Below are 71,190 nucleotides of genomic sequence, written 5' to 3'. Positions count from 1 at the left end.
CGCCCACTTCTTTTCCCGCCACTGAAGGGTCCTGGTGCTATGGTACCTTGTACACAGTGAGTGCACAATCAGTACTTGTGGAGTGGCTGATTGCTGCCTGGTGCCCACTGGGCTCCAAGTTTCCTGTAAACATCAGATAATAAGGGAGGTGCTGGAGGTGGAAGCTGGTCTGTGGCTTAGTGGTTAGGGAGCTGGCTGAATTCTCCAAGTCTCCTGCCGTGACAACAAGCTCGGCCCTGCAGGAAGTGGTTTTGGATGGTGCTTCTGGAGCACCTGAGTGTGAGTCAGTCTTGGGAGGAGTTAGTCTCTCAATAATCAAATGTTGAATACCTACTGTGTGCCAGGCAATGTGCTGGCTCCTGGGGATATAAAGATGAAGGTTGATGGAGACAGGATCCATAAACTTACTGGATTGCCACCTGTTAAATGTGGTCCTAGAGTTAGATACAAAACACCGGGAGAGCCCTAGCTGGTTTGGCTCAGTGGATAGAGCATCGGCCTGCGGACCAAAGGAACCTGGGTTCTATGCTGGGTCAAGGGCACGTACCTCGGTTTCAGGCCCTGGTCGGGCTCGTGCAGGAGGCAACCAATTGATGTGTTTCTCTCACATCGATGTTTCTCTCTCTGACTTTCCCTCTCTCTTCCACTCTCCCTAAAAATCAATGGAAAAATATCCTCAGGTGAGGATTAACAAAAAAACACACAAACACACAAAAACCCCCACACTCAAAACAGACAAGAAAACACACACTGGGAGAGCAGAGGGGGGTGTGGAAGTGACTCTGGGGATGAGTTACTCCAGAAAGGCTTCCCAGAGAGGAAGCCTGAGAGTTGGGCCTGGGAGCATCCAGTGGTCCAGGCGTTGCAATAGGTTGGGGGGCTGTGGGGTCAGGTGGAAAAGAAAAGGTATTCTAGACAAAAAGGAATAAGTGCAGTGACCTGGACGTACGAAGGCTTAAAGTGTGTTCCAGGGCCCCCAGAAGGTCCTTCCATGGCTCACATTTCTAAATCTGAGCTGCACTGTTGAAGAGGGTGGCTGCTGCCTCAGAGCCTGTGAGCAGCAGCTGCCCTGGACTGCGGGGGGCCCCCTCCCTCGCTCCCCTCGGTGCTGCTTGGGTTTACCTAGCAAAGAGCAGCCATGTCTGGTGTGCTGGCCGGCCCCATGCCAGTGCCCCTTCCCTGAAGCCCACACAGAAGTGGCTGCTCCTCCCCTCTCTGCACCGTGTCCTCACTGCCGTCATGGCCCCCTCCACACCGATGATCTCTCCTTTAGGGTTTGTTTTCTCCACTGAACTATGTGCTCCTCGTAGGCAGGAAGTGTGCTTGGTTTGACCCTGCATTCCCGGGCTCTGGCACTGGACCTCACAGGAAACACACACTCAGAAAATTCTTTACTAGTCGGTTTGTTCTGTGAACACATCCGGGTCGCCCAGCTGGTGGTGTCTCAGTTGCCCCAGCTAACCTCATTGGGGATTAGGGTAGGACTGTAAGGAGTCTGATGCAAGGGTGAGCCGTCCAGGGCGCACTGTCCTCATCAACCCCAATTAATGCTTGATTGAGAAGGTCATAATCAAGGCTTATGTAACAAGGGCCCATTATTTGATTGATTAAAACAGGTTTTCAGCTGGCAGCTTAGCAAGTACATGGCTGCACAGCCTCTCCCATCCACCTCCAGGGCCAGTATGTGACAGATTTAGGTGGCAAATGCCAGGAATGCCTTGAAGATCCTGCTCCAGCCGGTGAGCTGGGTGCTGCTGGGACAGGGAGGACACTGGTGACCAATGTGACCTGATTCCTGGGGCCCTTTGTTCCTAGGATGGGCCTTGGGAGCCTGCCCAGTTGTTGAACCAGCGATTGAACAGCCCATCAGGGACTGTCTCCTGGGTCCTGTCCTGTTGCTTCATTGGCCCCATTTGGGAACCCTGGACCTTGACTTTTCATACTTAACAGTCAGCTAAAAAATTGGGGCGTTTTAATAAAGTCCTAATTCCTATGGGGAAGTTTTGTGATGATGCTCTTCCAAGGGAGGGTGGGTGGATGGGTGGATAAGCAGGTGGACAGAGAGTAAATCATCAGACGGATAGACAGGTGGGTGGCAGAGTAAGAGGACAGATGATGCATGAGAAGTCAGCCTGTGCTTGTGACCATCGAGGGACGTAAAGGCCTCCAGTTGTTGGTGGTGCTAGTGGGCGCTGCCATAGCAGTTCCTTCGTTTCTGAAGACTTGCTATGAATAACCGAAAGGCTAAATGTAAACTCTTCCAGTTATTTTCCAGGAAATAGCAATAAATTGAATGCAATGGATACTTCTTCTGATACTTGCTACTTCTCAAGACTTTCAAGCATGGAAATATCTTTGTCTTCCCCTCTCGAAATGGACATAACCTGCAAATAGAGCACCTCGAGAAAAGTACACCCATAAAAACAATAAAATAATACCACGTGTACCAGTTACTAATGCGGATTTTGTAATCAAAGAAAACACGATAATCTCAAGAGAAACATCAAAAGTGCTTTATTCAAAGTAATGTTCATCGCTAGCTACACATTTTCCCCATCTTTCAGGTAATTTGTGGATACCATTCCAATAGAACTTTTCTTGTTTTGAGGCAAACCATTCAGAGACCCAATTTTCCACTTCTTCGTACGTTTTGAAGTGCTGCTCAGAAAGTGTGTGTGCCATCGATCGGAACAAGTGGTCATCTGAAGGAGCAATACAACAAAATAGCATACATATCAAATCGCATATATATCAACATATGTGTAACTCCATCTACTGAGAAAAATCCGCATTATTAACCGGTACACCTGGGAAAACAACACTGCAAACAATTTGACACATGTCTCCTTCATAAGCCCATCATTCTAGAGCAGGCCTTGTTGTTCATGTGGCTGTGCTCCTGCCTGAGAACCACACACAGCTGCAATCGTCATCTGCATTCCTACATTCTGTGACCTACTTTCCTCACCTAACATGATGTCATGCACATTTTCTGTGTTGCTACATAGTCTTTATAATTACTTTAAATGACTGTGAAATATTCCATTCATTATGAATATTTAGGTTGCTTATATTGTTTTGTTTTTCCTTTGATCATTTTAATGAATTAACAAGTGTTAGGTATTTCACCCAGTGCTTGGCAAAATGTATATACTTAGTAGGTGCTTTATTTTCTTCCTATATCTTTCCTTCATATATATCTTTGTGTTTGGGTTTTTCCTTAGGATACATTTCTTAGCATAAATATTGAGGTCAAGAGTTGAAATCATTGCATGGCTTTTCACACGTATTGCTGCCATGTTGCTTTATTAATAAAGTGATGATAATATAAATAGCTCTATGATTACACATACTATCTCATAAATTTCTCCCACCTCCTCTGAGGGGTAGCCATTTCCCCATTTTTAATGAACAAGCAGAGGCCCACAAGTTTGAAGAAATATGTCCAACATCCATGTCTGTTCTGTTTTCTTCTTTCTCCCCAGGGTCTGGTACAGTGCCCGGCACAGAGAATGACTTCAATAAATGTTTGTTGAATAAAGTCCACAGATGAGGGTGTCATGATTCAAATTCTGGTGCGTTTTCCCTTAAATCTTGCCAACTGGCTTTGGACATTCACTGGGGCAAGGGTATGGGGTTAAAAATTCAGGTGTTGCTATACCTTTTAATTGAGGACTCGGACTTAGTGAAGCATCGATTCAGGCTCAGGGTGAACATGTGAGAGCTAATGTTGTGCTGTTGGTGGGAGTTTAGCAGCCTGAGTATAGTTACCCTAGAACTGTACTGTTGATTTTTCCCTGCAATCGCCCATGCAGAGCTGTTGCAGTTCTGAGAACAGGGCTGTAAGAGAATGGTCCCCCGTGCTCGGTGGCTCCATTACATTTACAGGCTTTGCTGTTGTCTTCTGCTTGTATGACTTGATAATGCTTTCACAGAAACACTGCCCTCGTTGGAATCACTTGCTAAAATCCAACTCCACAGGCTGAGGAGGCAGAGTGGCCCCTGGACTGAATTTCCTTCGGTTCCATCCTTCCTACTTTCAGAGGATGCATCCCAAAGAGTACCAGCCCCAAGAGTCCTAAGTACTCACTTCCTAAGGTCATGTCCTGGCATAAGGCAGAAACCTGTCCCGTTTCTGTTGCATTGGGTGTGGGTGTTGAGTGCCAGAATCGTTCTTCAGAGGCCCTTTAAAGAGTTAGGTTTGTCCATAGATATTGCCTGGCTGGGCAGAGGCTGATGAAGTCAATGGCAGGGCTGGCTTCAGGGTTATGGAAGATACACAATGTGGTAGGGCTTCCTGTGTGCTGGGAATTGAAGACCTACGTTAAATCCTGGCATCTCTATGGAAAAGAGTGGGGTAGCAGGAGAGGTTTGTAAGTGGAAACTTAGGAAGTGATTACATTTAGGAGGTAACAGGGGGAGTAGTGATTAAAGGGACTAGAAACAGTCATAGAGCTAAAAGAGCAGATAATAAAGGGCCAGACCTCCCAAGCAATCCCACTGACATGTGCTGAGCACCTGCTATGTGTATGTGCTGGTCAGCCGTAGGAATACAATAGCGAATAAGACAGATCTCTGTCTTCAAGAAGACACCACAGTGTACCTGGGAGGCAGAAGCACAAAACAACAACAACAACAACAAAACACAGCATGGCCAATATTCCACTAGTGAGAGAATCAATGGGCGCCCAGAGAAAGGGGTGAGATGCCAAGGACCTGCAAACACTTCAAAGACCTAATGTTTGGACCTCGAACTGAAGAATGGCGAGGGTTCAGCTGGTGTGGAAGAACTGGCAGAGCATGTTGGTCAGAGGGGAAAGCAAGGTCCCAGAGGCTCCCAAGGACACGGAGGAAGGAGAAGGTTTCCAGTGGAGGGCAGGTCAAAAGTGGCAAAGGCGTGTGTGAGGCTGAGCAGGATGGGAAGGTTGCCAGGGTCAGTGCAACCTTGAGTGTGTGTGATGTGTGTGAATATGTGAGCCTGAGTGTGCATGTGTGTGAGTATGTGAGTGTGTTTGAAGAGAGATCGCAAACCCCACTGCAGTGGGCAAAGATGGATAGAACTCAATAAGTAGAGGCTTCTCTATTTATTCCTTCAAGAGAATATTCATTAAGCACCAACCACATGCTAGGCATCCGGAGGAGGGAGGTGAATGACAGGGACAAAGGTCCCTCATGGAGCTTACACTAGTGGGAGAGGCAGAAATACACCAATAAGCAAGTCATTACAGAGAGTGGTAGGATTAGGAAGGAAATGAACTTGATGGTGTGGTACCTAACAACTGTATCTGAAGGGGCACTGCTTCAGGTCGGCAGGCCCCACAGGTCTCCCCAAGAAGGGACCATTTGAACAGAGGCCTAAAGGATGAGAAAGAGCAAGAGGAAAACTTCAAAACAAATGGGGAAACTTGGTGGCCTGCGTGTAGTGAGGAGTGAGGGCCAACAAGGTAGGAGATGGCGTTCAGTGGGTTTGGATTTTATTCTGAGAGCAAAGAAAAGCCACTGAAGGGTTCTAAGCAGGGAGAAGATACCCTCATTATCCTATATAATAAAAGTTAATACGCAAATTGACCGGATGGCAGAATAACCAGTGGAATGACCCGTCACTATGACACGCACTGACCACCAGAGGGCAGATGCTCAATGCAGGAGCTGCCCCCAGGCTGCAGGCCCCAGGCCAGCCAAGGCAGGGGCCAGCAGCCCCCACCCCACCCCGCATTGCCCCACCAGTTGCCCTGCAGAGGGAAGCAGCTGGCAGCAGCAGGGTGATGAGGGAGGGGTGGGCAGGGCCCGCTGGAGAGTGGGCTGGCGCTGTCCCCGATTGCCCTGCTGGTCGCCTCCTTCTGCAGGAGGTGACTGGCGGTGGTGGCGGGGGGGTGGGGCCGGCAAGTGGGTGGCGCCAGGTAGGCCAAGGCAGGTGCCAACAGGGCCCCCCCACCCCGACTGCCCCGCCAATTGCCCCACAGATTGGCCCTGATTGCCAGTCAGGCCTAGGGACCCTACCCATGCATGAATTTTGTGCTTCAGGCCTCTGGTATGCATATATATATCTATATATCTATATATCTATATATCTATATATCTATCTATATATATATATATATATATATATATATATATATATATAATTCGTTATTGTTTAAAGTATTACATATGTCTCCTTTTCCCCCATTGACCTCTCCCCAGCCGTTCCCATCCCCAATCATTTTATGTTTTAGTACAACTGCTCTGGATGCTGCACGAGCTTGGTCTGGAAGAGCTAAGAGGAAGGGCAGAGAGGCCCGCTGGGAGGCTATTGCAGTGTCCAGGCCGAGAGGAGGTAGCTTGGACCAAGGCGGTGGAAACGGAGTCAGAGACAAGGTGACTTCTAGGTCTGGGGTTAGAGCCATGGTCGGCAAACTGCGGCTCGCGGGCCACATTCGGCTCTTTGGCCCCTTGAGTGTGGCTCTTCCACAAAATACCACAGCCTGGGCGAGTCTATTTTGAAGAAGTGGCGTTAGACGAAGTTTAAGTGTAAAAAATTTGGCTCTCAAAAGAAATTTCAGTCGTTGTACTGTTGATATTTGGCTCTGTTGACTAATGAGTTTGCCGACCACTGGGTTAGAGCAAAATGAGAGCAGGATCATCTTCAGAAGCTTGGGTCCTGGGTTCGGGACAGCTCTCCGGTAGGGGACACTAAATAACATGGCCTGTGTGGAGGACCATGGCGTTTCTCTTCGTTCTGGAAGACCAGAGAGATGGCTCTGCCCAAGCCTTCTCTGAGAACAGCTGGGTATTTGGAAAGTTGGCCCCTTCTACACCATTGGCTCATGCTCATCTAGCCAGGGAAAAATGGAGGCCACTTGAATGTATCCAACATGTATTTATTAAGCCCTTGCTGTTTGCCAAATTCTGTTCTTGTTACGGATATAGCGGTGAGCAGAACATACAAATTGCCTACCCTCGTGGAGCGTATGTTATAGTTGGGTAGACTAACAACAAGCCAAAAAACAAATATGGAAGAGTTACAAGAGCTGTGGAGAAAAGGCAGGGATGAGGGAGTGCGTGCTGGAGGTCGGTGGAGGGCAGTGGTTGAGAATGGGGACTTGGCATCCATGCAGGCCGCGGAACGTGCATAGGGCTGCTCTGGGAAGTGGTCTTTCTTGTCCTACTGTGGCCAAGCTGGCACCATCCCACCCCTGCAGTCAATCTTTACACATCATTCTATTTGTTTTCTTCCGAATGATTATCACACGCTGTAATGATCTTGTTTATTTGCTAGTTTGTTCCTTTTGATGAATTCTGGGGTGATTCCAAATGATGTTGATTTGGGGAGGAGATGGAAATGGGGAAGGGATTGTGAAAGCCAAACCATGACCCAAGTTGCTAAGTTCAAGTTGGGAAGGTTCTAGCCTTGGATGTGGGTTCACAGTCCTGAGCTCGAGTTTTGGAGAGTCTTCTGACTGGGGAGAAGGGAAGTATACTCCTGTGAGAGGGGTTTGGAGGAACAATTTGGGGTGGAGACCCTGAAGACCGGGTGAGCTGGGTGGGCCTCTCCCTTCTCCGTCTGGGCAGGGATGCAGGAAGGCAGGGTTTCAAAACAGGGCAGTTTGAAAAGTCTGGCTTGTTCCTGATCTAGTGCTAAGAGTTTAGACGGGTGGGACCCCGGCCTCTGCACTGACCTTAATCCGTCCTCTGTAGCAAGTTTCAACAGGCGTCCTGATGGGAGCCTCAGCCAGGGAGGAGCGCCCTTAGTCAGCAACCGAAACTCTGAGCGGGCGGTAATTAGGTCCAGGCAGCCGAGAGGTGATCCTATCTCTCCATCATTAAGGAAGAGGAGAGTGCGAGGGGCCCCCTGCTATCCCCTGGCCCCTCTCCAACTTCCAGAGAAGGCTCAGGGGCTGGGCAGGGCTGCCTCTGGGGCGGTTGACTTCTAGGTACTTAGAGCAGAGCCCTGCCCTTCGGTTGACTTCTAGGTACTTAGAGCAGAGCCCTGCCCTGCGTGGTGGGCGCAGAGGAAATGGCCCCAGTGAGACCCTGAGAGGAGACAGGCAGGGAGGACCTCTGAGAGCCCTGGGCTCTGGGAGTTGGTCTCAGGAGGAGAGGAAGCGTCTTTCTTGCTGATGGTGCCACTTGTCACGACTCCGTCCAGCTGGTCTTAGCGTTTTGAGCATTTTATGTTGTCATTTTCCTCTTTCATAAACATAACACACACACACACACACACACACACACACACACACACACACACACACTCATATACACATGGCTTATCACAGGCTTTGGAGGTAGAAAGTGACTTAGAAGAAAAGGTGTGATAGAAAGCTCAAAATTGGAATGGGGGCGGGGGGGATTAAGGTTTCAGTTCTTACGTGTTGACTCTCAGTTATGTGATTGTGACCAAGTTACTTACATGGTGCTGAAATATCCGGGTCTATAAAACGTGCATTTTTTAAAAAATTCATCTTTATTTTGAACACTTACCATGAAGAACTGAGATCATACTTGGCAGTTAAATGTAAACTCCGAGTTTCTAGCCCAGTATAAGATGTGAAATTATCATTCAGTTATATTCTTCTTAGAGTGGGCTTGTGTAAGAACAGACGCGGGCAGGCGTAAGAGGCTCTAAACATTAAAAACCCTTTTGAGCTAACTTCTTCCTGTGCAGAATGAGAGCTGGACCACAGGACTGTAGAGCCCTTCCAGGTCAGTGTGATTTGAGGAGCAAACACAGACGGAGGCCCTTCTCAGGGGGTCAGAACAAGGTCCTGCCCAGGGGGTTCCTGGGAGCCCCTGAGCATGGCAGCCTGTGTCAGGGCGCAGCCTTTGGCTCAAATGCCAGCCCCACCTCTTATTAGCTGTTTGACTGTAGGCAAATTTCTTAACATCTTTGGGTCTCGGTTTTCTTCATCTGTAGAATTGGGATAATTATTCTGTCTCCCTTGCTCTGGGGGTGGGAATGGAGAATGAAATGCAAGAATTATATAAAGTGCTTTGCACGGTGGTTGCACATGGGACGTGGGGGTGATGGCTGACAGGCACGGGGACTACTGGAGCTCGATTTTCAGGTTCTGATTTCTCAAAGCCTCTCGCTCTAACCTGTCCCCAGAGGGGAAGGCTTGGCCTCTCCTGGCCGCTGGCGGCTACCCCAGAGCAGACACAGAGGGGTCCAGCTGACTCAGAACAGGGTAGGACCAAGGAATCACAGAGTGTGGGACATGGAGGGCCTTCAGACATCAGCTAGTTCCACCCTCCATGCCACAGTGAGGGAGCTGAGGCCCAGAGAGGTAGGTGCCCAGACAAAGTTTCATAGCCCATTAGTGGGAAAACCTGGATAAGGACCAGGTGGTCTAATAGTTCACCCACTCAGGTTTTGTAACTTATCCTTGAGGGAATCCAACCCCTCTCGCTGTTGGAGAGCCCTGTCCTCCCTGGCCTAAGGAGCCTGTCATCCCTGAAGGACAGGCCAGTGGGGTGGCAGTGTCTTTCTCAAAGTCCACAGGCTCCCCCTGCTGGCAGGAGCCGAGGGCTGCCACTTTGAACCTGCTCAGGGCCACTTCCCAGCTGTGCTGGGCCCTGCACTGCTGGGTGCCCTGACTAGCCATTGTGATATGTTTTTAGGTTTTCAGCATTCTGAGTCGCTGTACCATTTAAAAAGAGATTTAAATAATTTAAAAAAATGTTTAAATATCCATCCACATAATTACCACTTCAGGTGCAGCTTCAAATTCCCTCTAATGTCCTTTTCTGCCTGCCTAAGGACTTCCTTTACTGTTTCTTAAAAAAAATTGTTTTTGATTGATTTCATAGAGGAAGGGAGAGGGAGAGAGAGATAGAAGCATCAATGATGAGAGAGAAGCAGCGATTGGCTGCCTCCTACATGCCCCCTACTGGGGATCGAGCCTGAAACCCAAGCATGTACCCTGACCTCAATCGAACTGCGATCTCCTGGTTCATAGGTCCATGCTCTGCACCCTATTTCCTTTCTGTATGTGTGTTTCTTCTTTTTTTTTTTTTTTTTTAAAATGTTTTCATTGATTTTTAGAGAGAAAGAAGAAGGGAAGAGGCGGGAAGGAGAGAGAGAGAGAGATCCATGCAAGAGAGGAACATGGATGGGTTGCCTGCTGCACGCCCCCTACTGGGGATCGAGTCTGAAACCTGGGCATATGCCCTGACTGAGAATCAACTGGCAACCTTTTGGTGCAAGGGATGACACTCAACCAACTAAGCCAACGGGCCAGGGCTGTGTTTCTTTTGTGGGCGATCAGTCCCTGCCTGGGTCAGCTGCCATGCTCTAGGCCAGCCTCTCCTAGTGGCTCAGTGGTCACAAAGCAGCCCGAGGCATTTCAGGCTCTGAGTGCTGCGTTTCTCACCTAGACTGCTTCTTGTACCCCTAGTTGTACGCCTACTGTTCTTAGTACTCAGTAGACATTTCTTTATTCTCTGAAAGAGAAAGCACCGAAGTTCCATTCTTCTGAAGGCACATATGGTGCTTTCTTCACCATGGCTGGTTCCGTTCTCGTTTTCTGGGTAGTGGGTGCAGAAGAGCTTGGGTGTATGCTGTGGGATGTGCGTGTGGTGGGGGTGTGGTGAGGGTGGCCCAGGCAGGCCCCTGTATTTGGCTCCTTCCTGGGTGTCCTACTTTGGGAGGGATCCAGCCAGGCTGCATGCTGTGGGGAAGGGAGGGCACCGCCTGCTGGTGGTTTGTGCAAACCACCTTTCACCAAGTGAACCACCTCCTTCTCCAGGTCACCCTGGAAATGGCCCGAAACCTTCCTATAGGCGACTCCAGCAAATTAATTCTTCCCTTCCCGGTCTTCCCGAAGTACTTTATATGTCTGGTACCTTTATAGTAGCACCGTGCTAATGTCTTTCGTCGATACTTGTGTTGGGATGTATTGGGAACAATATTCTCTACACCTAGGAGCTCCTTCATCTCCTGTTCAACTCTCACAACTTCAAAAATCACAATTCCAGAAAACACCCCTTCCTCTTCCTTGCCCCACCCTGCCCTCCATGGCCCCTGCGATACTCCTACTGACTGTGGACTGCGTCTGTCACCCCCAGTGAGTCACCCACTGGAGGAAAGGGAATGAGCATAATTTACCTCGGATTCCAGATGACAGCACAGGAACTGGGCATGGCAGAGTGCTCAGCAACTGTTGGAAGAAAGGACGACTGGATAGCAGCAGACTGTGACAAACAGGACACAGACTGCACCTGATCTGCAGAGACGTGCGGAGTTCATTTAAGTGGAAAAAGCATGTCCTCTTTTGGTGGGACCTTTCCCAAGAGTTATTGTCCTTAAAAACTTTTCACACTAAATACGGATGTCAGCAACTCAATGAAATCCCCCTTTGAGACGTGTAGGGCTCAAAAGTCACACAAATATTCCCAGATGTTAAGGTTTGGACTTTTAAGCAGAGACACACCACATGTACACAGATTCCTTTCCAGGTCTTATCTGGTCGTTGGAGAAAACAGCACTTGCCACCTGTTGCTGTGATTGTCTGGCTACATGTGTGCCTCCCGCGACAGTGACTATGAGGGGAAATGGTTGGAGATGGGCTGGAAAGCCAGGCTGCCTGTCAATGGCCATCCAGGTGTTACGAACTAGGACTTATTCTTGTGTAGGGGTGCCCTCTGGTGGAGGAACAGCAAATTTAAAACCAAAGAAGTTTAAAAAATATTTTTTTACACCATAAAAATAACTGTCCCAACACCAATTGAGTACTCTATCCTTTTGCCATTGTTTTTTTTTTAAAAAATATTGAGATGTGACTTTTAAAGAGCAATTACATAAACCTTAAGTATAGAAAATGCATTTTTACATTTTTTCCTGTGTAATCACCACTTGGATCAAAATGAACAGTTTCTATCTGGCTGGTATCGCTCAGTGGTTGAGTGTTGACCTATGGCTCAGGTTTAATTCCCAGTCAGGGCACATGCTCAGGTTGTGGGCTTGATCCCCAGTGGGGTGTGTGCAGGAGGCAGCCAATCAATGAGTCTTTCTCATCATTGATGTTTCTATCTCGTCCTCCCCCCTCTGATATCAATTAAAAATATATATTTTTTAGAAAATAACAGTTACGCCCCTCAAAAAGCTATCTCTTGCTCTCTTTCATTCAATATACAGGATAACCACTATTTTTAACTCTAACCCCATAGATTAGTTTTGCCTGTATTTGAACTTCATATAAATAGAAATAAATCAATCATGGAGTATATGTTCACTCCACATTATATTTGTGAGATTTCAACTATGCCATTGAGTCTGTTCTCTTTATAGCTGTGTAATAAGTATTTCATTTTATGAATATACCATCCTATCTAATAAAAGAGTAATATGCAAATTGACCATCACTCCAACACACAAGATGGCAGCCCCCATGTGGTCAAAGATGGCTGCCCCCATGTGGACACAAGATGGCCGCCACAAGATGGCCAGCAGGGGAGGGCAATTGGGAGGGACCAGGCCTGCAAGGGAGGGCAGTTGGGGACGATGAAGCCTGCAGGGGAGGGCAGTTAGGGGTGACCAGGCCAGCAGAGGAGGGAAGTTGGGGGCGATCAAGCCTGCAGGGGAGGGCAGTTAGGGGTGACCAGGCCAGCAGAGGAGGGAAGTTGGGGGCGACTGGGCCTGTAGGGAAGGGCAGTTGGGGGGGACCCAGGCCTGCAGGGAAGGGCAGTTGGGGGTACCCAGGCCTGCAGGGGAGGGCAGTTAGGGACAAACAGGCTAGCAGGGGAGCAGTTAGGCATCAATCAGGCCGGCAGGGGAGTGGTTAGGGGGTGATCAGGCTGGCAGGCAGAAGTGGTTAGGGGCAATCAGGAAGGCAGGAAGGCGAGCAGTTGGGAGCCAGCAGTCCTGGATTGTGAGAGCAATGTCCGACTGCCCATTTAGGCCCGATCCCAGTAGGATTGGGCCTAAACGGGCAGTCGGACATCCCTCAAGGGGTCCCAGATTGGAGAGGATGCAGGCTGGGCTGAGGGACACACACCTCCGTGCACGAATTTCGTGCACCGGGCCTCTAGTATGTATATATTTTTATTTCCATTTGTATTAGTTTCCTGGTGCTGCTATACGTGACAATGGGTTTCTATTTTAATGTGTGGATGTCAAGGGCTTAATTCACTTAGCCTCCCCCTGTGTAAGGAGCCAGTGGGGCGTCATCCCCCATCTGAACTCAGGGGAGCAGGGCATTCCTTTGCACAAATCTTCTTTAAATATCAGCTAACTCATCAGCAAACACTGAGCAAAAACTGTAGACTGATATATTTTATTGAAAGGGTATTTATGAAATAATGTCCAAATTCATGTCTTTTTACAGAAAAAGGTACTTTCTGTCATAGTCACTTAAAAGAGGATGACTTAAAGATGACATTTTAAACATATTTTTTGCAATAATATTCTTCCTGATATACCTGCATATCTCTTATTTTTTTCAATAATGTGTCCACATATTAGGTTTATTAAAACAAAGCGTACATGTATGTTTAAAAAGTAATTCCTTTCTGTTTGGTTCTTTGATTTTCTCCTATTCAGGCCAAGTTAAGCACCCAGCGATCTATTCAGAGAGATAGAGTAGGACATGGTAAGCAGAGTGGAAACATGAATCAAACACACACACAGGACCTGAGGGATTTAAAAATATTTATTGTAGTAAAGCAGCTCATTCAGAGCAGCCATGTCTACACAAAAGGAAAGCAAGTTTGAACCCAGCCCCCACGTCTCTGTGCCAACGGCTGCTTCTGAGGCACAGCTCCCGCGTGGTCACGTTTCTACAGGTGACACCCGACAAGGGGTGGAGAGGGACGGAGGGGCGCGAAGCCCGGGCCTGGTCCTTGGCCCTTCGGTTACTCGGTTAACGCTCAGGGTCCAGGTGGGAAGCAGCCCCAGATCGAGGTCAACAGCTAGAGGTCTGAGGCCACGGTCAGCTGAGGCCATAGCAGCCCTGGGGCTGTCACGGCAGGAAGAGAGTGAAGCAGGGCATCTTGGGAGGGCTCTTAGGGGGACACTTTGGGGGGCACTTGGTTGTGGGCCCTTTAAGAGGAGGCTGGCACAGCCCCTGGGTTTGCTGGCAGGACATCTAGCTGGGAGTTCAGTCCACCTAAAACCCAATACAGATGCTTTATGGTCTTGTGAAATCTTAGGCCATTGATCCTCCTTTGGAATCTATCCTGTGGCTACTGGTATCTGAAACTTAAATCATAAGTGCAAACACACACACACACACACACACACACAGCCAAAGCCTCTATCTCGTTCACGTTTGTATCTCTAAGATGTGGTGCAGTTGTTGTCACATAGAAGATCCAATAAATGTAGGTCCCTCACTGAAATGGAAGCATGGAAACTCCATGAACAGGGATTCCCACCCCATTCACCATCCCCGCTTTTGTACACGTGTTTACTCTGGTGTCCAGAACACCCCCGCGTGTTGGGTAAGAGCTGAGTAAATACCTGTTGAATATGTGAGTGATATATGAATTGAATGAACAAGGAAAGAAAGGCAGGAAGGAAGCATGCAGGAAATTACATTCCAGGTAGAGAAAAGGACACTAGACGGTCTTTCGTGGTGATTTGGGGTGTCAGCATTTTCTTCCTGGGCATCCGCATCCTCTGTCAGCATCCACGGTTGTGTCTTTCAGAGGTAACTGGCTGAGAACCCTCCCTCCCCCGCTGTCTCAGTTGCCAGAGGCCAGACATTGGCAAGAATTTAGGCTGATCACTCCCCTTTCCGTTTAGGAGCCACAACTACCAGGTGGATCCTATTGGACCCAAGGCAAGATCTCTCCTCCTTCTCATCTCCTTTCTCCGCCTTTCCTGTCCCCATGACCTCCAACAGCCCCTCGCCCTTGCTCTGTGCTAGCTCCGTCTAGAAGTCCACTCACCTGGGCAGACGTAGCAGTGGAAGGACAGTCCTGGAGGTTCAGGGCGAATGAGCAGCAGGTGTGTTTTATAGGCTCTGGCCTGACTCGGCTCCAGGAAGTGGCTCCTCCCACGGCTGGAACTCTGCAGAGTGATTCCTGACATTCTGATCCCTGCCTCTTCAGGACATCCTGAGTTGCTTTTCTGAAGTTGCAGACCTAAACCTCACCAAATGATATTCTTTCCTAGGCTCTGAGCTCCATGAAGCAGCATGAGGATCTGGGCCCCTGGGCCAAGAATCTGCTTTCTGAAGGCGATATGGCCCTGTTTTTTTGTTGGAAATCCTACATAATAAAATGGTAATATGTAAATTACCATCACTCCGCTACGCCCACGATTGGGCCAGCAGGAGGCGCAGGGGGCGGGACTCAGGGTGGCCGGGGTAGCTGATTGGGCCAGCAGGACGCTGAGCTCGCGGCGCCAGTGGCGCCGCGAGCTCAGCGTCTGTACCATGGCTGCCGGAGGCTTTCAGAAGGCCTGGGGCACCAGCGGACAGCCGGACAGGTCCCCCGCGATCAAAGGCCAAAGCGGGGGACCTGGCCGCCTGTCTGCTCCGGCGCAAGGCCTTTCAAAAGCCTCCGCAGCGCCAGAGGCTTTCGGAAGGCCTGGGTCGCCGGCGGACAGCCAGCCGGACAGGTCCCCCGCGATCAAAGGCCAAAGCGGGGGACCTGGCCGCCTGTCTGCTCCGGCGCAAGGCCTTTCGAAAGCCTCCGCAGCGCCGGAGGCTTTCGGAAGGCCTGGGTCGCCGGCGGACAGCCAGCCGGACAGGTCCCCCGCGATCAAAGGCCAAAGCGGGGGACCTGGCCGCCTGTCTGCTCCGGCGCAAGGCCTTTCGAAAGCCTCCGCAGCGCCGGAGGCTTTCGGAAGGCCTGGGTCGCCGGCGGACAGCCAGCCGGACAGGTCCCCCGCGATCAAAGGCCAAAGCGGGGGACCTGGCCGCCTGTCTGCTCCGGCGCAAGGCCTTTCGAAAGCCTCCGCAGCGCCGGAGGCTTTCGGAAGGCCTGGGGCACCGGCGGACAGCCAGCCGGACAGGTCCCCCGCGATCAAAGGCCAAAGCGGGGGACCTGGCCGGCTCTCTGCTCCGGCGCAAGGCCTTTCGAAAGCCTCCGCAGCGCCGGAGGCTTTCGGAAGGCCTGGGGCACCGGCGGACAGCCCGCTGGTGCACCAGGTGCATGATTAAATCATGCACTGGGCCTCTAGTGTATAAATAATAATGTTCCTCTCAGTTAAGATCAAGTCTAGTGGTTGGCAAACTCATTAGTCAACAGAGCCAAATATCAACAGCACAACGATTGAAATTTCTTTTGAGAGCCAAATTTTTTAAACTTAAACTTCTTCTAACACCACTTCTTCAAAATAGACCGTGGTATTTTGTGGAAGAGCCACACTCAAGGGGCCAAAGAGCTGCATGAGGCTCACGAGCCGCAGTTTGCCAACCACGGCCTTAGTCCTAAACCCATGGGCCAGCTTTCAGCCCAGGCAGCTCTCTCTCTCTCTTCCCCTCCCTCCCTCTTTTCCCTCTCTGTCTGCAGTGATGGAGTAAACTTGGAAATCAACGCTAAAATATTTTGGGAACCGCCAGACCAACTTACTTGCTGAGTCTACACTAGGAATTATTTGAAAATTTATTCTGCCGTAGTGTGGGCAGTCAATGTTTCCATGTACATCACTTCATTTCTCTAACCCTCACAATGAGGGAGGCAGAGCAGTTGTACCTACCACTCCTGTCTTCTAGATGGTGAGAGGGAAGCTTGGGTGACAGCCTCATAAACTGGTAAAAGGCAAGAGCCAGGCTCACACCGGCTTCACTGGCTCTGACCCCACTCTCCTGCTCCCAGCCACACCTCACCAGTCCTGTGCTCTTCTACCCAGAGAGTACGCTGGGACCCCTGATCTTTCTGTCGCCTGAAGAGGTGGTGAGAGGGAGGCTGCACCTTGCTTTGTCCCTGCAGCCTGCTTCCCCCGGAGAGGCCGAACTCGCCTTGCACTTCCCCCCTGAATTGCACAACGTGGGAACACCTTAAAACCGTACCAGACTCTGCGAGTGCTCACAGGCCTTTCCTTCTCCTCATTGCTAGCTGCCCCTCCCGTGGGCCTGCTGGCTTCTCTTCGGGACACTCCCCCACTCCCTTCTACCCAAAGGCCACCACCTTGCTCTTCTCTTGAGGGCATTTCTCGCGTGGCTTCCTATGGAGAGTGGCTACAGCATTTGGACAGGTTCAAGCCTCAGATTAATGAGAGGGCACAGTCCTCTTGTGGCAAAGCCATATGCACCTCCCAGCTTGGAGGGCAAAGCCCTCCCAGCACAATTATAGCCAAAGGCTATAGTTGTAAGCTTCACCTTATGGTCCGCACTTGTGGTCCCAGGTGGCTAAGTGATATAGGCTGCAGGAGGTGCAGCAAGTGCTGCCAAAACAAAGCTTGATAGAGTTCAGGTGCATGTAATTGAGTAGATTCAAAACCTGCGAGAGTCTTGTAAACATCTTGACCACGCCCTTAATTTGCCTCCTGGAATCTGGCTATAAAATAAAGACTCAGCTTGCAGTCTGTGGCACTGTCTCTCCATCAGAGCAGCATTCCACTTAGCCCCAGCTTTATTCTCTTGTCTGTTTTCTTTAATCCTTCACCGCCCCCCCCCCCCTCAGATTCACCCCTGGCCATGTTGAGCTCGGCACAGCTTCCTCTCCAGGGCACTGATTCCTTTATGTTGGAACAAAGCCAGGGGGAGGGGTAAAAATCTGGGGTGTGCTTCTCATATTGGGCTTGCTGAGGATCCTGGAGGTCTGGTGATTCTGTGGTCCTCTGGGACTCAGGAAGGGGAAAGGGCAAGAAGAGAAGGAGGAAGTTTCTTCTGCACAGGAAAGGGTCTGGGGCTGGTCCTGAGGGAGAAGGGAGATGAAGGCGGCCTAGCAGACAGTCACATGTGTAACTCGGCTCTCCCTCCAGTGGGTCTGGAGTCCGGAGAGGGAATAAAGCTGAAAACAGCAGTCTTGTGACCTGTCTCCCACTTGGTGCTTTGGAGGAGCTGAGACGCTGGGCAGATACTACTCCCAAGCTTCGCTGTCTCCTTGGAAGTGGAAGGGATTCTGAGGTTCCCCTCTGTCCCTTGAAGAAGGAGGGAGCTCATGTGCTGGCTGACAAGCTCACTGCAGGGGAGGAGGAGGGAGAGGGGAGGGTCTCTCTAGCCCAGATGAACTGGGTGGGCCTCCAGGCTAGTTTGTTTCTACAGTTGGAAGCTGCAGGGCGGGCTGCTGGGGCCAGCATGTTGGAACCACAGGCAAGGCTCAGGCGGGTGGGGGGATCCCAGCTTCAGCCAGAGCTAAGTGAGCCAGGAAGATCACTGGGCCTGCCTAGGGTTTGGGGACAGAACACACAAGTTCACTGAGGGCAAATTTCCTCAGGTGGCCTTAGACAGGAATCCCGTCAGTTCAGTTCTCCTACAGCAGAGGGCAGCAAAAGCCCAAAAACCCAACAGAGGAAGCCCAGGCTTCCCTTTAGATGGGGCCTTTTTCTGGTCATGAACCCAGATACCATCATGGACAGGACAGGAGGAAGGGATAAAAATCGCTAATAGGGAGGTGAAGTTTACATTGACTGAACAATGTCCTAAAATGGTGTTTTCTTAAACCAGAAGAAACAGAAATATAGATGTCTAAACAATCATTTTGTTGCCTCCTTTATCCCCACCCCAAGTAGGTAGGTTGCTCAGGAAACAGCAATAGATCCATTTAAACTGAAGAAGCTCCACGTTCTTGACACATTTCAGTTTGGTGTACAAAATCTTGCTGTTCTACCACATTTTATAAAACACCGGGTCTCCCTCCACCCAGCTCTCCTGGGAAACAACCACCAGGTGTACCTCTCTGTCTGATTTACCTCCTGCCTTCTCTGCTCTTTCCCATGTCCCAGCCCACTGTAGGTCTCAGGAGCAGGCCTGGATGGCTGCACCTCCACGTGACGCCTTTGATGCCCTCCCCTCTCACCTGCTCCTTGACTAAATTACCCATCAAAGACTAGCTTCACCTGCCCATCAAAGACTAGCTCAGCCCCACCCCTCCCCGAAGACTGCCTGACTTCTGCCCCACGGCACCCACCCCAGTCCCCAACCAGTCTCCATCACCACCTCCTCCCAACCTGTTAGAACACTGGGTTGATATTCTGTAAGCTACCACACCATTTGGCATTATGCTCTTAAAATATGATTTCAGAGTTATTTTTTGATGTAGTAGTGTAAACTGAACAAAATTTAATAAAATGTTTATCTGAGTCAGCAATGGGAAGACTTTAACACTAGGCCCTCCCAGAGTCCCCACGGTTTCTCTGACCCACCTGCTCTCCAACTCTCCTTCTCTCTACTGTTCCTTCTCATTCCACAGCCATGTCACATCCCTGTCCACATCTTTTTATTTTTATTTTTTTTTTCAATTTTTTTTATTAAGGTATTATATGTGTACATATCTTACCATTGCCCTCCCCACACCCCACTCCCATATATGCCCCCACCCCCCAGAGTTTTGCATCCATTGGTTATGCTTATATGCATGCATACAAGTCCTTTGATTGATCTCTTATCTCCCCCACCTCTCCCTAACCTTCCCCTTGTAATTTGACAGTCTGTTTGATGCTTTACTGTCTCTGTATCTATCTTTTTGTTCAAGTTTATAATGTTCTTTATTATCCATAAATGAGTGAGATCATGTGGTATTTTTCTTTCATTGACTGACTTATTTCACTTAACATAATGTTCTCCAATTCCTCCCAGGTTGCTGCAAATGATGAGAATTCCTTCTTTTTTATGGCAGCATAGTATTCCATTGTGTAGATGTACCACAGTTTTCTGATCCAGTCATCTGCTGACGGGCACCTAGGCTGTTTCCAAATCTTAGCTATGGTGAATTGCGCTGCTATGAACATAGGGGTGCATATATCCTTTCTTATTGGTGTTTTTTTTTCTTATTTATTTATTTATTTGTTTGTTTGTTTGTGGTGTTTCCAGTTTCTTAGGATATATTCCCAGGAGTGGGATTACTGGGTCAAATGGGAGTTCCATTTTCAGTTTTTTGAGGAAACTCCATACTGTTCTCCACAGTGGCTGCACCAGTCTGCAATCCCACCAGCAGTGCACGAGGGTTCCTTTTTCTCCGCATCCTCGCCAACACTTGTCGTTTGTTGATTTGTTGATGATAGCCATTCTGACAGGTGTAAGATGGTACCGCATTGTTGTTTTGATTTGCATCTCTCGGATAATTAGTGACGTTGAGCATGTTTTCATGTGTCTCTTGGCCTTCCTTCTGTCTTCTTTTGAAAAGATTCTATTTAGGTCTGTTGCCCATTTTTTTATTGGATCATTTATCTTCCTTTTATTAAGTTGTATAAGCTGCCTGTAGATGTTGGAGATTAAACCTTTATCAGTGATGCCATTTGCAAATATGTTCTCCCATGCAGTGGGCCTTCTTGTTGTTTTGTTGATGGTTTCTTTTGCTGTGAAAAAGCTTTTTATTTTGATGTAGTCCCATTTGTTAATTTTCTCTTTAGCTTCCATTGCCCTAGGGGCAGTGTCAGTGAAGAATTTCTTTTGGCATATGTCTGACATTTTGCTGCCTGTGGATTGCTCTAGTATTTTTATGGTTTCCCGTCTTATGTTTAAGTCCTGTATCCATTTTGAGTTTATTTTTGTGTATGGCGTAAGTTGGTGATCAAGCTTCATTTTTTTGCATGTATCTGTCCAATTTTCCCAACACCATTTATTGAAGAGACTGTCTTTATTCCATTGTATGTTCATGCCTCCTTTGTCAAATATTAATTGAGCATAGTGGTTTGGGTCAATATCTGGATTCTCTATTCTGTTCCATTGATCTATATGTCTGTTCTTGTGCCAGTACCAGGCTGTTTTGAGAACAGTGGCTTTGTAATACAGCTTGAAATCTGGTATTGAGATCCCTCCTACTTTATTCTTCTTTCTCAGGATTGCTGTGGCTATTCGGGGTCTTTTTTTATTCCAGATGAATTTTTGGAGAGTTCTTTCAAGGTCTGTGAAATATGCCGTTGGTATTTTAATGGGGAGTGCATTGAATCTATAGATTGCTTTGGGTAGTATGGACATTTTAATGATGTTGATTCTACCAATCCATGAACATGGTATGTTCTTCCATCTGTTTACGTCTTCCTCTATCTCTTTTTTCAGTGTCCTGTAGTTTTCCGTGTATAGGTCTTTTACCTCCTTAGTTAAGTTTATTCCTAGGTATCTTAATTTTTTTGGTGCGATGGTAAATGGGATTGCCTTTTTAGTCTCTCTGTCTGTAAGTTCACTATTGGTGTATAGAAAGGCCATAGATTTCTTGGCGTTAATTTTGTATCCTGCTACATTGCCGAATTCATTTATTAAGTCTATTAGTTTTTTGACGGAGTCTTTCGGATTTTTTATGTACAATATCATGTCGTCTGCAAATAAAGACAGCTTTACTTGTTCTTTTCCAATCTGGATGCCTTTTATTTCTTCTTCTTGTCTAATTGCAATGGCTAATACTTCCAATACTATGTCAAACAGGAGTGGTGAGAGTGGGCATCCCTGTCTTGTTCCTGTTCTTAGGGGAAATGTCTTTAGTTTTTGTCCATTGAGTATGATGTTTGCTGTGGGTTTATCATATATAGCTTTTATTATGTTGAGGTATGAGCCATCTATTCCCACCTTGTTGAGAGCTTTTATCAAGAAAGGGTGTTGGATTTTGTCAAATGCTTTTTCTGCATCAATTGATATGACTATGTGATTTTTATCTTTCAATTTGTTTATGTGATGTATCACGTTTATTGATTTGCGGATATTGTACCATCCTTGCATTCCTGGGATAAATCCTACTTGGTCATGGTGTATGATCTTTCTGATGTACTGCTGGAGCCGATTTGCTAGAATTTTGTTGAGGATTTTGGCATCTATGTTCATGAGGGATATTGGTCTGTAATTCTCTTTCATTGTGTTGTCTTTATCTGGTTTTGGTATTAGGGTGATGCTGGCTTCATAGAAGGAGCTTGGAAGTGTTCCTTCCACTTGAATTTTTTGGAATAGTCTGAGGAGGATAGGTTTTAGTTCTTCCTTGAATGTTTGGTAAAACTCTCCTGTGAAGCCATCAGGCCCCGGGCTTTTGTTTGCCGGAAGCTTTTTGATGACTGCTTCAATTTCGTCCATAGTTATTGGCCTATTGAGCTGTTTAGATTCTTCTTGATTGATTTTTGGAAGGTTATATTTTTCTAGGAATATGTCCATTTCCTCCAGATTGTCCAGTTTGTTGGAATAGAGTTGTTCGTAGTATTTTGTAACAATCCTTTGTATCTCAGCAGGGTCTGTTGTTATTTCACCTCTTTCATTTCTGATTTTGTTTATTTGGGTCCTCTCTCTTTGCTTCTTGGTGAGCCTGGCTAGAGGTCCATCAATCTTGTTTATCCTTTCAAAGAACCAGCTCTTGGTTTTGTTGATCTTATGTATTGTTTCTTTGGTCTCTATGTCATTTATCTCCGCTCTGATCTTTGTTATTTCCTTCCTTCTGGTTACACTGGGCTTTTCTTGCTGCTCTTTTTCTAGCTCTTTGAGTTGTAGGGTTAAGTAATTTATTACCATTGTTTCTTGTTTTTTGCAATAGGCCTGTAGAGCTATGAACTTCCCTCTCAAGACTGCTTTCGCTGTGTCCCATAGATTTTGGATTGTTGTGTTTTCATTGTCATTTGTTGCCATGATGTTTTTTATTTCTTCCTTGATCTCTCTGGTGACCCAGTCCTTGTTTAATAGCATGCTGTTTAGTCTCCATGTGTTTGATTTCTTTGGATTGTATTTATTGTAGTTGATTTCCAGTTTTATGCCACTGTGATCTGAGAAGATGCTTGATATAATTTCTATCTTCTTGAATTTGAAGAGACTTTGCCTGTGACCCAGCATATGGTCTATCTTTGAAAATGACCCATGTGCACTTGAGAAGAATGTATATTCTGTGGCTTTGGGGTGAAATGTTCTGAAGATGTCAATTAATTCCATCTGGTCTAGTGAGTCATTTAGGATTGCTGTTTCTTTGCTGATTTTTTGTTTAGAGGATTTGTCCAGTGGTGATAGTGGGGTATTAAAGTCTCCTACTATGATTGTGTTGCTATTAATCTCTCCCTTGATATCCTCCAGGAGTTTTTTTATGTATTTGGGTGCTCCTATATTGGGAGCGTATATGTTTACCAGAATTATTTCTTCTTGTTGGATTTCTCCCTTTAGTATTATGAAGTGGCCTTCCTTATCTCTTGTTATGGCATTTACTTTGAGGTCTATTTTGTCAGATATAAGTATTGCTACCCCAGCTTTTTTTTCATTTCCATTTGCCTGAAAGATATTTTTCCATCCCTTCACTTTCAATCTGTGTGAGTCTCTTGTTCTGAGGTGGGTCTCTTGTAGACAGCATATATATGGGTCATGTTTTTTTATCCATTCAGCTACTCGATGTCTTTTGATTGGAGCATTTAGTCCGTTTACATTTAAAGTTATTACTGAAAGGTATTTGTTTGCAGTCATATCTATTTTTGTGTCTGTATTCCTTCTTACCTGTTTATTTCTTCTTTTTACAGTATTCCCTTTAGCAATTCTTGCATTGCTGGTTTGGTGGTGATAAACTCCCTGAGGCTTTTTTTGTCTGCAAAGCTCCTGATTTCCCCTTCAATTTTGATTGATAGTCTTGCTGGATATAGTATTCTTGGATTCAGTCCTTTGCTTTGCAACACTTTGTATACCTCCTTCCATTCACTTCTAGCTTGTTGTGTTTCTGATGAGTAATCATTTGACAATCTGATGGGTGTTCCTTTGTAGGTAACTCTCTGTCTCTCTCTTGCCGCCTTTAGGATTCTCTCTTTATCATTTATATTTGCCATTGAAATTATGACATGTCTTGGTGTGGGTCTTTTGGGGTTGATTCTGCTTGGGACTCTCTTTACTTGCGTAACTTTTATCTTTCCCATATCCGGGAAGTTTTCTGTCATTATTTCTTCAAATAGATTTTCTAATCCCTGCTGCTCTTCTTGTCCTTCTGGCAGCCCTATTATACGCATGTTACTTCGTTTCATGTTGTCCCGAAGCTCCCTTAGGCTTTCCTCCTGCTTTTTAATTTTTTTCTCCAATTGCTGTTCAGCTTGAGCTTGTTTCTGTACCTGATCTTCTAACTCACTAATTCGGTCCTCTGCTTCTTGTAATCTACTGTTGAAACTTTCCATGGTGTTTTTGATTGTAGCTATATCACTTTTCATTTCTTCCTGATTCTTGCATAAGTTGTTGATTTTCTCATCCATCCGATGTATAAATTCCATGACCATTACTCTGAACTCCTTTTCGGTCATGTTGCAAGCTTCATTTTCACTAATTTCCTTTCTTGGCGACTCCACATTTTCTTTCCTCTGTGAGTTATTTCGTTTCCCCATTCTGGCTATTACCAGAAAGCTCAAGCTTCTGTTTGCGTGGACCTGGGCCGTGTGCTGTGGGGACTTCGCTCCACCCTAGTTTCACTGAAGTGCACTGACACTAGGACGTGTGGCTCTCTTTGGTTGGTGGGAACCAGACTTGCCCAGGATCAGTGTCCCCAGTGTTCCGTGTGGTCTCGTGTGCACATTTAGAATCAGGGGCCCTGTCTGCACCACACTGTTGGTATGTGCCGAGAATGAGATCCTTAGCGTGTGCCAGGAGTCAGAGTTTCCCTGTGTCTGCACCAAGACTCGAGTGTCAAAGTCTCTGTTGCCTTGTGCGGTTTCTCGTTGAGAATCAGGGTCCCTGTGTGTGCACGCACCAACAATTGGGGTCGCTGGCTCTTAGTGTGAATGCGCTGTGAGTCAGGGATCCCAGGCAGCTGTGTCCGGCGTGCCAAATTCCCTGAAGTGGGGCTGCGTCCTGTGTGTGCTCTCTCTACTGAGCCAAACCGGCTAGAGCGCACATTCTTAAAAACCTGAAGGTGAGCCGGCTCAGTGCACTCTCCCAAAGTCCCAGAAGGGGGGCGGAGTCCGTCCTGCGCGCCAAATTCCCCAAAGGGAAGCCCCTCTTAAGAATCTCCGAAGGGGGAGCTGTGACCCGCGAGCCAAATTCCCCCAAATTCCCCGAAGGGGAGCCCTCTGTGCGCACTGACAGATTTCCCCGACGGGGAGCTGCTTCTGTCCCGTGCGCGAGCGCGCGCCAAATTCCCTAAGAGGGAGCGCGTCCCTGCGCAAAGCTCGGCAGCTTGGGCCAGGGGCGGGTCTATCAGTTACTATGGCGCTGTCTGTGCGCGCGCCCGTGAGCAGCTTGGGCGAGGGGCGCGTCTATCAGTTACTATGGCGCTTTCCGCACGCCTGTGGGCGCTCAGCAGCTTGGGGGAGGGGCGGGTCTATCAGTTACTATGGCGCTATCAGCGCCTGCGAGGAGGGGGATAGGCTCTTTGACTCACGGAAATCTGCCGGGAAGTCTGGATTCTTGTTGTTTGTCTGAAGCTGTGATAGCAGTTCTCTGTCCCCAGTGGCTGCAGGGTCCTGGTTTGTGTTAGAAGCCAGGATCCGAGTCTCAGGCAGCTCTGTTTCCCAAGATGGCGTGGTCTCTGCGTCCGCACCAACCGCCGAGAAGTGTCTGCTTTGTGCGCGGGGCTCCGCCGTCTAGGGCTGCCCTGTTCGGGAGCCCCTTGGAAGACCTGCAGAATCTAACTGACCCTATCTCATACACACACACACACACCACACACATCTACACTCTCCTCTATGGGTTCCTCACTCACACTCTCTCTCTCCCTACCTTCCTGCCGGTCGCCATCTTTTCCCCTGTCCACATCTTTTTAAAAAATTATTTTTCAATTACAGTTTATACTCACTACTATTTTGTATTAGTTTCAGGTGTTAGACAATTATATACTTTACACAGTGATCCCACTGATATTTCCCACCTGGTGCCATGAGTAGTTATGTCCACGTCTGTTTAGTGGGCTGTAAGCTCTCTGGGCAGGGTTTTAACACTTCTCTGTACTAGATTGAGCATCCAACTTGCTTTACACACATTGAACAGCAGGTGACGCCATAATCAAAGGCATGAGTATAGAATTGGCTGTATACCTTGGAGATTTGGTTGGGTTCCAGTGATGGGATGTAAAAGCAGAAAGCTGCCACAGTCATCGCTACAAACCTCCTTCTCTTTTGAGGCCTCATGCAATGCTGCCAATCTCAAGTAATAAGACTTGGCTGTGCCTTCCTCTGCAAAGCATGCAGCCATGGTCTGCTTTCTATGCAGGGCATTAGTATTGACTCCAAACACTTACATGGCGCTTACTATGTGCCAGATACTATTTAAAATTAATGTATAATATTTTTACTTTATTATATTTTATATAAATTACATATCATGTATTTCATACAGATATTATATAAATAAGTATTATACATAAATAAGTATATTAATAATATATAAATAAGAATATGTTATATAAATATATAACATATAAGATATTACATTAATATTATATGTAATGCAATATACAATATTAAAGTAACATATGATATTAATATAGAATAAATATTACAAATGCTATAATTAATTAAATGTATATTAAAGTATACATTATTTACATTAATATAATATGTTATAGAACTTGTTATATATATATATATATATATATATATATATATATATATATATATATATAATTTAACCCCAAATCAGAACCAGACTGGGTTCAGTTCAAACCTTGACAGGCTTGTGTTCCCACCAGGGCAAAGCCTTTAGAATGATTCACATCCAGGACAGGGAGAAATGATGGGGCTGTCTGCCAGGCAGCCATTCTTGCCTTGCTATCTGTTCTCTCCTGGGTGGACCCCTCTCTTTTCTCAGCATCTTGGCGGGGGGACAGTCTGCCCCTTTCCTACCAACCAGGAGTGGGGCTGGGCATGGAAACACTAAGGGAGGGGGATGGCTCTCCTGTGAATAGTTGTGTGCGACCTCGTTGAAATTTGTGTCTGATTCCTGAGCTTGTCACTCTGGGTGTGGTCTTGAGTATTCATTGGCTGCCTCCTGCACGCCCATTACTGGGGATCGAGCTCACAACCCAGGCATGTGTCCTGACCGGGAATTGAACTGTGACCTCCTGGTTCATAGGTTGACACTCAACCACTGAGCAACACCGGCCAAGCTCATATTCAGTTTTATTTCACTAACTCTGCTCAGCTAATTCATTTTCCACTGTAAAATCACTAACGGTTCACCACTGGTCCTCAGGTCTTACACTCCTCGTCAGATTCACTCCAGTCACCCCTGTCTTCTGGATCCCAGAGAGAAACACGGCCCCTCAGTAAATGAGACCCACAGTGACTCCGAGACAAGGTCTTTCCATGGTGCTGGGGTGCCTTGTGGGAGATGCCCTGAAAGCCCAGGGAAGAGACAGAGCTAGAACCACCTGAGAGCAACAGGTATAGGGCCCCTGCATGTGCCACAAAGGATGCTCCATTGACTGTCAGGTTCTCTGACCCAAGAGGTTTTCTGCTCAGATGAGTGAGCATTTGTGTCCAAGGGTCTTGGGATTGGTGGGAGGCAGCCTCTGTTCTGGGAATTTGGGTTCATTCTCTCACATGGGGTACCCAAATGCTCACATAGGCTCACACTGCTCTCTCAGCCAGATCAGTGGTCCCTCCCTCCCTCCCTCCCTCCCTTGTTTCGTTCCTTCCATCTTCTTCCCACAGATATTTAATTTGCATCTACTATATCCCAAGCATCTTCCGGAGTCCTGGAGATTTAACAATAAACTGGAAACCTAGAGGTCAGCTTTCTGGCATATGAAGAGTTTGGTCCAGGGCCCCAGCTCCCTCTGTACCCCTGCGCAGTAAGGTATTTTGCGATATCCTCCAGGAACTGACAGAAGTTAAGAAAGCTGGCTTTACCAAAATGGATTCTTAAGAGTAGCCTCCTTGGGAGGGCAGTAACTGACCCCACCAAATCGGAGGCCCATCTCCCACTCCCATCAGGCAGCAGTCCAGGGGTGTCAGCAGCAGAAACCAGGAGTCACTTGAACCCTTATCCCTCCCAAAGTCGGCTGGGGCTCCCCATCACTCAACAGGGCAATTGGCAGTCCTGTGGACACTCTATCAGGCACTGCAGGACTCTGTTCTCATGTTACACAGCCCAGGTCCTCCTTCAGATCAGGCGTGGGCAGGGAAATAGGCAGCTCAGACAATGGAGCTGGAAGGGACACGAGGCTAAGTGGCTGGAGCCCGGGCACTGGTCCTGACTTATGGAGCCAGTTCCATCCTCTGGATGAGGAAGGATGGGCCAGGTTTCTGACAGGCTCTGGATGAGCCATAGCGTCTACGAAGAACTCAAGCAGGACCTGATGTCCCTCAGTTTATCTAGAAGGGATCCAGAATTTCCAGGTCTTCTGTTTGACTGGCACCCCAGGGAGACCAGGCAACCGAAGATGAGAAGTGGCTGCAGTCAGAGTTTCCAATTGAATCAGGCTGAGTCAAGGTCAGAGCATGACTGCACTGGCCCTGTGGGCCTCCTCCCTCCCTGACAATGACGATGAGCTCTCATTCTTTCATTCTTCTCGCAGCAAATAATTGCTGAATGATGTCTCTGAGCTTCAAGCTGGGCCTCGAGGACACACAGGGGTGAACAATGGGAGGCATTTGCCCCAAGGAGCTCTAGGTCTGCCAGCAAAGGCTAAGGAAGCTCTACCCAGTATTTTCATGTGCTGGCTTCTGGGATGTTCCCCAGGCTCATGGAGAACCTCCAGGCCCTAAGGTGGAGATGCTAGAATCTAACAGGGAGGGCAATCGTGAACACAGGGCATGGCAGGTACCCTGCCAAAGAGGCAGCCCACTACAGGGGTCCCTTCTGAGCAGGTTTCCCAGGGGAGTCCTTGATCTGAGCCCGGGAAGCATGTGGAAGTTGGGGAGGAAGGGCGTTCTAATAAAGGGCACCTGGGCACACTCAGGATGGTAGTAATTTGGTGTGGCTGTAGTGTCCATATGGTGTAGGGAGACAAGCCTAGGGAGGTAGAAGCTGCCAAAATACGAAGAACTCAGGCACCATTTGGAAGAACTTGGATTTTCCCTCTCGGGGGCGGGGGAGGGGAGGTTATAAGGAGCCATTGAAAGTTTTAAATAGGCTTAGATTTACTTTTAGAAAGAGATGGGCAAAGTCCGAAGAAAGGAGGCAGTAGGGTTGGGAGAAGGAAACCTGGGTGCATCATTGGCTGTTGGGTGAGGAAGAGGGAGAAGCTAGGATGACTCTCAGCCTTGGGTCTTAGGCCATGTACTGAGGGAATTGGGGGGGCATTATGGGGAGGTAGTGATGGTGGGTTCTATGTGCAATTGCTGTGGACAAGGTTTATCTCATCAGAGGGCTAGGGATAAAGGAAGGTAGTTGGGAGGAGGGAGAGGGGCCTTCACATGGCAGCGATGGGGAGTCCTTACGATGGAGGACATTTAGAAGGTCAGAGGGTCTGTGGATTTGGAGGCAGAGGACGAGCAGAGGGGAGCAGGAAGAGGTTAGTGAGACGGAGCTCCCGGATGGAGCAGTCCTAGACAGAGGCAGTCATATTCCCAGGTCGCTGTTTGAATTTGGGCGGAAAAGATAGACACTGAGGCAGCAGGAAATTCTTGGTCCATTTGGTCATTAAGCTGGAGACTTCAAGCTTCAAGTATCTGGCAAATTGCTCAGAGTTCCATAACACGACTCAGTTCAGTACCTGCTGCTTTGAGAGAAACTCAAAACACCTGCAAAATTGAATAAAAGCATTGAATGCTGCTTTTGTAAAGTCTTTTCTGGTACTTTCAGTGCACTTAATATTTCTGTGCTAAGTCAAACATTTTATTCTCCAAATAATGTGTGTTCCCTGCAGGAAAATTAGAGAATGTAGCTAAGCAAAAGGAAAGCAATGCTCATGACCCAGCACCCAGAAGTAAATGCTGTTGATGTTGAATATAGACCCATCCAGATGTTTTCTGTTTTGTTTTGTTTTTCCATTGCATTATATATAAATATCTATAATAATAAAAGCGTAATATGCTAATTAGACCAGACAGCCGAATGACCTTCCGGACGTCCTTCCGGATGACCTTCTGGACGAAGCCAGGGCTGCGAGGGCCCAGCCCCTTGCACGAATTTCGTGCATCGGGCCTCTAGTACAGCTATATTTAGAGACACTTATAAGTGAAATCATCATATTGTTTCTGCTGTTATAATTTTCTGCACACTTTTTCTTCTCTAATCTGCTCACCAGAGTCTGTTCCTATCATAGCTCATCGGGAATACCCTTCTCCCCACCGGACTGGCCACGCTCCATGGGCTTTGCCGTCTGTCATCTTTGTCTCTCCACTGCCTAGCACAGGCCTGGCTTCCTGTCCGTCCTCAATGTAAGTTGGGGCAACTACAAAAATTCCTGCTAAAGACATTCCACGGATGATGGCAACCACAGGCAGACTCAGCAGCTGTGAGGGACAGCCCAGGGGCCCCCACCCGAGAGATGCCTTTGCCTTTGTGTGACACACGTCTGCCACTCTGCCGCCGGCCCCACCCTGCTGCCTGCTCACGTCACCCGTGCTCTCAGCGCCCAGCCTCTCCAGCTGGGAAAACAAGGTGTCTCAGTGCATGCGCTTCCAGGAGTCTCCTTGGCTATTTTTACTCCTTCGGAGTCCCCACCCCGGAAATGTACTTACTCTCCAGGAGGAGGAATGCTCCTTTCTCTGGTTACTCATCCGGAGGCTCCCACAGCATCCCGCCTCTGGGCTTGGCTATGGACATGCTCCCCATTGAGGAGACAGCGCTGCAGCAGCCCACGCAGGCGGGATCCAGGCAGAGCTGGGCTGGCTCAGGGCCTGGAGGTGAGGCTCTTCTGGGAGGTGCCATGTGCACCTGGGCGCCCCGGGGTCACTCTGTGCCTGAGCCACTGATGTCCCTGCCTTCACCCACGTCTCTGGCATTCATTTCTTGGAGGTGGTGATGCCTAGGTGGGCAAGAGACTGCTCTGGGGCTTGTGATCAGAATTGCTAGAGGGCTCTCACACCCAGCACCCCAGTCACGTGGGGCAAGCAGAAAGCCCATTTTAAGGCCATTTGCACTATCTTGTCAGCAGGAGAGGGCTTATGGTCTGCTTATGTGCACTTTTAAAATTGAGATCTACTTGACCATAACATTGTATAAGTTCAAGGTGTGTACAACTGTTCATTTGATACATGTGATAGAGGTGTTAGCCACCGTAGTTTAGCTAACACCTCTGTCGCCTCACATAATTATCATTTCTTTTTTGTGGTGGGGACATTTGAAATTTGGTCTCTTAGCAACTTTGAAGTATATAATACAGTACTGTTGACTATAATCACTATGCTGTGTATTAGATCTCCAGAATTTATTCATCTTCTCTTTGCAAGTTGGTATACTTTAACATCTCAATTTCCTGGACCCCAGCCCCTGGCAGCCACCATTCTACTCTGTTTCTGTGAGTTTGGCTTATTTATTTATTTTACTCGTCCCCCAAGCATATGCTTACTGATTTTAGAGAGAGGGGAAGGGGAAGAGAGAAAGAAACATTGATGTGAGAGAGAAACATCGATCCATTGCCTCCCATATGTGCCCCAACTGGGGATCAAACCCACAACCCAGATGTTTCCTGACTGGAAATCAAACCTGGAACCTTTTGGGTGTATGGACGATGCTCCCATCAACTGAGCCACCTGACCAGGGCAAATTTGGCTTTTTTAAATTCCACATATAAGTGTCTGCATATGGAATTTGTTTTCCTCTGTCTTAACATCTCACTTAGCAAATGCCCTCAAGGTTCAGAGGTTCATCTATGTTGCTGTAAATGTCAGGATTTCCTTCTTTCTCAAGGCTGAATTAATTATTCATCTTTTGATGGACATTTGGGTTATTTGCATATCTTGACTATTGTGAACAATGCTGCAATAAACAGGGAGTGCAGATATCTCTTTGATATCCTGTTTTTATTTTCTTTGGCTATAGACCCAGAAGTGGGATTGTTGGATCATATGGTAATTCTATTTTTACCCTCCATATTGTTTTCCATACAGGCTGCACCAGTTTTTTTTCCCATTGACAGTGCACAATTTCTCCACATCCTCTCCAACACTTGTCATTACTTGTCTTCTTAACAGCTCTTCTACCAGATGTGAGGTGATACCTCATTGTGGCTTTGATTTATATTTCCCTGATGATTAGTGATGTTGAGCATCTTTTCATGTAGTTGTTGGCCATTTGAATCTTTTCTTTGGAAGAATGTCTGTTCAGTTCCTTTGTCCATTTTAAAATCAGATATATTTTGCTATTGAGTTGCATACATTTAAAAATAGATTTTGGATATTAACTCTTTATTCAATATGTATTTTTTGCAAGTACTTTCATTTCATAGGTTGTCTTTCCATTTTGTTGATTATTTCTTTTGCTGTGCAGAAGCTCTTAATGTGATGTAGTCCTCCTTGTTAAATTTTGCTTGTGTTGCTTCTGCTTTTGGTGTCATAGCCAAACAAATGATTGCCAAAACCAATGTTAAGGAGTTTCACTCCTATGTTCTCTTCTAGGAGTTTAATGGTATCATGTCTGATATTTGAGTGCTCAATCCATTTTGAGAATTTTTGTGAGTGATGTAAGATAGGGGCCTATTTCACTTTTCTGCATGTGGTTGTCCAGTTTTCCCAACAGGATTTTTATATTCTAATCCCTGGGGACTTGCGGTGTGTCCTCCACTTCTTTGACAGGATGCACAGACACTGGGTTAACGAGCACTCCGATTTGAGGTTTACTGCCCCTAGAGCTGGGGTTGAAGCCTGGTCCCTTTTCTGCTCTGTGTGCCCTCAGACAAATGGCTTGGCCTCTCTGAGCACTGATATTTCTCTTTGAATTGCAGGAATAACACCCCTCTATTGTACCCCATCGGATTGTTGTGAAGATCCAAATAGAGGCATGAATGCAAAAATACCTTATAATTAGTAAAATGGTCTCCACAAGGGAAAGAGTAAGAAGCACACCCCACCCACTTTTCCCTGAGAAGAGGTACAAGTGGTGTCTTGACAATTAAAACGGGTCCAAAGTGGCGGCAATTTGTACATCCTACTCTCTGGGATTTGTCCAATTCAGAACGTAGGTAGCTGAGTGCTGTTAAGGCCGGAAGGAGGACCCGGCAATCCCCCAGCAACAGTCTGACACCTCAGGGTTCCACTGATCACTGGTCACTGGTCACTCTGGATGAAGACAAGAACGAGGGGGGCCACATTTACTGAGTGCAAACTATGTGTCAGTCCAGGGCTCAGGGCTTCATAGGCATTGTCTCAAAGAATCCTTATACAACCCCATGAGGTGGGCGCTGTTATTATCCCCATTTTATGGATGAGGCTCAGAGAGGCAACACAGCTAGCAAGTGGCAGAGCTGGGACATAAGCCCAGACAACCTCTTCGTTCATCTTTGAGAATTCTCTCTCGTTTTTTCACCGAGCTTGCCCTTGGCCAAAGACATCCTGTCAAACCCAGAGATGTGAGCCTTCAATTCCAAACATCAATGCAAAGGATTTTAATAAGTTTGATCTCATTTTAAGTAATTAAACCACATTCTGAAACTCAAAGTTATTTTTAAAATCTAGGAGTATTTGTATTCGCTTCCCATTGCTGCTGTAACAAATTGCCATAAACTTTAAGGCTTACAACACAAATGTGCCCTCTTACAGTTTCGTAGGTCAGAAGTCAAACATGGGACCTACTACGGTAGCATCGGAGGCTGCGGGGGAGAACCTGTTTCCTTGCTGATTCCTGCTTCTAGAGGCTGCTCGAACTCCTTAGCTCATGGCCATTTTCAAAGTGCACCACTCCAACTTCTGTTTCCATTGTCACATCTCCTCTCTCTGACATTGACCCTCTTGCCTCCCTCTTATAAGCACCCTTGTGATTACATTTGACCCACCTGGGTAATCCAAGGTGCTCTTCCCATCTCAAAATCCTTAACTTAATCACTTTTGCAAAGTCCTTTTTGCTGTGTAAGGTAACATGTTCATAGGTTCTGGGGAACGGGACGTGGCCATCTTTGGGGAAAGAGGCATTATTTTGGCTATGACCGTGTTTATTAGGGCAATAGACAGTAGTGAAAATACGACAAATAAATAATAAAATGATCTTTCCACTGTTAAATTCCAAAATCAGCATGTAATGGTAAGAGCAGCACTCAGCAAACCTCCCCTACAGAGGTGGTTCCCAGGGCAGGGTCTAGCAGCAGGAGGGGTGTCCTACAGAGGATCAGGGAGGAAGGGCAGTCGGGGGGAGGCGGGTTGTTGTTTTTCCGGATCACCCACGTCTGTCCAGGGCTATGGGTGTTCAGATGACCTGATGGGAACACCTAGGTTGGTTAACCACCAGAACCCGAGGTCATTATGCATCCCACCTCACCCAGCACCTCCCGATTATGACTTGAAAATGTAGCCATTAGGCCAGCATTTGCTAGCCACGTTTCTCTTTGTGAACTGATGTCATCAGGTCTTGTGAGTTAGCTGCAGTGACTCAGCACAGGCAGGATTGATACACGCAGAGGCCTGGACAAAGCTGAACTGGGCCGAGGAACATCATCAAGGAGTGCCACCTGGGGAGGTTTCTTGGGGCCCGCCAGCTGGCCCAACCCTAGTGATGCCAGAGACTGCCTTTCAGACACAGGTACTTGATTCCTGGTTACTTAGAGCAGAACAGTAGCAGTAAGGATTACTTCTAACTTTTGTAAACAAGCGATTCAGACAATGATTCGCCATGTTTATTACTATTTCCACCCCAACTTCAATAGCCATGTTTAATAAGAAAATGATATAAAATAAAGCTTGCTGGAAAAAAGTCACACACAAAAAATAAAATATTCAAGAGGCAGGGTGCTGTGACAGCAGGATTTGAATTTCAGCTCTGCCTGTAACTCCCTGTGTGATCTGGACAAGCCCCTTCCCATCTTTGAGCCTCAGTTTCCTCATCTGTAAAATAAGGGACATGGTCTACATCATCAGTGATCAACACTTGAACCACCTGAGAACTTGTTGAGACTGTCAATGTCCAGGTCTCACCGGGGTGGAGAACACTATCTCTGAGTGATGGCCAAGGCCCCTTCCATAGCTATTCCATCATTCCATGAAATGTCTGGAATTTTTTAATGAAAATCTGGGTTCAGATTTGTTGGAGGCACCCACCCTCCTTACTGAATAGCAAATGTTTTGTTGTTGTTAATCCTCACTCGAGGATATTTTTTCCATTGATTTTTAGAGAAGTGGAAGGAAGTGAGTGAGGGGGAGAGAGAGAGAAACATCAATGCGAGAGAGACACATCAATTGGTTGCCTCCCATATGCACCCCGAATGGAGCAGGGATCGAACCTGCAATCCAGGTATGTGCCCTTGACTGGGAAAATTGAGTGTCTATTACCTACAAAGCACTAAACTAGATCCCTTAAGGATTTCTGCCCTCAAGATCTTACTGTGTGTCAGCTAGGTGGCCAAATCATTACACATAAAAGGGATGGATACAGTTCCTTTTAAAATTTATCATACCCAGGTATTAAATGGGTAATTCCTTTAACTTCTACTGAGCTTCTTTTTCCAGAAATTCAGAGCTTGGTAAGGTATGTATCCTTTCTTGCACTTCTCAAAAAGGAGGTGGGGAGAAAGAACTCCTGATACACAAAGCTCTTAGCAGCCAAAGCAGCCTCCCTACATGCCTATCTGCTGGTCTTTACTTAAGCCCGCCTGCCTCCTGGGTGCTGAAATTTAAACGGGCCCAGCTGTGCTGGGGCACAGGTTTCACTTTTGATATTCATTGAGTGCTTACTATGTGCTAGGCACTATTTCAAGGGTGTTATGGATCTTAGGTCATTTAATCTGCAAATGATCCTATGAGATAAACACGACTATTTCCCCCACACCACAGATGAGGACAGTGAGACAGAAAGCTCATGCCACTTGGCCAAGGTCACATGGCTGGTAGGTGGAGACTGAAATTCAAACTCAGAGACTGGTTCTAGAACTCATGCTCCTGATCACTTATAAATGGATCCCAGGGCCTCCATGAAATAATGACAAAAATAATGCTTACAATGAAATGAATAACAACATGGAAACTGTTTACGTCAAAATATTAAGTAAGATAAACTCTTAAGTAAGTATTGTGGATAAAGACTATGTAAAGTCAAATCAAAACACAAGTTACTGAAGAGAAACCATATACAGTAAAAAAGACAGAACAAAAGTAAAAAAAGAGACTGGGAAGGAAAATAGCATGCAAAATGTTAAGAATACTTGGGGGTGGGATTATAAATGAATTTTAAATTTTTCCTATTTTTGGTATTTTTTCCATAATGATTAAACTTTCTTATCATCTTACCCCCAGTGGCATATTAAGTATCTTAATATTTTTGTAAGAAAGCATTAGGGCTAAGCTCTGGTATCGCAAATAGTAGTTTGGGTTTCAAAAATTGGCAGATCAGTAATCTGAAATTTAAGAGATATTTTCTCATGGGTATAAAAGTGTATCTGTAATGATTAGATTCTTTTTAAACTAGCATTTTGAACTAAAAGTCCCAGGCACTGTTCTAAGAACCGTATATATATTTTCGTATTTACTGGGTAGGAATTATTATTAGCCATGTTTTATAGTGATAATTGAGTGACTTGCCAGATTTTGCAAAGCTGGGAACCAGTGCCAGACAGTCTCTCTCCAAAAGCTGTGCTGTAATGTAGCCACATGCTTCTCATCAGAGCTCGTTAGCTCAGCTTGGAGGTGCTACGTGTTTCCTCCTGTCTGATTTCCTCCTACTGCAGTTTGCAGAGCGAACATGGCATATTTTGGCTAACTTCTATTTAACTTTTGGCAAAATCTATTTACAGCTAAATAGATTTTGATGACTTTCCTGGGATCTAACTTGCCCTCAGGATATTGTTTGTAGGGGAGGAAAAAAAAAAAGCTTTGGATTCATCTCATCTTGGGCTTGCAAAAACGAGGCCCATACCCCATCTGAAGGGCATTTAAACAAAAAGGTCATTTATACAAAAAGAATCTTCCCAGGCTGGATGCTGTCTTCTTAGGGATGACCAGAACTGATGCTGCACTTCTGGCAACTTCCATATGAGTCTAGTCCTCCTGCTCCACCCTCACATACACCTGGTCCCTGTCCCCTCACCTTGGGCTGGCCAAAGATGCCATTCCTAGACCCCTTCTGCCCTTTCAAAGGGTTTGTTAGTGCTGAGTCAGTGCTATCTGTGAGTTCTTTCCGTGGGTCAAGTTCAGGTAAGGAAAGAAGCCTAACCACCCCCACCATCTGCATTAGATCTGCCTAAAATAACATCATTGAGATATCAAGCATTCTTAGCCCGGGTTATGGCATCGTCCAAGAATGAAAAAGCCACATTAGATCATCGGCTTGGGCCTGGCACTTTATTTTATTTTATTTTTTATTATTTATTATTTTTATTATTTTTTTAAAATTACTTTATTGATTAAGGTATCACATATTTGTCATCAACCCCCCCCCCCCCATTCCCATCTCAAACCCCCCCACACGCATGTCCCCATCCCCCTGTTGTCCGTGATCACTGGTTAGGCTCATATGCTGGCACTTTATTTTGGATCTCTATGCTTATTCTAAAAAGGGCCATTTAACTCCCATCTTGGGGATTTCTCCCTCGATTTCCTGTACTAAGGAGAAGAGAGTCATTCTCTCAGTCCCAGAGGTCTAGAACCCTACTGACCCAGCTCAGGAAACAGGGAGCATAGCAGAGCTGCCTGTGTGATTGGCAGGCACTGTGTGCAATCTGCTGAGCTCCTTCACCATCCTGGAGGCCTGCGCCTCTCAGGGGATGTTCCTGTGGGTCAATACTTGACATGCTTATGGAGGGAAGAAGTGGGTCCTTAGGATGTGAGAGGAGAGGAGTCACCCAGGTCCCTTGTGAAAGATGCTATCAGCATCCTGCACATGGTCTGAGCCTCCTGGTACCCGGGCAGGGAGTTGACTCCATATAAAAGGCAGATGTTCTGACAGCACCTCAGTCCATGTGGCTCCTGAGTGACTTGCTCTAGTCCCCGAAGCAGGTAAAACGCAGCTCGAGGACCAGGAGAGACTCCTGGTGCTGGTTTTGTGGGCAGAGAGAAGCCCGAGTAGAGGACAGTATTGAAGAAACACAAGGAGAAAGGGAGACTTACTAGTAGAAGGGGGTTTTGCCGGAAGGGGAAGGGTCGAGGTAGGGGAAAGGAAAGGATGATGGGTGTTTTTTTTCTTTTTCTTTTTTTTAAGTTGCAAGGGATTCCTTTGAAATTATGGAGTTCCTGGGTTGACATTTTTTACATATTTCTTGTAATTGATTTTAGGAGATAGGGTTTTAAAAATCTGATCACTATAAAGATTAAATCGTATGAATTCAAAGTTCAATTTTAAATGTCAGGGAGTTATCTTGAGCTAGTTGAACTTAAAATTTCTGTATTGTCTTTTAGCTTCTGCTGAGATGTCCTGTCAACAAAGTCAGCAGCAGTGCCAGCCCCTTCCCAAGTGTCCCCCCAAATGCCCACCCAAGTGTCCCCCCAAGTGTCCAGCCCCCTGCCCACCTCCAGTCTCTTCCTGCTGTGGCCCCAGCTCTGGGGGGTGCTGTAGCTCTGGGGGGTGCTGTAGCTCTGGGGGTGGCGGCTGCTGTGGCTTTGGGGGTGGCAGTTGCTGCCTGAGCCACCACGAGCCCCACCGATCTTTCCGACGCCGAACTATTCGACGCCGATACCACCACTCTGACTGCTGTGACAGTGGCAGTGGCCACCATTCTGGGGGCTCCAGCTGCTGCCACAGCTCTGGGGGCTCCGGCTGCTGCTCTGGGGGCTCCGGCTGCTGCTCTGGGGGCTCCGGCTGCTGCTCTGGGGGCTCTGGCTGCTGCTCTGGGGGCTCCGGCTGCTGTTGACCTGGGCCATGAGTAGCACGAGGAGCAGCATTGGAGGAGCCGGAGTGCCCACGACCGCCCAGCCTGAGACTTCTCTTGTCCCAGTTCCCCATGCAAGGGCTTCTGAAATGCTTTGCGTTTCCCGCTCCTTCCTGCCCCTGTTCATCCCACTGCGAGGTCTAGAGGTCTAACCTCGGATATTCACTGGTTTGATCCTCCTCTCGGACGCAGTTCAGTTATGAAGTTGTTTTTTTTTTTTTGTGTGTGTGTGTTTTTGTAACAATAAACCTCTTTATTCTTGATGTCACTGCCTCTTTATTCCTGACGTCACTGATTATGTTTTATTCGCCTGTCCCAAGCCCCACCCCCTGCATCCAGCCATCTCCCCTTCCCTTCTTCTAAGTGCAAGCGAACACTTTCAAAACCCGTTTGAGAAGCCGACTTTGGCACTGAAGCTACCTTGACCTCTGGGCAACACCTTGCCCCTTCATGCTCTGAGTGAGGAAACTTGAAGCCTGGAGGAAAGAGTCACGTCTGAGACCATGATCCCGTCACCAGCCTGGCCCGGGGAGAGCCGGGAACAGGCTTTCAGAGAGGAGGAAGGTCATGGTGAGAGGACGTGCTCTGGGAAGTTCTCCTTCAAGTACCTCCTAGTGGTGGGGAATCAGATCCCCTAAAGTGCTCATTTTGGGCTCCAATGAATGGACACCTTTACTTTTCCATTAAAATCCCCGGTGCTTCCATCAGTTGACTAGAGAGGAGACCTGATGGGGGCTAGTTTCTGGGGGTGTGCGTGTAGGAGGCAGGGATGAAATGTCTGAGCCCATTTTCCCTGGATCCTGAAAGCCTGAGTTTGGGTCAGTGTAGAGAACCAAGAAGGACACCCTCCTCCACGTGGTTTGGGGGTGGGTGGGTGGGTGGGGGGGGGGGTTAGGGAGGTGAGAGCAGGGAGGCTTTGGTGACTGTATTGGGTTTTCTGTTTCCTTTAAGAATAGGCTGATTCCTCCAGGAGATACGTAGAATGTTTGCGATAGAAATGATAATTTCGAATCAGCATTTTAAATAGAAGATGAACTACTAGCCCTGTCTTTGATAAAAGTCAACGGTAACGGGTAGAGTAAGTTACAGTATGAGGTCATAGCAAGTCCATTAATGAGCATGCATTTGCCCAAATCTTCTCCCAGAGGAGATCCTGTCTCTATCTTGGTACTTCATTACTTCCTTCTCTTTTCTAATGCTGACCTCACCTCTTGGAATGTCTCACCTGGACTCACCAGCAGGTGACCCTAGGTACATGCATCCTGTTAATCAGGCTCTAAAGCCACGTTAAATGAAACTGGTATCATTCGTGACTTACCTTTCCTTGTCTGTTCCCTCATGCCCCTCCCAGTTCACTCACCCCCAAACCTATGCCTCACCATCAACTCTTGGATTCTTTAGTCTTAGCTTCCTTTTATCTCACATTCATGGTAGTGGGGCAGTTGCATTGATTAAGAAGCAGTTTTGAAACCAGTTGACCTCCAAAGTCTCTCCTAATTCTTCAAAATGAGTTACTCTAAAACACCATGGATAATTTGGACCTTGGGAAAGATTGGTGGCTTCCTTCCTGGCGTTTTTCCTTCCTTCTTCCCTTCTGTTGCTCCTTCCCTCCTTCCCTTTTTCCTTTCTTCCCCTTTCTATTGGGCAGTGGCCCCAGCGAGAACTTATCTTCAAAGGGAGTTGGGGGATGGGGTAAGGAGCAGAGAGTCCCGCAGGCTGACTTGGCATGCAACTGGACCAGCATCCTGCACATATTTTTCTCGTAGGCTCACCAGGGCTGATGGGGATATGCTAACATGACTATATTCACAGCTTTTCTGGTCTTCGTGGTTCCATAACTACCAGAGTTTTTCTTCCTGTCCTCGTAACAGAGAGAAATCGCCACTGGGTTTCCCATGGTACATCCCCACCATCGCCTTCACTCAATCCAATCTGGAAGCAAGTGGAAGCATCTGGAGAGCCCGGCAGGCCTTTGGCAGAGCCTGTAGCCTGACTCGAGGAGCCCAGGACCAAGAACCAGAGCGATGCAAGCCAAGAACAAGTGAACGAACTGCCAAGTAGGTGACTACAGAGGGATGATGTGTGAGCAGGGGAAGAGCGTGTGTGTGTGTGTGTGTGTGTGTGTGTGTGTCCACATTGTAGGAAAGGACAAAGAGACTAGGCCCCAAGAGAGGGCTCCAGGCCTCTCCTCCCTTGAGCCCCCATGCTCTGCCTTCACCCACACAGCCCTCCCAGCTATGAACAGTGTCCTGTTTGGAAAGGAAACATGCCACACCATCCTGGCACTTCTAGGTGGTGACTTGAACAGCCACGTGCACCACCTACAGTGTTACCCGAGTGACAAATGTCTCTGGGATGTGAGTGTCAGCTGAGCACGTCTGTTGGGAAATGGGTCCCTCCCAAGAGCCAGTGCTATTGAATCTCATATATAAGGTTCTCTGGCTGGACGCTGCTCAGTCCACAGCCTGTTGGAGAACCGAGTGTCTTCCAGTGGAGTGAGGGTCTGGTAAGTCTTCAAACGCCGCCTGGGGAGGAGGTGGGGAAAGGTGGGAGGCAGAACACAGCCAGCAGGTGGATGCAGAAGGAGAGGCCTGCAAAGCGCCTGCAGCTTCACGTGAGCCAGCCTCTCGTGGTACCAATGCAGACCTGGAGGCCAGGCTGGGTGTGTGCGCGTGGCATTTGCAAGGTTCCACGGCAAGTCTTTAGCAGAGATGTGACTAGAGCCCAGGTCTTTGGCCCCCTGGACTGGGATGCATTCCCCCATTCAGCATCGCTCTCCTCTTCCTGTGGTTTTGGGGAAGGAGAGGCGTAGGCAGAGGAAAGCATGACCAGGGCATGCCGCTGGCCTCTGTGGATTCTGTAGCCCCGCGTTAGGGATGCGGGTGTGATGGGGGGATGTTCTAACTGACGGGTGTTTATACAAGGCCAATGACCACAGGAACATCACTTGAGGGTCTCTGGCCACAGTGAGATGGGGGGGGGGGGGAGGAGAGCCAGGAGGAGATTTTGGGTTGGGTCGTACCGATAAATTGCCTCGATATCCTCTTCTTTTTCCACTTTGGGGAACCCTGGGTGCTCCTTATCTAGTCCCAGGAAATGGAAAACCATCCACGGGTTGCACAGAGTGTTTCTCGCTCTGTGCACGTTTAACTCACGGGAAACGCCTGCCTGGGGTTTAAATCTTTACACCGCCCCCCTCCTCCCCTTTCTTCCTTGGACCAAGCCAGGTTGGCTTTATCCCAAAGCCAGATCTCAAAAGCCCCAGGTCCCACCGCTGGAAAGAAAAGGTCTGCTCGCGTGTGACACGCTGCTTTTCTTGCAGGTTCCCGGTCACAGCTTCGCCATGTCCTCCCAGCAGAGCGCGGCTTCCGCCAAGGGCTTCTCCAAAGGGTCTTCCCAGGGCCCCGCCCCGTGCCCCGCCCCGGTGCCCTCCCGGGCCTCTTCCTCCTGCTGCGGCTCCGGATGCTGCGGCTCCGGCTCCGGATGCTGCGGCTCAGGCTCCGGATGCTGCGGCTCCGGCTCCGGTTGCTGCGGGGACTCGGGCTGCTGCGGGGACTCGGGCTGCTGCGGCTCGGGCTCCACCGGCTGCTGCTGCTTCCCCTTGAGGCGCCGGCGGCAGCGCAGGAGCGGGTGCGGGTGCTGCGGGGGCGGCAGCCAGAGGTCTCAGTGCTCCGGCAACACCCAGAGCCCCGGCTGCTGTGGCGGCTGCTGAGGCCCCGGAAGAGCCTCCCCAGAGCCACCCGCCAATCAGAGAGCGGCCCGCCGCCTGTGCTGCCACCCCGCCTCCGCCTCCTCTCACTCTGCTGGAACTCCGGTCTGGGGCGCCCCTTCGTCCCAGGCCCCCGTCAAGCTCACTGCACTTGGATGTCCAGAAACCCACCCTGTTCTCGGCCCCACAAAACTTCCCGACCGCGTGATTTTCCTGCCTGGGAACCTGAGAGCCGTGGTGGACTCTACTCTCTGCATGGACACTGCACTCTGCTGTCTGCATAGGCTAGCACACAGTAGGTGCTCAATAAATGCCTACTGATTTGATTGTCTTAAAGACATGTCATAATAAAGCTACCTCCTGAGAACCCACACATTCCTATTTGTCCTTTCATTTGGGTATTTACTGTGTTCCGTTACACTGGCCACTACCTCTCAGCCCTGGTGTGGCATATTTGTAAAAGGCGGGAAACTGAAATTCCTGCCTGAACAAGAGTGGATCTCTGGTACTTCATAATGAAAGCAGAAATCACATACAGAGCCAGGCAGCGTCCTAAGAACTCAGTGTGACACGCATCGTCTCATTTAATTCTCACAATAACTCGGTGAGGTAGGTGCTTGTAGTTCCATTTTATAGAAGAGAAACTGAGTTCATGTAACTTGCTCCGAGGCACCCAGGTGGTGCGTGATGGGGAATCCTGGCTGCCTGATTCCAGGTTTATGGCCCTAATGGCTCTGCTTGGTCCTCTGTACACCCCTCCCCGATGCTTGCCCACCCACCTGTCCCCTGGGCCACCAGCTGTGTGGCAAAGGTTTGGATCTGCAGCTCTTGGCTTTGGAACCAGGTTAGCGGAGATTTTTTTTGGTCACAAAGGATCTCGGACCCCTGCTGTGCTTGCTGGGTAAGGAAACTCCCAAGCTGAGCCTTCCAGGAGACTGGAGGCTCCCTCTCCAGGTCTCATCCCTGCAGTGGAGGCCTGACCAGGAGCCAGGGGCTTCCAGGACTCTGTGGGGTCTGACGTGCCACACTCAGAAACATGGGGGTGTCATTCTCTAGAGGGGGTGGTTGTGATGCTGGTGGTGGTGGTGGTGTGTGTGGGGTCATCCTGAGTGGGTCAGAAACTGAGGCCTGGGGTCATAAATCAGGAGAGAGGAAACGGGGAGAATGAGGTCCTCTGCATTCATGTGTGCTGGTTCAAGAGAGAAGAGACAATAATAACTGTGACAATAATAGTAACAACAGCTTAGTGCGCAACTCACTTTGTTCCAGGCACAAGGCTAAGCACTTTACATATATTGTCTCATTTAATCCTCACAATAATCTTAAATATAGACACGGATTCCTTTATTTTTTATATGGGAGGAAACTGGGGTTCCGGGAGATTCAGAGCGTTGGCCCAAGTCGCACCGCTAGTGTATGTGCAAGGCCCCCAGATGGTGAGTGAGGGAGATGAGATTCGAATTGGGGTCTGACTGATTCCAAAGTCCATGATCAGAGACTCAAAGTGTCATAGTCTACGGCTCCGGAGTCACCACTACCCAGGGGCAGGGACACGCAGGCCTCTGCAGGCACACCCAGGCTCTTAGGAAATTGGAGCTTGGCTTCTTTGGCTACTGTTACATCAGTGACCCAGTGACTGGGAGGCTCTGTCATGGCATCCACCCCACCAGAGGTATGTGCACAGAGGTGAGGTCAGCTACGCTCCATGGATTCACCCGGGATGTTTAAAGTCAAGGCCAAATGACCCCTGTCAGGGAGGCTCCGAAGGGAAGTCGTGCTCTGGGTGGGAGGGGCCTTCCGCCCATCTCTGAGGTTCTCTGATTCCCAGTGGGCGGTGATTTGTGGAAGCTGTTTGTAAACAGATGATATCACCCGTGGGCCTGCCTCTCCCACAAGTGACATGTGTTGAAACAACAGGCCCTGGGACATGGTGGCGCGTGAGGCCGGAAGGAAGCACTGCCTGACTCACGACAGATTGAAAAGCCAACTGAGGGTTGGGGATGACCCTTAAGCAGGAAGCTGAGGCCTGAGTTTTGGGAAAGACGAGAGACACGTGAATCTGAATGAAAGTACACACCCTTGTACGAGAGGCACGTTGATATTGATCAAGTGGCTGCCCCTGGATGGTGGTACCGCCAGGCTCTCATACCCCTGACCTCCAGCAGGCCACCACAGGGAGGCTTTGATGAGAGAGATTTGGGCATTCCTAGAAAGCTATGTTGGATAGGCTAGATCTGCTCGTGGTTCTACAGCTTTCCTCATTTCCAGCAGCAGGTGTGCTGTATGCATGGCACAGGGTTCCCTCCGAGGTGGGAGCAGTCACCCCTTAGAGCGCTGGAGCTCAGGGGAATTTGGCAACGTGAAGTCCTCCTCAGACTTGAGTGGTCACCCAGTACACTGTGGCAGGCAGAATCAAGTTTATCAGGTGTCTGTTATCGTTGGGTAATAAGATGTTATTCTTAACAAGACAGTGACAGTAATCTTGAATGTATTTTATTCATGATGGCTCCAGTTTCAGCTTAAATTACTAGTATGTTATTATAGTGGCAATAGTAACAACTGATATTTATATAGAACTTAGCAGCTAATACAGTGTTTTCACAGATCTCTATTACAATTCTGCAAGACAAGTATCATCATTTCATATAACAGATTGAGAGAGGCTCTGAGAGTTTAAGTGAGCCACCTGAGGTTGTCCAGGCAACAAGGGACAGTCTCCGATTGGACGAGGCTTTCTAATGTCTTCCAAGAGAGCCAAGAACCTCCTCTTCATAATCTAGACACCGTGATAATGTCATTGGATTAATTATTTAGATAATGCTGTGCTCATCATTACATCCCTAGCACCTAAAATGGTGCCAGGTACACATTAGAGGTCAATAAATAAATGAATATTTGTTAGTGCGTCACATGTAAAGCATTGTGCTAACAATTCGAGGGGATGCATAAAAGTAGTTCTTGACCTCAAGGCACTTATAGTCTGATTCGAAAAACATGGCAAATGATCATACAAGGTATGAGTGATATCACATGTAAGAAATAATGTCACACACAAATACACACAACACCTACAAATACATACAAACACAAGAAATACAAGAACATGGCATAGACCATGGCTATAGGGACTCAACTGAATTTAGATGATTTGTCACAGGACTTCAAATGAGGACTAGTTACTTTGGGCTGAGTTATTCACAAGACGTCATGGGAGGAGGGATCTGAGCTGGGTCTGAAGGGTGGAGACACTTCGGAGAGGCAGAGGTTCATGCGGTTACACATTGATTCGACTCCATCAGATGCTGTTCCTGGTGCTGAGACAGAACGAGAAATGATACCCAGATCCTGGAGGTCTTTGGGGCTGCAGGCAGACAGGAAAGTGAGCAAGAAAGATGATTTCACAAAGTGAAAAGTGCTGTGACGACAATGAAGAAGACAGGGGTATAGAGATGAAGTGAAGGTCTATGGGGATTTTAAAGGAAGACCGGGGAAGGAGTCTCTGAGGAAACATTTGAGCAGAAAAGGTGGGAACCATCCTGCAGAGCAGAAAAGCACAGGGTTATGAGGTGTTTGCCTGGCTGGAAGCCTGAGGCTACAGATGTTTAAGAGATGCTAATTTGGGCCCATTAGGGACTTTGTTTCATAGGGAAATTGCTTGGAATTCCAGCTGCTTGGCGCACAGATTTGGTAGTGAGATCGATCGTGAATTATGAACTGGGCATAATTTCACTCAATCTTCACAACTCTCCCGCAAGGTAGCCTTTCCCCCACACTTTAAAAAAATAAGAAATCTGAGATTTAGAGCTGTCAGGTCCCAAGTTTTCACAACTTGTGATTGGCAGAGCAGGGTTTTGAACTGGGTGTGTCTGATTCTAAAACCACTGTTCTGAACACTGGGCTGTAATATGCATTTCTGGGAAGAAGGCGAGAAGTTTCAAGCTCAGGGATGAGGGATGAGGAAGGATACCCAAGGGGGAGGCAGAGGTGTAGAAAGGTCATTCTCCGAGAGGGAGAGATAAGGGCAGATTATGGATGGTTTTGAGAACCAAACCAAGAAGCTGAAAGTGCATTATGTTTGTGGAGTGTGATGGTAGGAATACAAGTACTTTAGAAAGAAGTTTTGAAATAAGTACTTCAGAAACATAGAAGTTGGTCTGTGTAACACCTACAGTACTCTCTTAGATGACCCTAAGTTTAATTAGGCAGCAATGATTAGGGTGCTTTAGAGCAGGGGTCCTCAAACTTTTTAAACAGGGGTCCTCAAACAGGGAGCCAGTTCACTGTCCCTCAGACCGTTGGAGGGCCGGACTATAGTTTAAAAAACACTATGAAGAAATTCCTATGCACACTGCACATATCTTATTTTGAAGTAAAAAAACAAAACGGCAAAAACACCCGCATGTGGCCCGCAGGCCGTAGTTTGAGGACGCCTGCTTTAGAGGAAGAAGTGAATGGAGAGAATACACAATGAGGAGGCACAATGGTCCAGGCTTGAAATGGGAATCTGAACTCAGTACATGGCAGTGAGTAAGGAAAGGAAATGACAGACATGAAAAGCATTTATTCAGAAGGAAGAAGCATAGATAGACTGGGTGATGTAATGGGACTGAGGAAAAGGAAGCAGTTGGGTGTTTCTGAGATTTTGTGCCTGATGACGGGAGAATCAAGATACCTTTGACAAAACAGAGATGTCAGGAGAAAAAACTAGCGTGGAGAGGAAGAGGGCAAGTTCAGCTCAAGACACGTGGAATTTGAGAAGAAGTGAAGGTGTATGGGGATTTTAAACGAAGACAAGACATGACCATGAGACAGGACTTGGGGCTGGAACTCCAGACAGACCCTTGAACATTTAGATAAACACATAGCAGTAAGTCATGTAGACATGAGTGTCAAATCCTTGGGAATGGGTATGGTCCCACCTAGTCTGTGAAAGTGATTGAGAGACTTGATCTGTCTTTGCTCATTGCAGGGTGAAAAACAGAGACTGGGACATCAAAGGCACTTAATAAATATATGAATGAATGAGTGAGTGAATGGGCATAACAGAAAGTCAAGAGTTAAGCTGAAGAAGAAATTGGGCAGTGAGGAGGAAGTTGAGTTCCAAGTGAAGAGGGCAAAGATGATGAAGTCGGAGAAACTACCCAATGATTTGGACTAGATAAGGCTATTTTGGGGTCTCAGGTTCTAGAAATTCAGGCGGAAGAGAACCAGGATCGTGAAGAACTGCAGAAGCTAAAGGATGTCATGCAAATCAAACTAGTCACACAGTTTCTTCCTTCCCCTTACATGATCCATCTTGGTTTCTTTAAAGCATCAAACAGTTATAGTAGGAGATTGCATCTGGCAGGATAGCAGTTTCATTTTAACCCGGTGGAACAGGTTGGACAGGAAAACTGGCATTCATGGTTAATAAGGACAACATCCTCTTTTCTTTGGATGACACTGCAGCAGCTCAGAGTGAGCTGGCTCTGCTAAATCTGAAATATGCCAGCTTGCCTCAGAATGTGTCCAATCTAGAAAAGCAAGTGTCCCCTCTTCTCTTGTAGACATTGCATCAGGGCAAGAGCTATGGCTCCTAACCTCTCATTGAATGCTCTATCTCATTCTTTTTTAAAAATGTATTTTCATTGATTTCAGAGAGGAAGGGAGAGGAAGAGAGAGATAGAAACATCAATGATGAGAAGGAATCATTGATTGGCTGCCTATTGCATGTGCCCGTGACCAGAATCGAACCCAGTACCCTTGAGTCCACAGGCCAACGCTCTATACACTGAGCCAAACCAGCTAGGGCTCTATCTCATTCTTAAGGAGATACTCGTTCAATTGCCAATAATGTAGCTGCATCAGCTTGGCATGCTTGGAAACTTCTGTGTTCATAGGCCATTTTCTCAGTGTATGAAGTGTGATTACATGTACCTGAAAGTCAGAAATTAACCTCCTTTCTCCAACCCCTCTCCCCTTGATGATTTTCTGTTCATTTATAACTGCAATCTTTCATTAACTAAAACTTATTGATCAGTTCTGTATGAAACAAACAAGTAACTCTTCTCCAGTAGTGTCGAGGGAGAATGAGTAAAACGTCGTAATACAGTGTAATTTGATAAATGCTTGAAGTCAGCACACACATGAAGCCAGCTCCACAGAGAGGGGACCACTCATCCCGCTGAGGCAAAAGGTGTTGTTTGAACTTAGTCCTTAAGACTACCTGGGAGTTGGCCAGGCTGGGAAGATAGCAAAAAAATATTTAAGTTAAAGCAAACAGCCTTAAGCGCAAAGGCCAGAGAGATGAGTACGTGTTTTGTAGCAAACAATTTTGCGTGCCTGGTGCTCAAGGAAGCTGAGGCAGGTGAGATTATACAGCTGGTCAGGGAACAGATAAGGCAGGACCTTGTGGAACTACCCACAGCTCCTGGAACTTCATCCTGGGGGCATGGTGAGCCGTGACATTTGGGGCTTGTTAGGTCTCTCCCCCATGTTTTCAATCAGACTAAAGTTACCTTAGCTTAAAAATGGGGGCGTTAACTTCATCTCCAGTTACTATGCGTACCTATCTTCTTTTCTTAGTCTCGTCCCTAAATTTCAGAGTGCCATTCATTGTTTTATCTTTTACTTAAATCTTCCTAATCCCTCTGGTTTTGTCCCACCAACCATTATGCCTGATGATCTCTTTAAAAAAATTTTTTTTTTTAAAATTGATTTCAGAGAGGAAGGGAGAGGGAGAGAGAGAAACATCAATGATGAGAGAGAATCATTGATCGGCTGCCTCCTGCACGCCCCCCACTAGGGATCCAGCCCACAACCCAGGCATGTGCCCTTGACCAGAATCAAACCTGGGACCCTTCAGTCCGCAGGCCGATGCTCAATCCACTGAGCCAAACCGGCCAGGGCCTGCCTGATGATCTTACTCCAGTCGCCAAGTCATCTGTCAGGCACTGCATCCAATGGTCTCTCTTCGTTCCCAGGATCCTAGCTGTGGGTGCAGCGTTGGCCACTGTTGGTCAGCTTCTGCCCCTCCCTTTGTGATACCGCACCCTCCTCCGTGTGTTCTGATTCTTCGGACTTTTTCTTTTATATTTTCTTTTCTGCTAGTCAGTCTCTTTCCTAGCTCTACTTCTAAATCTGTACATAACGTAGGTTCAGCCCGTAGCTGTCTGACTTGCTATTTTTAGAGAAATCACCTTCATTTACTCATTCCTCATACTTTTATTGAGGGCCAGCTAGTTGTTTAATCTGAAAATTCTTGGTAGTCTAATCCTACCTTTTATAGAATATATTGACTTTGACTGAAGATGAACTCAAAATTCAAAATTACAAAACACACAAGAAGACAATACAACATGAATTCATCTTCAGTGGAACTTTATTGTGGGTATCTTTTTTTAAAAAAAAAAACACATTTTATTGATTTTCTTACAGAGAGGAAGGGAGAGGGATAGAGCGTTTGAAACATTGATGAGAGAGAAACATCAATCAGCTGCCTCCTGCACACTCCCTCCTGGGGATGTGCCCGAAACCAAGGTACATGCCCTTGACCGGAATCAAACCTGGGACCCTTCAGTCTGCAGGCCGACGCTCTATCCACTGAGCCAAACCAGTTAGGGTGTGGGTATCTTATGTAGCTTATGCTGAAGACAAGTCCCTCTAGATTAATTCTGAGTTTGTTTTTTGTCAAATACCCCAGGTCACCTGCCTGGGAATCATTTTTATTTTAATGACTCGGCTTGGGACTAGCAGACCACATGTGTGGTCTACTCTGGGTGAACAGCAAACAGATTCGAGGCACAGACCTTTGGTGATTAATTTTAAAGGTTTATTTTCTCCCCACTCCCCATGAGCCCACACTAAGCCAGACAAGCTTCCTTGTGTCGTATGGTAACTTTCCTAGTCCACCTTTTTCACTAAGGATGTCTCCTTTGTTGTGTCCAGTGTTGTCTCTTTCTCTTCCGGACACTCGATCTCAAATCTCAAACCCCAGGAAAGGACTGTCCCTGCCATCAGGCAGCTGCCATATCCACTCACGGGCTTCCTGTTCTGGTGTTGGTTTTCAAGTCTTCCTTCAATCATGGAACTTGGGAATTTTTCTTACTTGCTTGCAAGCATAGGTATGAATCAAAAAGGATATTTATTATATTTTATCTAACACTTGGGATGTTTATAGCGTAACGATTTTAAAGTTATCTACTAAGCAATAGGGCCAGGACCAGTAGTTGGTTGTTTGAAATTTCCTGTCTGTCTCAGCGGTGCTGAGGGAAATCTAGGGAAATAATTTTCGCTCTTCTTGGGGCCACGTCAGCCCTGGCAACTATTGTGGAAGGAGCAGAGGTACTGGATTCAAAAGAACCTCAAAGGGAAGCCAAACCCTGGGACCAACTGTTGATTCTCATTCCATTCTTAAGCCAGGCAGATTTCTTCTACACCGGCTAGACTCTAAGACTCTTGAGGACAGTGGTTGGTGCCCTATATGTCTTGGTGTTTCCCTGTCCACTCAGCACTATGACTTGAATATAGGAGTTGTTCAAAAACAGCTGTTGATCGATTGTTGACAGCATAAACGCTATAATTTAATCCTTGCTTTGTACTTGTACTCATCAGAAATTATATCAAGGTGTGGTGCATTCTTAGTCCAAAGCAGCAAATTAATCCTCCACTCCACCCAGTTCAGAAATGTATAAAAAAATGCCTGGGCTCATTTCTGACATTATATCCATTCCTCATCGAATTCACAATTAATAATAAAGTAGAAATGATGCATGTACTACCTGTTTAGTTAAATATATGTATTAGGGTAAATAGTCCAAAATTCACAATATCTCTGACATTTGAAAGGATTATTAGGGAGCGTGTAGTAGGATTCCTCATTCAATGCAGGACAAAGTCCCTTCTATAATAACCTGCCTCACAAGATCGTTTATTTCATTTTGGAAATTTTAATTTGTTAGAAAATCTTTGTATTAAGTTTTTAATGTTTATGTAACTTTTAAAAATTATTGAATAATTGTGTTCGCTGTAGAAATATATAAATATAAAAAAACAAAGATGAAGCAACTCATAATCCTACTATCTACCACACTCATTTTCCCACCTGGTTGTATATTTCTCCAGATCTTTCTCTATGCAAACTTTCTTTTCTTTTAACAAAAACAAATTCAGGTTATGAACGCTATTTTTTATCTTAACTTTTCATCCGATGATATATTATAGCATGTTTTCCTGACAATAAACACTCATTCACTGCATATTTTTCATGTCAGAATAATTTTCCATTTTATGGATAGTTCACTGTTTATTTAACCAACTCCTTATTGCTGGGCATTGTCTTGCTTTGATTTGTTACTATAATTAAATATGCTGTAATGTGCTTCATTTATTCATTCAACAAATATTTACCAGGCACCTTAACACTGCCTAGCACTATACGAGGTGTTGAGGGTTCAGAATGAGGGGTAAAGTTCCTGCCCTCACGTTAACCTCTGAAGCGGGAGAGGGAGATAAAAATAAACAAACAGACCACAAATAAGATATTCACAAATAGTGTTAATCATTATGAAGACAATAAAACAAGGCAATGAGATGGAAAGTGATAGGGTCGAGCCTGTAATTTAGGCAGGGGAAATGTACGTGCCACATTGCCATAGGATGAACCTTAGATGAACCTATAGGAGTAGAATTGCTACATTTTGTAGTAAGCTCTCCCCCACCATGGTGTAGAGGGTTCTTCCACTCTTTGGCCCTAATTTCAAATCTGCACAAACAGAGATAGAATAGGGTAGTCAGTCTCAATTACCCAACATTCAGATAAAACAAAACAAAACATTTTGTTGATATTATTTCATTTCCTGCCCCCCCCCAGCCCACTGCACCCCAAGTCAACATACACACACACAAACATTTTTTTTCTGGACTATTTTTAAAGCAAAGCCCACACTTCACATTTTCCCCCACCCATACATGCTGTAGTATGTATCTTGAATGCATGAGCATTTCTCTTTCTTACATGACTTCAATGTCATTACTGTTCCTAACAATTAACAATATTTCTTTAAATCATATGGCACCTCACTCATGGTCACATTTCCACAAATGTCTAAAAAAATGTGGCTTTAAAGTTGGTCTTTTGAATCAGGATGCAAACAAGGACCACACATTTGATTGCCATGTCTCTTAAATTTCTTCTAATCTGTAGCAGTCACCCTCCTCTTCCACATCATTTACTTTGCTTAACTTTATTTTTTATTGTTTATATTATTATAGATGTCCTCACCCTCCCCACATTTGCCTACCTCCACCCAGCCCATGCCCACCCTCCCTCTGGCCCTCACCACACTGTTGTATGTGCCTATGGGTTTTGCATATGTTCTTTGGCTAATGCCTTCACCTTCTCTCATCCAGTCTCACCTTTCCCCCCACCCCTCTGATAGCTGTCCATCTGTTTCATGAATCCATGCCTCTGTTTCTATAAAACTTCTGCACAACAGAAGAAGCCATCAATAAAATAAAAAGAAAACCCACTGTATGGGAGAACATATTTGCCAATGAGACATTCAACTCAACGCCAGGAAGACAAACAATCCAATTAAAATAGGCAAAGGGCCTGAATAGATGCTTCTCCAAAGAGAACATACAAATGGCCAATAGTCATATGAAAAAATGCTCAACTTCACCAATCATCAGAGAGATGCAAATTAAAACCACAATGAGGTATCACCTCACACCTGCCAGAATGGTTATCATCAATAAATCAACAAACAACAAGTGCTGGTGAGGATGTGCCCTGCTGGTGGGAATGCAGACTGGTGCAGCTACTGTGGAAAACAGTATGGAGTTTCCTCAAAAAATTAAAAATGGAACTGCAGCTTGATCCAGCGAACCCACTTCTGGGAATATGTCCTAAGAATCCCCAAACACCAATTTGAAAGAATATACTGGTATGCACCCCTATGTTCATAGCAACATTATTTACAATAGCCAAGATCTGGAAGCATCATTTACCTCTTAAAGAAACAGATTATTCAGCTTGAAGAATTTCTCATATTTTGATCTCATTGGATTGCTTCTTCCTGGTGTCATTTAACTTTCTTGTGATATCCCTATATTACCCAGTATTTCTTATAAACTGGTCATCAGATCTGGAAGCGTGAATCAAATTCAAGTGTGTGTGTGTGTGTGTGTGTGTGTGTGTGAGAGAGAGAGAGAGAGAGAGAGAGAGAGAGAGAGAGAGAGAGGGAGAGAAACATCGATGTGAGACAGAAACATCAATTAGTTGCCTCCCATATGTGCTCTATCTGGGGATTAAACCCGCAACCTTTTGGTGTACAGGATGATGCTCCAACCAACTGAGCGACCTGACCAGAGGGATAACCATTTTTTTTTAAAGGAAGTATCATTATGAACTCATGGATTTTTCTATTTTTTGATGTGCCTTGCTAAACTGCAACAATTATTGCTTTTGATTTTCAAATTTTCCTTTTTTAAGCTTCCTGTGTCTTTTTTGACATAGCCTCTGCTATAGCTTCTTTGCTTTCTAGTAAAATAAGGGTCATCTTGTGCATTGCCTGCCTCAGATCTAGCCTCAAGCATATCTCCAAGGACTCCTGCGTTCTTTTAGGGGGACATGGGATTTAGAAACCATAATATGGGCAGCATGGATGAAAAATACTACTAAGCTTTTATTGCTGCTAGGTATTTTATAGACAACACCAGGAAATCCATTTTTAAAGAAAAATATCATGAATGAAAAATGATATTTCCATTTAAATTAACATTTTGGGATATATCCTTCCTTTATATTATTTCTGAACTTTTCCCTCTTACATGGAAAATTTTGGCCTTTTTTGTTTTATCTTGCAATATAGCAATAACATTTTCTAAATGCCAATGCCAATATTACTACTACTGATAAGACCACCCAATGCTATGTAAGGTTTCTTTGAAACTTTATTTTTTGTCCTGGGAATAGACATGTAGTCAGAATACTGCTTTAAAGCAACTTAAAATAACTCTTTTGTCATTGTAGTTATATTACCTACTTCATATACAGTTACATACATTTGTTACAGTTTGTATTCCCTGTTTAGAAATTTTTAAATTTAATACTTTTGTTTTTATTCATGTGTTATGAATTTACATTATTCTGAAGTCAAAACTCTAAAAATCCAGCATTTTTTCCTGTCCCCTCTCTTTCATACATAGTCATTTTTATCAATTTGTGGTTTAGCCCACAGTTTCTTTAACTCTTAATCTGATTTTCATCACCACCGTGTAGGCAGGAACAGATTATTATTATTATTGTCTCCATAAGAGAGGAAGCTGCATTGCTCTGTTTAAACTAAGAGCACTGGATCCCCATCCTGGGTTCCTTCCCCAGTCCCACACCACCCCCTACAGGTGTCCTAAAGAATTTCATCAAGGAGATGCAGCCATCTGGTCACCCTTTGCTAGCCATCCAACTGAAACAGACTGCTTGCTTCAGTGGATTACTCCACCCATTCTAGAATTATGTGAAATAAGTATGCCAGTTATTTTTGGACTCCAAGTGACGCTTAGTGTCTGGAGCTAGAAAAACACATAGGTAAATATGTGTGAGTAAGTGTGTGTGTGTGTGTGTGTGTGTGTGTGTGTGTGTGTTGGTAGGGAAACAAATTACTGCCTAGAGCTGCCATTTTCTGCTAACAACTGCCTAGTGATGTGGAGCTGAGGTCCACGTGGTATTCATGGCATCACCCTTCAGGCAAATGTGGGACCACTTACAAGAGGAAAGCAGCTTTGAAATTATTGGTGACAGTTCAGAAAACCGCATAGCAGAGCCTGTTAAGTCCCAATTGTAGTTTGGGAACATTTAACAGTAAAATCTCATAAAGTGTTCCATGAGTTTAAAATGACTGTAGGTTTAGCTTTTTTCTTTCTAATGTAATTTAATTTTAAGTTGTATTGACAACTAGGAAGAAAACAGAGACTACGAATTTCCTAACTGGACGAGTGCACAAGTATGAGAGAGTAAAATCCTAAGGTATTATCACCAAAGGTTTTCTTCCTAACCCCCTTGCCTCACCCTCCTCACTCTCTAGAGAACTGGCCTGGGGAGGGAGGGAGAGAGAGAGAGAAACATCGATGTGAGAGAGAAACATTGATTAGTTCCCTCCCACATGCACCTGACCAGGGCCGTGATGGAACCTGGGAACCTGCAACCCAGGGACTGCCCTGACCGGGAATCCAACAAAGACCTTCCCGTGGCCGGTGTGGCTCCAACCCACTGAGCAACACCGGCCAGGGCTAAACTTTGTCATTATTTTTAAAACAACAACACCAGTGACCTTTTAACAACAATATCAGAGAACAGCGAGAGAAGCCCTGCTGCAAAGAGGACCAGAAAAGTCGATTAATTTTGAGATTAGTTAGGGCCAACACGACAGCCTTCATTTGCTGGGGGCAGAGTAGGCCAACTGGGGGGTAGAAGGGAAGAGGGGCCGTGAGGCTGCCCAGAGTAGCGTCCTCCTCCCGGGCTCACGGCCACGCCCTGAGCCACAGCCGCCCTTCTTTTTCCTTCTGGATAAGGGACTGGGAGTGCTCACTGACTCTGAGTGACCAGGGCAGAGCAGAGAGATGCCTGTTTCATCGTCGATAAAACTAAAGGGATGACTTCATCAGCGCTGATGCTGAAGTCCTTACAGCCTCTGGTCCAGAAAGGCCAAGACCCCTGATTCTTAGTAATCTCGCCCTGCCACTTATTTTTTTTAAAAAATAAAGTTATTTTCCGATCATTCAAGTCATGCCGATGTGCTGACACGTTGAAAGCTCTGGGAATAGGAACAAAATGGAGTGGGCGAGAACGCAATTCACACAGCTGCGTGCCACATGCTCCCAGTGCTGCCTAAACTCCATAAACTTGAACTCTAGACACTTTTCACCTGACGTCATGTGACTGCCCATCTTTAAAAGTGGTTTTCATGACTGACCAGCATTACATCCATTTTATGGATGCCCAATCTTTTAGTTAATGATCGCTTTATTGTTGGACATCGAGGCAGGTTCTGCCTCATTACTCTTCCAAATAATGACACACACGCATTAGAAAACAATCTCTGATGACTGAACTGGGGGCGTTCCCTAGAAATGGTTACTATTCTGTCAAATCCAATGACTTTTTAAGTTTTTCGGGTACACCGCTAAATTGGCCACTCCCACTGTCATGCATATGCTTACTGCATACAACCTCAGGGCCCAGATCTGATAATTACAAAAGGACAGGCGGAAAAGATATTTTTGTTGTTTATTAAAGAAGTCGAACCTGTATTTATTGGTCATTTACAATTCTCTCATGAATTGCCTTTGTCCTTTCTCAAGTTTTTCAAAATTGGGAAGTAATTTTTTTATTCCTTAACGCATTAGGACTTGTTGTATTTTCCCTATATGGGAATTATGGAGCACTAATAATATGTAGTAATAATGTTGAATAGATGCTATTAACACATATAGTTTGTTGTTGTTTTTTTTTAAATCCTCATGGAGGATATGTTTTTATTGATTTTAGAGAGAGAAGAAGGGGAGAGAGGGAAACATCCATATGAGAGAGAAATATCAACTGGTTGTCTCCTGTATGAGCTCCGACTGGCGATCAAACCCGCAACCTAGGTATGTACCCTGACAGGGAATCGAACCCACAACCTTTTGGTGTACCTGATGATATTCCAACAGATGGAGCCACTCCTCCAGGGTCATTGTTGATTTAAAAAAATAAACTTTTCAAACTTAGGGTACTTTTTGCTCCCTGGAGCTGCTAATTGCTTCATCAGCTGGGGCAGCTCCCCACTGATTTGGAAGGTGGCTATCTCTGGGGCAAGGCTGAGGAACACGGGCCACAGTTGGCCACCAGGTGTCTCTGGTCACTCTCGTAGCCAGCTGCCAGGGACCTCGAGGCCAGCTGATGTGGGCAGAGCTGCGGTTGTGGTGGATGTCTTATCTCTGTGCTCATCCGCCTTCTTGATTACTGTCTTTGACCCAGGTCTGCCTTTCCCTGGCCTCAGGGCCTCTGAACAGTCCTTGAGCTTTGGGGCTTATGCGGGTCCCTTTGAGTGGCTGTGGAGGCATCCCCCAGCACAGAGATCTCTGAGGTCTGGAAGCACAGATGCCTAGCCGTCAGCACACAGGGCTCCAGCCAGCCTGCTGCTGGCCACCAAGCCTGTCGAGGTTGCTCTGGTCCTGTTCGAGCTGGCAGCACAGCATCCTAAGTGCAAGTTAGTATCAGGGGTGGGCAGGGCAGGGACAGGCATCGCAGAAATGTGAGTGTGGGGGAGGGGAGTCGGACGCCTCAGGGCTCACATTCCAGTGGAGAAGACAGGTAGATAAGCAAACACTCACAGGTGTGATAGGGGGCCCCTACTTCTGTGTGGACTCAGGGATCAGGGAATGTGTGGGGGGCCAGGGAAGAAGAGATTTCATGGAGACGTAGATATTTGGGCTAGGTCCAGCAGGATGTGGTCAGTTGATGGTATCACTTTGTCTAAAATCAGGGACAACCTCTCTTCCCCAGATGGGGTCCTATTGCAATTATGACCTGTGTGGTTTGCAATCTTACTGACAGAAAGTTAAAAATCATCATTAAACACAGTGAGCTGGGCTGGAAGAAAGTAATTTAGAGAGAATTCGATTACTTTGAAGGAAATCAGGGTAGTGTGTTTGTTGCATTGATTTGTGGCAAGTTGAGAAAATGTGTGATGATGATGTTTCCATATCTGCAATGTGAGATAATAAGAGTACCCACATCCCAGGGCGTTTGGGAGGATTAACTGAAGAACCATATGCCAAACAGCTGGGATCCTGCCTGGCTCATGTAAGTGCTAAGGAAATATTTAATCTTATAATTATTTTTATTCTTAAAACCAGCACCATTTCTCAGTTCCATGTTTCTCTTCTTTCCAATTTTCTCTCATCAGACACTTATTTAGAGCCCAATGTCCCCTGCATCTATATCTTCAGTTTTATCCCTCGTCATGGTTCCCCCAGATCCTCATTGAAGAAATTGAGTTAATAATCATCTCATGGCCTCTCTTTCCTCCCCTGGTCTCTCAACCTCTTTTCTGGCCAGGCTTCGGATTCTTTGCCTCCCCGATCCCTGGCTCTTGGTTGGGGATCCTGGAATCCCTTCTGGATTCTGATGGCGGAAGTCACCTCCAGCAGAGTCTAGGCTTGAGTCAGACCCTTTCTCTCATCATGTTATGGGATCTTTTCCTTTCGTTGGTTGGGGCTGAACCAGCACCCTTCCTCCTCCTGGCCCAACACAAAGTGTTCCCACAGGCCCTTTTGCAGGCAATGGAGCTGCTGCTTTTTCTGGCCTGGAGTCAGGATGTGCCTCTCCCACAAGGTGGTGGTGGCCTGAGGAACAGAGGGGAGGGGAGACTCCCAGAGCAAACTGGGGTGGAACAAAGTCAAAGAGCCTAGTGGTGCTGAGGAAACAAAAACTTTATTTTTTCATGGGGTCAGACACAGGTGCTGGGGTAGATGGTGCAGATTCTGGCAGAGCTCGAGGCGGGCACGCTGTGGGGCCCTGGAGTGTGGAGAGAAGGAGCCACTGAGGACCTCAGCTGCTCTCCAGAGACACCTCAGCGCCAGCCAAGGGCACAGATGCGGGTACTGAGAGAGCACACACTAGGCAGAGGCTGGTCCCTGGAACTTTGTCTCCTCTCAAGTCGCTGGTCTCAGCAGCAGATCCAGGTCAGCAGCAGCCCCCAGAGCTGTGGCCACAGCCCGAGCCCCCAGAATGCTGACCACTGCCAGTGTCACAGGAGTCGGAGCTCTGGCGCCTGCATCGGTGGGACCTGCGGTGGTGCCTGTGGTGGCTCAGGCAGCAGCCACCCTCAGAGGAGCTGGGGCCACAGCCGCCCCCAGAGCTCAGAGCACAGCCAGAGGGGGCTGGGGGCAAACACTGTGCTGGGCTCTTTGGGGGGCACTTCGGGGAGGGGCACTTGGGGGGGCACTTGGGAGGGGGCTGGCACTGCTGCTGGTTCTGCTGGCAGGACATCTCGGCAGGAGGTGGGTGAGCCTGGATTGACAAAGGAAAAGGTCAGCGCAAAAGCTCCAGGCCAGCGTCTCCTCCATGAACAGCCTGATAAAGCCCCTGCCCCTCCAACAAGCTGCTTCCTCAGCCATGATGTTCGGGAGGAAAATAGAACTGATGTCAACTTAAAGTGATCTGAAAGACATTTCCCTCACGTGGCCTCTTCCCAAAAGGACTCCACATCTGCCTCTCTTCCTGGACACAGGGAAGCAAATGCACCGCTGTAGTGACGCCTGGACAATGTCTCTGGCCAGTGTGCACCTTTCAGGGTGAAGAGTGGAGGGGCTGCTGACAGCCAGGGCCTTGGCAGGTCACAGACCTCGATGCACCCCACAGAGGTTCCTGCTCCCTGTGCCTCCCCTATGCCCTGCTGCCCTCCAAGGTCCTCTTCTTGCTGCTTCCACCTCACACACTTCGGCATCCCTCTTCCCCACTGAAGTCTGGGCCCGTCTTCCCATCACTCCCAGCTGAGGCCTGTCCCCTGATAGACACTCACCGGGTGCAGAGGAGGCAGGAGAAGCTGTTCCTGAGGAGGCTGTGGATGGGGAGCCCAGGGCAGGAGCCCTTTTATCCTGTGCTGGTTTGTGACACAGGGACTGGGCATGCAGCTGCTTTCACAAGCAGGGGGAGGTGACAGGGCCACACACTTCCATCCCAGGTCCCCAGCTTCCTCCTGCACACGTGCCAAGATGCCTGGCAAGAGGGAACCAGGAAATCTCGATGACTGCTCCCCAGGCATGTTGGGGTCCTGCCATTTCTCCTTTCACTCATTCAGCTCAGATGCTTTAACTTTGACTCTGCCCCTTGCATTTGTGCCGGGCAGTGAGGATGTAAAGATAGATGCATATGACACATTTCCTGATCTTGAGCATTTCAAGTTTAACTGGACGGACATCAGAGAAGTAAACATTTATCTTTGTTACCATGTGATCTTCCTTTGATACCTCTATCTTTCAGGCATTAGTTCCCTATTGCTCTGCATAGTGCCAAGGGTCATGATTTGTTCAGGTATAATCAGCTCCTGTTGGTGATCTGAGATCACTGGACCATGGGAATGAGATGAGCTGAGAAATCAATGGAGGGTGGGATCCATGCCCTGTCTGGCAGGTGGGGCCCCGAAGAGAACTGAAGCTAAAGTAGAATTATATAAATGAGCTGACAAAATACCAGAATTATCTATAATAGGTGAGATCATGAGACTCATATTTAGTATAAAAAATCCAATTTTTTCACATTTAGTTTCCTGTGAGATGTATGATATTGATTATAAAAATGACCTATGAATATAAAATATTTAAGATTATTATTGGAAGTCAAGAAGATGATTTCAATGTGTGGCTTATGGTGAGGTTGATGATGGGGGTGATGTTATGTGCATGACATCTAATAGAACAGACCTTATAATTTCTAAGGTTTGTGTAGGATGATTTTTGAATAAAATTTGAACCCTATTTTTCCACTGGATTGTATGACAGTACAAGAAGTGAATTTCTCATTGATGTCATCTCTACTATCACAATGACTGCTATTTTTTTCCCCCTATTACATTCAGAACTACAGCAAACATTAATCATGTATATTAAAATTAAATGGCTTGGGCTAGGTAATTTTGGGAAAGGTTCAAGGAAGTGAAATTTTGCTCTGTATTTGGTGCTTTCAGAAAGCAGGGGGGGCTTTTATGTGATGAGGTATCAATAATTTTTAGCTAGAAAGCAGGATTCATGGGGCAAGACTAAAGCTGCAATTGATAAAGAAGTAGCAGTGTCTCATGTCCACTGAGAAAGCGGGATGTTTGATCTTTTTTTTGTGTGTGTGATTTGGATAATGCTCTTGTTTTGTTGGTGCTCAGAATGGTCTTATTTTTGACTTGCTCCCTCATGGTCACAAAGTTAGCTTGTCTGATGATGGAGTTTTGTGAACGTGCTTTTATTCAATCAGAGAAGATGTGGCCTAGCTACTAGAACCAGCCCAGCTCGTTGCCAGCAATCTGGGACTGTTTCCCCCTTTCTCAGCAATGATTATGGGCCAGGCAATGGGAATAGAGCATTTAAAAGGAGAGGTATGGTGTCCTTTTTCAGGGAGGGTACAGTCTAGCAGATCAAAAAAATGTAGAAGAATTTGTTACACCCGTGACAAATGGCCCCCATATAGAATTCAAGTGCCACGGGGCATGTGAACAAAAAGTTAGAGTTTAGACTTTGCTGCAAAAGGGAATATTTTCCCATATCTTGTGATTACCAGAAGGTAGCCTTCTCCTTACAATAGCAGCAAGGATGGAAGCTATTTTTTCACCATGGGTGCCAACCCTGAGTCATTGGTGATGGTGGGAGTGGGGGTGGAAGATAGTGGTGTGGGATGGGATAGTAGAAGAGAGAAGAGGGAGCTGTAGTTGAAAAAGTAACACATACACACTTTGGGATAGCTTCAAAGGATCAAAATATTCTTGTCTACGACTGTCAATGGCTAGTTTTCCCTGTCCTTCATGAAACATCAGTGGATGTCTCTCAGGCTTTGCCCAAGCCCCATCCCTGATACCTGCCTTGGAAGGTTCCACACAAGACTCATTAATGAGAAGAGGCTCATTAATCTCACCCCCACCTTGATGAGTTGCTCCTGCCTCTCACTCCTCCTTTTCCTCATGAGATCAGGTACTCAGCAGGCCCCCCACACAGAACAGCCACCTGTGATGACAGAGAATCACAATACGATCATGGCCTGGTCACTTCTTCCAGAGCATGAGGGCAACTCCCCAAGAGTCACCAATCTTAGGAGTCCCATCCCAAGGAGCATTGGCTCCCTGTGGTCCTGAGACATCAAGGAAATACAGAGACTGGTCTGGCTAGATGAATCTTGGGAGAATTTCATGACTTAGTCATTGCAGTTGGTATAGGAGTGGGCAGTGCAGGATCTCAGGTCCAGCTCCTTGGAGTACATTTTGGACATTCCATATCAGAAGGCAAGGATGAATCAACAAACACAAAATCCTTCTCCCTTTGCTTAGAACTCACAGTTCCTTGTCAGTTCTGTCTCCTCCCTCCCCCATAACAATGGCATTCAGTGGCAAGCAGCTGAGTCATTCTTAAGGAAAATGGGAAGAGGTAGTCAGAAAGTGCCACCTGACTAAGGATCTTATGTGGATCCCAATTAACCTCTCAGAGCTGAAGCGAGGCAGCTCCCAGAGCTGAGGCTCAGCAGGAAGAGACTGTAGGTGGGCCCTGAGTAGGATATGTGAGTGGCACTTAAGGGGCCACTTGGAAGGGGCTTGATACTACCCTTAGTTTTGCTTCCAGGACATCTTGGAGGAAGTTCAGTGACTCTAGAAGAAGTAAAAAAAGCAAATAATTGCATGTGATTGTATCAACTTAAAAAAATGACTCCCTATTTATTTCAGAGCTCGAGGCTCTGAACCCACAGCATAGGGAAAATTCTTGAGCAAAGAGGAGTAAGGAAATATTCTGATTCCAGTGAGAACTGGCAAAATCTTGGACCTCTTTTCTTATTTTGGTTCACAGGCAGGAAATGGGTGGTGGGATTGGAAGAGGGTAAGGGTGAGTCTTATTCAGAGGGCAGCTTGTTGCACTCTCCAGCCCCAGGCCCTTTGCATCCCCATGGAACGTGTCAAGCATTTTGAGGAAAGAAGGAATTTAAGAACCCCCAAGACGGTCCAAATATCTGTACCCCAGTTCCCCGGTAGGAGCCCTTCTTGATTTTAATTCCTTTATTCTTTCAAACTATTTATATTGAGATATTACATGTTGTGCTGGGCCAAAGGAGATTCAAGACTGAAGAAGATGCTCCTCCATTCTTAGGTTGACAGTGTAGTGGGACTGACAGGCAAGTGATGAAATAAGAATGAGCCAGCTGAGGATGCTGTAATACACGTGTGTGTGGGTAGTCCCCATGTCTGAAGTCAGAGTTTTGGGGTGTCAGTCCCCGGTTGCTCTTCAGTGACTCTGAGTGAATGATGCATCAGATGTTGTCACCGGCTATCACTTGGGATGGTCCATGTGTTGAACAGAGATGTGGAGCCTGTAATCTGTCCAAGCACAGAAAACCCAGGCAGAGCAAGTAGAGGAGCTCATGGAGCCATGTGCTTTTCAACACTCTGTGTTCCTCTTCAGCTCCATCACCCAGTCTGATATGAGAAAGCACCCATTTCACCTTTCACGAATAGTTCCTTCTAAACAATATCAATTGGTGGGGTCCTCAACATTCTGAAGGAAATGAGCACGCTAGCATAGTTCAGGGTTAAGCCTACAGATATCTCCTCAGCAAGAGACTCCTTCTGGAGACAGAAGAGTATCAGAGAAGAGGGTCAATGCTAACTCTTCCCCCTTTCCACACCCCAAGCCACAACTTTGTGTGACCCAGTGCAATTTATTCTCCCACAGGTATTTCAAAATAAATAATGGAATTCCTATGCTTTAAAGTGGGTAAGTTGTAAAGTGCAAGCCTGTATAAGGAATTTTTTGTCTATGAGCAATAAACTATAAAGTACAGAAAAGAAATATTTCATTAAAACTTACCATTTAATTTTTTTAAAATATATTTTTATTGAATTCAGAGAGGAAGGGAAAGGGGGAGAGAGATAGAAACATCAAGGATGAGAGAGAATCATTGATTGGCTGTCACCTGCACGCCCCCCACTGGGGATCGAGCCTGCAACCCAGGCATGTGCCCTTGACTGGAATCAAACCCAGGATCCCCAAATCTGCAGGCCAAAGCTCTATCCACTGAGCCAAACCGGCTAGGGCACCATTTAATTTTAATATAAATGAATAATGTTCGTTGAAGTTCTGAATGTAATCTTTTTGAAAAAAAATAGCAAAATGCAGTCACTGTAATAGTAGAAATGAGGTTAATGAGAAATTCACCTCTGGTACTATCATACAATCCAATGAGACAATAGGGTTCAGATTTTATCCAAAAATCATCCTACACAAACCTTAGCTATTATCAGATCTGTTCTATTGGATATGATGCGCATAACATCACCACCATCATCAGCCTCACCATTAGCCACACATTGAAATCATTCTCCTGACTCCAAATAACTATCTTAAATATTTCACACTCATAGACAATTTTTATAATCAATATCATATATCCCACAGGAAACTAAATATGAAAAAACTGGATTTTTATACTATACTAGTATATGAGTGTCATGATCTCCACTATTGTAGGTAATTCTGGTATTTTGTCAGCTCATTTATATAATTCTACTTTAGCTTCAGTTTTCTTAGGGGCCCCACCCAGCCAGACAAGGCCTGGGTCCCATTCTCCATCCATTTCCCAACTTGTCTCTTTCCCATGGTCCATTGGTCTCAGATCACCAACATCTCCAGAGATGAGGAGCTGATTATACACGAATAAATCATGACCCTTGGTACTATGCAGAGCAATGGGAACTAATGCCTGAAAGATAGAGCTTTCAAAGAACAAATCACATGGTAACAAAGATAAATGTTTACTTCTCTGATGTCTGTCCAGTTAAACTTGAAATGCTCAAGATCAGGAAATGTGTCATATGCATCTATCTTTACATCCTCACTGCCCGGCGGCACAAATGCAAGGGGCAGAGCCAAAGTTAAAGCACCTGAGCTGAATGAGTGAAAGGAGAAATGGCAGGACCCCAACATGCCTGGGGAGCAGTCATCGAGATTTCCTGGTTCCCTCTTGCCAGGCATCTTGGCACGTGTGCAGGAAGAAGCTGGGGACCTGGGATGGGAGTGTGTGGCCCTGTCAACTCCCCCTGCTTGTGAAAGCAGCTGCATGCCCAGTCCCTGTGTCACAAACCAGCACAGGATAAAAGGGCTCCTGCCCTGGGCTCCCCATCCACAGCCTCCCCAGGAACAGACTTCTCCTGCCTCCTCTGCACCCGGTGAGTGTCTATCAGGGGACAGGCCTCAGCGGGGAGTGATGGGAAGACGGGCCCAGACTTCAGTGGGGAAGAGGGATTCCGAAGTGTGTGAGGTGGAAGCAGCAAGAAGAGGACCTTGGAGGGCAGCAGGGCATAGGAGAGGCACAGGGAGCAGGAACCTCTGTGGGGTGCATCGAGGTCTGTGACCTGCCAGGGCCCTGGCTGTCAGCAGCCCCTCCACTCTTCACCCTGAAAGGTGCACACTGGCCAGAGACATTGTCCAGGCGTCACTACAGCGGTGCATTTGCTTCCCTGTGTCCAGGAGGAGAGGCAGATGTGGAGTCCTTTTGGGAAAAGGCCACGTGAGGGAAATGTCTTTCAGATCACTTTAAGTTGACATCAGTTCTATTTTCCTCCTGAACATGATAGCTGAGGAAGCAGCTTGTTTGAGGGGCAGGGGCTTTAGCAGGCTGTTCATGGAGGAGACGCTGGCCTGGAGCTTTTGCGCTGACCTTTTCCTTTGTCAATCCAGTCTCACTCACCTCCTGCCGAGATGTCCTGCCAGCAGAACCAGCAGCAGTGCCAGCCCCCTCCCAAGTGCACCCCCAAGTGCCCCTCCCCGAAGTGCCCCCCAAAGAGCCCAGCACAGTGTTTGCCCCCAGCCCCCTCTGGCTGTGCTCTGAGCTCTGGGGGCGGCTGTGGCCCCAGCTCCTCTGAGGGTGGCTGCTGCCTGAGCCACCACAGGCACCACCGCAGGTCCCACCGATGCAGGCGCCAGAGCTCCGACTCCTGTGACACTGGCAGTGGCCAGCATTCTGGGGGCTCGGGCTGTGGCCACAGCTCTGGGGGCTGCTGCTGACCTGGATCTGCTGCTGAGACCAGCGACTTGAGAGGAGACAAAGTTCCAGGGACCAGCCTCTGCCTAGTGTGTGCCCTCTCAGTACCGGCATTTCCGTGCCCTTGGCTGGCGCTGAGGTGTCTCTGGAGAGCAGCTGAGGTCCTCAGTGGCTCCTTTTCTCCACACTCCAGGGCCCCACAGCGTGCCCGCCTCGAGCTCTGCCAGACCTGCACCATCTACCCCAGCACCGGTGTCTAACCCCATGAAAAAATAAAGTTTTTGTTTCCTCAGCACCACTAGGCTCTTTGACTTTGTTCCAACCCAGGTTGCTCTGAGTCTCCCTCCCCTCTGTTCCTCAGGCCACCACTACATTGTGGAAGAGGCACATCCTGACTCTAGGCCAGAAAAAGCAGCAGCTCCACTGCCTGCAAAAGGGCCTGTGGGAACACTTTGTGTTGGGCCAGGAGGAGGAAGGGTGCTGGTTCAGCCCCAACCAACGAAAGGAAAAGATCCCATAACATGATGTGGGAAAGGGTCTGACTCAAGCCTAGACTCTGCTGGAGGTGACTTCCGCCATCAGAATCCAGAAGGATTCCAGGATCCCCAACCAAGAGCCAGGGATCGGGGAGGCAAAGAATCTGAAGCCTGGCCAGAAAAGAGGTTGAGAGACCAGGGGAGGAAAGAGAGGCCATGGGATGATTATTAACTCAATTTCTTCAATGAGGATCTGGGGGAACAATGACGAGGGATAAAACTGAAGAGGTTGTAGATACAGGGGAGACATTGGGCTCTAAAATATCTGATGTGAGAAAATTGGAAAGAAGAGAAACATGGAACTGAGAAATGGTGCTGGTTTTAAAAATAAAGATAATCTTAAAATGAAATATTTCCTTCGCACATTTATGAGCCAGGAATTGGTTCTTCAGTTAATCCTCCCAACAGCCCTGGGGTGTGGGTACTCCCATTGTCTCACGTTTCAGATACGGAAACATAATCATCACACGTTTTGTTAACTTGCAGAGCATCCCAATGACTCAAGAGAGACTAAAACAAGGGATTGCAGAAGCCTCTGGCCAAAGTCTCTTCTCTGATGCTGTTCATGACCCCAGGCTGTACTTCTGAACTAAGAAATTTAAGAGGAAATGAAAATTGGACTTAACCTGGACAGATGCTCATTCCTATTTGGCCTTTTGATAGAAGAGAAGATTGACACTTTTCTAATTGGATTTCTATGGCATCTTGTCTCCATGTAATCATGGAAAAGAATAAACTCTTTTGACAAAAGCCTCCTTAAGGTTGTCTCGAGAGATGAATACATCTCTCAGAACATATTTAGGCAGAGGATGAGGACATATTGAGGACCCATGGCCTTGTCAGTCACAGAACCCCTCAAACGTCCAATAAAGATGCTTACTAACCCCATTCTCCTCTTGTTGCCTTCATTGTGGACCCTCTGCTTCCCTCTTCTCTGATGGAGGCCTGGGCTTCTCTTACAGGCCCTCCCAGCTCAGGTTCTGCACTTGATGGACATTCAGCTGATTTCGTGGAAGCCAGAAAAAGCTGATTCTGAGTAGGCTATGGACTGAGAAGTCCAGGGCAGGGACTCCTGGGTTTGTGATGCTCAGCATGAGTATGTTGCTGAAGGAGAGTGATAGCACCTAATGCTCCCAGCTCAGCTCTGAGCATAAGACAACATGTTTGACAAAAGGGAACTAGGAAACCCTGGTACTTGCTCAAATACTTCCCACTCAGGCCTATACGTGTACTTGACAGAGGCCATGTCCCATGTTCATACTTTGCTGTGGAATGTAGTCTGGAATATGACACACCTGACCTAGAGTAAATGAATTGTCTAGCTGGACAGACAGACAAGTGAATAAGGAGTCTACTCCCTGTGATAAGTGCTATAAAATAAGTGACTAACTACAAAGTCCATAGTTCTTTGGATGCTCTCTTTTTCTCCTGCATGTTCTCTGGTAAAATTGGGCACCTAATATAATCATCTCTTGTTCTTGGGGGTGGTGACTAAGCTGAGAACACTGGACATTCAGGGTGAGCTGTGTGTGGAAAATGGATGGAGGGGTTAGGGCAGGGGAGGTGGGCTCCAGAGAGAAACTTGCTGGCACTCAGGAAGGAACGCGGGACACCTGGGCAGGACAGGAGTGAAGCCAAGTCAGTGTTTGATTGAAGAGTAAGTATAGAGAAGGGAACTACAATTGGAGTGATAAGAATCACAATTAGCGTATTACAAAAATCCTTGTGATTAAAATTTTATGCTGAATTATACTGAACTGCACTGAGATTTTTGTCTGGGATGTAGATATGGGATCTGCCTGAGATTCAACACAGCACAGAAGGCAGTGCGTGAATGAAAATGAAACTTTTGTTTTGTAACTCCGAGTTCAGATGTTTGATTAAGCAGTTAGAAGCCTTCTGGAGATCTCTGTTCCAAGGATTTCTCCGGGGTCTTTCTCCCTTTCTACTACCAGCTAATCAGTAACGCAATTCCAAGGCTCCAGCCATGTTCCCCTAATTGCCTTTAGAACTTTCCTTCTTGTTGTAATTATCCATGACACCAAGAAATCAGTGTTTCGTGGTCAAACAGACTGTGAAATACTTCACAAGATTTCAACCCTGAAAAACTTTTTGTCCTTAAACCTCACCTCACCTCCAGGCCCTCAGTTCCTATGAGTCACCTGTGGGTGATCAGGAATCCATCTTCTCTCTTCTCCACAATGTTCCAGGCTCCGGCATTCCCTGCAGGTCAGCCCAGGGCCTGGAAGCGCTGAGGAATGGGTGACATCACTGAGCATCGAATGCGGGGTTTCACGTGCAAAGGATAGAAGGCAGGTGGGTGGTGTTGAAAGGAAGAGTCATTAACTCACACAGTCATACACCCTGACCTTACAGCATCCAGGAAGGAGGAGCTAAGCAGTTACAGAGAGAGGAGGATGGGCTTTGAAGATTAGAGAGAAGGATATCCTTGGAATAACCTAGAACCTTCTATAGGAACTACTTAGAAGGTCAAGTCCCATGAAGTGGAGGAGAGACAGTAGGAGGGTATGAGCATCTTGTGTGCTACTCACCTGTCATCCACAGAATAACCCTAAATCTTTCTGCCTCAAACTCCTTCCTTCCTTCCTTCCTTCCTTCCTTCCTTCCTTCCTTCCTTCCTTCCTTCCTTCCTTCCTTCCTTCCTTAACATATGTTGAGCTGATCCAGCTTCTTATAATCTCCATTCTAAATCCTCCATATCTTTCGGGGCAGGTACCAAGAGTTTTCCTATGAGAAAAGTCACAGGACTCTTCAACTACCCTGTCTTAGCCTTCCTGTAGGCCTGCCATTTTAATTGTTTTATCCATCCATCCATCCATCCATCCATCCATCCATCCACTCAGTAATCAAGCAGGATGCGTTGCACTGCTATGGCGGCACACCATCCATTCTGCTGCCCACAAGAAATTGGGAAATGCGTAAGATTTGGTCCCTGTTCTTGAGTAGATCACAGTATAGTGGGGCAAATGCACAAGTAATAAAATAAGCATGATCTGACGTGGTCAGTGCTGCAGCGTGAGTGTGATGTCCACAGGCCCCAGGTCAGAGCCTTTGGGCATCAGTCCCTTTTTGCCTGCAGTAACTCTGAGGGGGAGGATGCATCCAGAGGTTGTCACCTGCTGTTGTTTAAGGGTTTTAGTTGCGATGAAGTCATGGCCTGTAAGAACAGTGCTTGGACAAGTGGTGGGAACAGAGGTGGAGATCCTTGGTCTGCCAGGGGGCAGCCAGCCCAGAGGGCAATGCCAAGAGGAACTCAGAGAACTCGGGGGTCCTCCCAGGAGGGAGAGATAACACTGTTGCTAAGGGGGTTGCTGAGGGGACACTGGAGAGATCTCAGACAACATGTAAGGGGCTGAATAATGGGCTGGTTAAGCATTCATTTAAAGTCAGAGATTCCTGAGTTTGAATTCCTGCTTCTTCACTAAACAGCTGGTACCTGGAGAAAGAAAAAGCTATAAAGCGATAGAGGCACCATGGACCAAAGATATGAGGAATAAAATCACAGATAGAGACAAGAAATCTAGCTGTGGTGACACGGTTTGCTAACTAAGACACATCTGAGGACCATTGTGTCAGTACCATAGTGACTGTGATATTTATTCTAAGAGCGCCAAGAGTAGTTTGGGGAGGGAGTGATTCCAGTTGGCTAGGGCGGCTGAGGGAGATTGGCTGAGCTATGAATCATATTTAATGGGTGTAGTGATGATGAGGGTGAAATGGTGAAGCTTATGTACACCCAAGTAGGAGTGATTGACCAAGCATTTTGGAAATTACCATTATGTAAGCTGTGTGGTATTTTTCCATTGCATTTTATTTTCACATTAGAGATGCATTGTTCTCTGAAACATCACATTTAAGAATGAGACAAATCACCCTAGCTGGTTTGGCTAAATGGATAGAGCATTGGCCTGAAGACCGAAGGGTTCTGGTTTCGATTCCAGTCAAGGGCATGTACCTGGGTTGCAAGCTCCTCCCCAGCCCAAGCCCTGGTCAGGGCACGTGCAGAAGGCAACCAATTGATGTGTTTCTCTCACATCAATATTTCTCTCTGTAACTATCCCTTTTTAGGTAACCAAATAAGTAATATTCATGGGAAGAAAGGAGCACCCCTGGGAAGATGTCTTTTCACCGTGGCTGTGGCATGAGGGAGGTGGGGAGACTAGGAAGGGCCGCCCCTGCTTGCTCTACTACTCAGTTCTTAACATCGATTTCTCCTAATATTTGCCATTTGATTGTGGTTTGAGCTCCATAACATTTCTCTGGCTTTCTGGCAGTCCAGGTGAGATGTTACTCTTGGTTCATATGTAGGAACTTTATTTCAGCCTCAGCAGCAT

General features: G+C 46.8%; 4 protein-coding genes across 5 annotated transcripts; 3 read left to right on the top strand and 1 right to left on the bottom strand.

Annotated features, from left to right (window-relative positions):
• Positions 1 to 38,382: 38,382 nt before the first annotated feature.
• Positions 38,383 to 38,823, top strand: LOC307093746 (uncharacterized protein; the record flags this gene model as incomplete). The annotated part of the gene is made up of 1 exon (XM_079762037.1): positions 38,383 to 38,823. One exon carries the CDS (start codon positions 38,383 to 38,385, stop codon positions 38,821 to 38,823), a length of 441 nt encoding a protein of 146 aa, XP_079618163.1.
• Positions 38,824 to 40,798: 1,975 nt separating this feature from the next.
• Positions 40,799 to 42,630, top strand: CRCT1 (cysteine rich C-terminal 1). Of its 2 annotated transcripts, none has more exons than XM_079761645.1 (2): positions 40,799 to 40,898; positions 42,164 to 42,630. In XM_079761645.1, exon 2 carries the CDS (start codon positions 42,185 to 42,187, stop codon positions 42,551 to 42,553), a length of 369 nt encoding a protein of 122 aa, XP_079617771.1. In that variant the 5' UTR covers positions 40,799 to 40,898; positions 42,164 to 42,184; the 3' UTR covers positions 42,554 to 42,630. The 2 variants fall into 2 exon arrangements, with proteins under 2 accessions (XP_079617771.1, XP_079617770.1); XM_079761644.1 differs by lacking the exon at positions 40,799 to 40,898 and adding an exon at positions 41,305 to 41,347.
• Positions 42,631 to 59,258: 16,628 nt separating this feature from the next.
• Positions 59,259 to 59,564, bottom strand: LOC307093343 (late cornified envelope protein 3A-like; the record flags this gene model as incomplete). The annotated part of the gene is made up of 1 exon (XM_079761363.1): positions 59,259 to 59,564. The coding sequence occupies one exon, from the start codon at positions 59,562 to 59,564 to the stop codon at positions 59,259 to 59,261; it is 306 nt and encodes a 101-aa protein (XP_079617489.1).
• A 6,452-nt stretch (positions 59,565 to 66,016) lies between these two features.
• On the top strand, positions 66,017 to 66,322 carry LOC307093187 (late cornified envelope protein 3A-like; the record flags this gene model as incomplete). The annotated part of the gene is made up of 1 exon (XM_079761051.1): positions 66,017 to 66,322. The coding sequence occupies one exon, from the start codon at positions 66,017 to 66,019 to the stop codon at positions 66,320 to 66,322; it is 306 nt and encodes a 101-aa protein (XP_079617177.1).
• Between the last annotated feature and the right edge of the window lie 4,868 nt (positions 66,323 to 71,190).

This window comes from Cnephaeus nilssonii (genome assembly GCF_951640355.1).
Source record: "Cnephaeus nilssonii genome assembly, chromosome: 21".
NCBI lineage: Eukaryota > Metazoa > Chordata > Mammalia > Chiroptera > Vespertilionidae > Cnephaeus > Cnephaeus nilssonii.
The sequence above is the reverse complement of the archived record's forward strand: the minus strand, read 5'-3'. Positions and strand labels throughout refer to the sequence as shown.

Excerpts from the sequence above, each read along its gene's own strand:
- CRCT1 (XM_079761645.1), top strand. The coding sequence starts at position 42,185 with ATGTCCTCCCAGCAGAGCGCGGCTTCCGCCAAGGGCTTCTCCAAAGGG.